The 51,374-nt window shown below is 42.4% G+C and overlaps 1 protein-coding gene across 1 annotated transcript; it reads left to right on the forward strand.

The window, feature by feature from the left end:
* The first annotated feature begins 262 nt into the window (after positions 1–262).
* Positions 263–28,263, forward strand: DPT (dermatopontin). Its single transcript, XM_082499543.1, has 4 exons — positions 263–580; positions 10,218–10,343; positions 21,096–21,203; positions 26,884–28,263. Exons 1-4 carry the CDS (start codon positions 282–284, stop codon positions 26,948–26,950), a joined length of 600 nt encoding a protein of 199 aa, XP_082355669.1. The 5' UTR covers positions 263–281; the 3' UTR covers positions 26,951–28,263.
* The last annotated feature ends 23,111 nt before the right edge of the window (positions 28,264–51,374 follow it).

Raw genomic sequence — 51,374 nt, forward strand, 5'->3', positions numbered from 1 at the left:
CTGTGTATCTTGCTCAATACAGTAGCTCTGCAGCAAGGGATCACAGATGGGTTGTGGTGGTGGGAAGACCCTGCTCTTATGGCCTGCAAACTTGCTGTACTTGCAGAATTCCACCTTAAAAGTAATTGGACGTGTCTGTAACTCAGAGAAGGTTTGCTAAGCAATGACACATTGCACTTGGATCTGGAAGCATAACATCTGGAAGCCAAATGTTAGAGGCGGTATAAAAGGGCCAGCCCAACAAACCAGTGGGGCATTTCTAAGCCAGGAACATCCTCAGGATGGACCTCATCCTTCTCTGTGTATTCCTGCCTCTGGTGACCGTGGCATGGGGCCAGTATGGTGACTATTACTATGGCCCCTATAACTATGGAGATAATGATGAATGGGTTAACGTGTACCGCCAGGGTTTCAACTTCCAGTGCCCGCATGGGCAGGTGATTGTGGCCGTCAGGAGTGTTTTCAGCAAGAAGGAAGGTTCCGACAGACTGTGGAACTACGCCTGCATGCCGGCAGCCCAGAGCCTCGGTGAGCCGACAGAGTGCTGGTGGGAAGAGATCAACAGGGCAGGAACTGAATGGTAGGATACCCCCAACCATCCCTGGAGGGCGCAGCCCTGATACCCCCTGTGGGATGCGGGTGCTAATACTGCTGTCAGAGCAACACGAATGCATATTAATGTCATCATAACCAGCAGCTTCACTGCCCTGAACAGCTGCCTGAGACTCATTAATCATGATGCATGCATGTGAGGTGATCAACATCGCATTTGCCTTCCCTGTAGCAATTTCTTGCTGGAGGGTCTCTGTGTGCTTTAGAAATGCTGTGTCGTTTGGTCACTCACAACCACAGCTGCAAAGTGATTTGGTCTTGCTATTGTTGTTTCACGGATGAGGAAAATGAGGCATGAGCCTTCAGTCAGGAGAGAATAAAGTCCCTCTTGAAAGGCCACACAACGAATCAGTAACTAAACTGGGGAACAAATTGTAAAACTCCTCACTCTGATCTCCTGCTCTTATCTTCGCTGTATTGAACTGGCTTTTCTCTTTGTGTTTTTGTTGCTAAGCTTTTTGGCTTAGGCCCAGTCAAAGGCTGTTTTCTAGTCATGCTGATATTACAGGAGCCAAAAATCCACACTAACGAGCAATGATGGTGGCATATATATCCATGATAATGATAGCAAAAGATCATGTTAATTCCCTAATACAGTCAGTTTTGGTTAACTAAGTGGTACATTTTCCATCAACCTTAGAGGCAAAGGTGATTACATTTTATGGCCACAATAATTGCTGGAAATACGTATGGTGTTTCCTGTTTAGGCAGCACATACTCAATATTTAATTATCTTCTGATTTTTTTCATGAAACATGAAACACAGTTTTGGAAAACTCTGAGTTTGAAATATTCTTTGGATAGAATTAATAGAATGCAAGAATATTTTCAATGACTTGCAATGTTTTTTCTCCAGAAATTGCAACGTGATTTTTGTAGATTTCACATTATATGGGAATAGGTTAACAATGAAATGTGAAGCTTCTGCTTTTTAAATGATTCAAAATTTTCTTCTGAATTATTCATACTCTTTCACTTACCACGTGATACATTCTTATGGCTGATGCAATTGCTAAGGAGAAAAAGATTGACCCTATACTTAATTTTGGAATAAGAACTGAAAAGAAAGGGGGAGGACTGCAAAACAGGCAGAAAGAAGATACTGTGATAATACTGGATTGCTTCATTTTTCATAAATTGATGCCATTTCTACTTATTGCATAGTAATTTTGAATTAGACCTTTCTATTGTTCAAAATAAAATTATTATCCTCTTTCTAAAAATCCCTGGCAGCAATTGCTCAAGTTCACGTCTCAGAAACAGGATGCTGTGTAAGTCTATACAGAACGTTGTCTTCTGTTATCTAACCATGGGGCCACATTCATCATCATCATCTCCAAATATTTTTCTCTTTAATGTGTTTAACTCTGTTTCATTCTCCTAGCTTTTGGAGTTATTTTAGTTATTTCTTCCCCAGCTCACCTTTCCAGTCCAACATCCTTACATCTATCTGTCTTCTCTGCATAGATCTTCCTCTTTCTTTCTTCTATCTATTTTTTGGGGGATAGAGGAATACACCAAAGTGATTAGGGAACGCATACCCCTTTGCAAAGGCAAATTTGTGCTCCTAATTACTTGAGCTATTTCCATACATCTTAGCTAGCTGTGCCTGTTTGTCTTCTGCAGTTTTCTGCACCCAGGGCTGAGCTGGTTGCACTAACAGTGCCTCATGGAGAGAGGCTTGCTGTAAACCAGCACATCCCTCACTGTGCCCAGACGCTGCTGCCCAGGAACCCAGCAGACTCATCCCAGACTGGAGTGAAAGTGTGGCCCAGCAGGCAGACACCTCGGAGTCTCTGAGTGCAGACTCAAACCTCAAATTAATGTGGCAGCACAGCTGTAGCCTGTGGGGTCTTTGACAATCCCACACCTTCTCTCTTGACAGCCTCATTAGCTGCCTCTCTTTTCTCTCTCTCTCCCACGCCCAGCTCAGTGCTATTTGGAGCCATCCCCAATTCTAAAGAGATTCACTCAGTAATCAAGTGGGACCACAAATATGAGTCACAATCTGTACCGCTAGTTCCTGTTTGGCCACCTCTGTTTCCCTGCTGATCTCCTAATGAACCAATCTGTTGGTGAGCAATACATCATCCTCATGTCAGCTGACACAGCACTCTGCTGGACTCGGTAGTCCATTCCCCATCCTTGTAGGATGGACTTTAATATTCCTTCTTTGGCTCTGCCTCACGGAGTACTTTGTATCACCGTGCACATCACATCCAGGGAGCTTCAATGCCTTGTACCACCAGTAACTACAAAGCTGCCAAGTTTTTCCTAAAATGTAAGCTACATTTTCTCTGCTGTAATTGAGGCTTTTTATTCCTTGCTCTACCTTCACTGGGTAATGAAAACAAGCACACCGCATCCTTTGTAAAATCTCTTTAACGTATTAATAGGTAGCAGCTATGGCTTTCCCTACCTGCACACCTTCACCCATGCTTTTGATTTCAGGCTGAACACGTCTCCGTTCCTCTAGTTTTCCTTTGGAAGTTTTACATTCCAACACTCCTAAGCAAGCAGGTCTCCTCTGAATTCCCTCCAGTTTCTCGGCCATGTCCCAGAAACTGTAGTCTGGTAGAAACACCACAAAGTGACCTCTTGTTGACAAATGATGTCTACGGCATTACACAAATCACCATTCCTGACTGTTGTGCAGCTGCACAACAGAGACAAACCCTAGAGAGCTTTCTTTAGAAAAGACAACAAACCAGGAAAAGTTTGAGAGAGCAAATGAAGTGGGAATATAAAGTAGAGAGAAGAAAGAGTCTCTAACTCATTATTTTCTTTGGCCATTAGCACTAGGGGGGAAATGGCAGAAATGGATGAGGGGACCATGGGAATGGGAGAGTTGGGGGGGACTGGAGGGCAGCAAGTAACCACTGGCAGAACTGGTTTAGGTAAGTGTGCTTCCTACACTAACACTAGGTATTATATGGAGTTCTAAGATTAAACTTGAAAGACTTTGCATCTTATAGATATGACAAAATTATTCAACAGGAAGAGGCCAATAACAGATCCACATTAGGCATCTAATCACGATGCATAATTTACAACCTCTGCCCCCTTCCAGAGTCAATGGAGAGAAATAGGTACTCTAAAAACTGCCCTCTGGGGTATCCCATGTCTCTCCAGAAGCAGACTCATGAAGACCAATTACCTCTGACAGTTGCCTAGAATTACCTACTGGCATTTCAGAATACATCTAACTATAAGCGCTTCATTTAATAAATGCATCCCTGAAGTTAAGCATATGCGTATGTGCATTTCTGAAGACAGCATGTTCTTTTATGTTTTGCTGAATGGACATAAGAAACCTGCGAACATGTTATAAGACTCATAAGAGAAAATTTTGCAAGAGATTGGATGAGATGATCAGTGATGCCTTCTCAACTTCATTAATCTGTGTATATATTTAACATTATGTACATGTACAAAGGCTTTGCTGAATCTGTTCAAACACCTTACTGCTGGCCCTACTGCCTCTGCAAAGGCTATCTGCTAACCAAGATGCTGTTCAATACTGGGAGCAATATTTGTTCCTGGATGATTTGGAAATACTCATGTCTGGAACAGGGATAAGTCTTCAGGACATCCCCTGATTCTACACACTCCTCCTAATTATTTATATGTTGTGATATCTCAAGGAATCCTACCTTTTCAGACAGAATAAAGCTTATGTTTTTAGCTCCATTTGTACTGAAGGAAGTTTGACTTTGGGTAAATATTTCACCACCTAAGAAAAGGTAAGGTCTGTGTGATTGCAGGTGAGTGCACTTCACACTTCGCTGAATACTAGAGGTGTCTCTACAGACCAGTCTTTGAACAAGGTACTCAAGAAAAAACTATTTTTCTTGCCTGAAAGTACCAAAGGACGGGGATCAAACAAACAAATGAACAAAAGCTTGCAAGTGAAAGACAAGCAACTCTTCTTTCCAGGAGAAAATGTTTGTTTTACACCACCTAATACAGACGGAACCATGCTGCATCCCCAATATATTCCCAGTTACCCATAAGGCACAAAGCAGAAACATTTCCAGCCGAGTGCCGTTTAATGCCCGTTTATTGACTCTTTTCCTTGTTTAGACTTCTGAGAAAGTGGATGGGACTTGGAAAAAACAAATATCTAGATTCTCCCTCCCCACTCCCATTCTCACTCTCCTCTGCCTTCTCTTTAAGTGCACAAATACACACAGACAGATCCTTTAAGCAGGCACACAATCCTGTTTCCCACAAACTGGGCACAAAGACAGACTCATGAGCAAAGGAAGCGTCTGCAGGAGCCTCCTGTTCAGGCGCTGGCAGCACACCCCGGTACATCTGCAAGGAACTGTTGTTGTTCTCAGTCTCTCACCAATCCCAAGTCTCAAATCTGAGACTGTATTACCCAAACCCAGTAATCAAGCTGCCCTTTCAAAATATTCCCATTTGTGCTATCTACGCAAACAAGTTAATTTTCTTCAAAGCCCTAGGTTTATGTTAAAGGGATAGTGCTACAAGCTCTTAGCACAGCTGCAACCAACTAAGTCTAGTGGGAGCATCTGAGGAGAAGGGGGGTGTTTCTGTAGATAGGGAGGCCTCATCAGCATCTGGCGGGAAGAAATCAACGGGGTGATTAGGGCCTTGCCTTCCCTTTGGGCAGCGAGGAGAAAGTAAGTCATCACTGGCCCATAAATGAAAGAAAAAGATAGCTGAAGATGATAGTGAGCTTGCCTTTGGCATGTGAAAGTCACAACAACACGTCTCACCACCCCATAACAGATAGTAGAGACTCCTTGTAGAAGTGGCCATTGGAGACTGGGACGGCCTAACCAAATATGGAAATGTCATTCCCTTCATCTGAGTACCAGTGCTTCAAATGTCCTGAGCCTGCTCTCAGCCACTTATCTCTCCCTACTCATCTGTAACAGACTGGCCATTTTATTAGCTTTCATCATGAGACTATCCAAACTACACAGAGGAGGAAACTCCACAAAAATAACTCAGGAGAGCAGGACAGGGCCTCCCCTCCACAGCTGTACCAAAAGGAAATTAAGTTTTGGATACTGAAGGTAGCAGGTTTTGGTTAAACAACACTCCAGGAAAACGGCGTATCTAATGACCCATTAAAAAATGCCTCCCACACTTGAACCGTGGTCTTACTGGCTGCATGAGGTTAGGCCACCTCTGTCCATAAGCACTCCAGGGGGGACTGCAGACGACAGCACACAGCGTTATTTCTCTTGGGTCAGTTTGCCATGTCTAACGTGTCCATAATACATAGATCCATTGTGCTGTGACAGGCTCTAGAGAGGTGGCTTTAGAGTAATTAATAACGCAAGTTTTACAGGAGCCATCTGGTCTACAACAAAACAGTAGGATTTTTGAAGTACATAGAATGACACTCTCAGGTTACCCTGTTATAGGGAACAAATCACCCTTAATGCATCATGACCCAGTGACTACTGCGCTGTGTGTCAGACTCTGCACGTTTCCAGAGAGCTTCAGGGAGCGTGACCAGTCAGCGTGGCAGGAGCTCAATGCAGGCTCTAACAGCACTGCTTACTGCATCTTGACTTGGGCTTCCCTGGGCGGATTTGTAGTGAACAGGCTTCCTCTTTGGGTTGTCATCCTCAGGACAACACGCTGCTTAGGCTAATTCCTGATGTATCTGAGGGACAGAGTGCCTTGGAGACAGGTTTACAACACAGCACCAGCATTAAATGGGGCACAACACTCTGGGGCTTTGTCTAGCAAAGAGCAAAAATAAGATGTAGGCATAATTAAGAAGTGTCACCACAACTTGTGCCATTGCTGAAAACAATTATACTGTTGCAAGCAATATTTGTCTGCAGTGTGGCAGGCAACTTTGAGTCAATGAGGTAACACACTTGGTCGCTGAGGCTGTATCAATGTTTGAAAATAACGTGGCACAATTTAAATGGATCTGTAAGGTGAAACAGTTCATGCATGGACCCCAAATCCACATATGAATTTTGAGTGAGTTTGTTTCAGACCAGCTCTAGTTTGGTCTCACAGATAAATGCTCATTGGCGAACACGGAGAGCAGTAGTCCTGACCTGAACTAAATCGATAACATGGATGCACACTTTGGTTGCTTACCGTGACAGAACGCAGCTGTACAACACTCATTAAACAGATCAGAAGAAGGCTCGGCAAAGGAGAGGCTTTCCACAGCAATTGCAGCAGGACGTGCAAAGTCCCAGCTAGCATATTCCTCTCACTACACAAAACTCCACCCAAATTAAGGCTGTCTATTTTATTTACTTTCTGTGAAATACCGCAGTCATTTCCAACAGATGTAAATGAGGGAAGGGAAAGGCAACTTCCCATTCAACAGCACCTGACCCTCACCACCACCAATCTTCCCACTCCTCCATCTACCAGCCAGCTCACCTCCTCTTCTCCCAGTACCAGATCCAAAAGGCAACTCTTCATGGATCACAACTTGAGCCAAGTAGAAAAACAAAAACAACCTATCCGTCGCCAAGTTTAATCCCACACACTCCCAGCTGGTTTCTCACGGTCTTCTGCATTCACCGAAGAGGTATCTTTCTCTTTTCTTAACAATGTCAGGATTTCATGAGTGAGGAGAACCCAGTGACATTAATTCTGAATACTGAATTATCCTCTATAACAAGAGTCCTATAGAGTGGGTCTACTGAAAAAGGCATTTTTTTTACTTGGCCATAAATCAAAGTTTTTATTCACCAAACTGGTTTGCAGGATTTGCTGTGACAGGAGTAGTGAATTCAACAGAGAAGGAAGAAATCCTCGCATATTAAGTGTTATTTTCAGATTAGTGCATAGAGCATGTAACTGAAAAGGTGTGTGGGGAGGGGTTTTTTTGTTTCCCTTGAAGTGTTGCTTTCTGCTTGTAGGAAAGAGACCTACTGGGAAAAGGAAAGAGAAGAAAAGATTTTATACGAGCTCACAAATAAGCACTCCAACTTCTGAGAGCATCTCTTCAATTTTGGAGGAATATCTGTGTTTGACTTGAAAATTAGAAAGATCAAGGGATAATGAAAAATTCTTCAGCGTCACTGTTATCTTTTTTTCGCTGAAGGCAATATTGAGCTTGAAGAATAGATTGCAGGATTTTGTGCGTATGAGACAGAAGTAGAGAGGGATAAGTAAACATGAGCTTAAAAGTATATTTCAAATTTTACTTTGAATGTTTTTAAAATAAAATGGCAATTTAATTATAAGCCATGACTTATGTTCAGTTATACTCTCCATCTAAGTTTTTAAGACAAACCCAAATATTATTTTTTAAACAAACTTTTCATGAGAAGACAGAATCAAGATCAAAAATAAACAAACCTTGCTAAAGTTTGGTGCTCAGATATGTATACATGTAAACATGAGAGTGTTATGTTAGCTAGATTTTTTTAATCCACTATAGAGAGAAGGGTCCATCAGTGATGTAGTGATGTGTCTCTCAAGATCAATCTTTCCATCAAAACTGGAGTGTATTAGTAGAGGTGTCAAGAAAATAAAAACTGTTGTAGAGGAAAGAGAGTGGGAAAGATGCAGGACTTCCCAAACTGAATGTGAGCAGATGGGGAGAGAAAAGAGAAGGAAGAACCTCCCACAAAGACAAGTATGGGCAGGAATATCTGATGCTGATCGGTGGGTATGGGAAATTGCAGGGAAATGCCGAGCCTCTGAGAGGAAGCGCAAAGGAAAAGGAGGAACTAAACGCTCCCATCATTGCACCTATGCAAAAGAGCTAGAAAATCTCCCAGGGGCACAAGGACTTGAGCAGTGGAAATGCACGTAACTGGGAAGGGGAAGAGGCAGAAGAAGATGAAGAGACACCAGTTTGGTTCTACTTTACACAGATTAATGCACAAAAGTGCTCATCTTGCAACAGGTACAACCATTCCCTATGTTTCTGTGTATCAACCTTTCTTCCATCAGGGTAACACCAATCTTCTGCAGCTATCCAATATGTTTACACAGAGTCTTAGCCATATGTTCCCATGGCCTATGTGCCAAAAAACAGAGCAACTTCCTATCAAAGTCCTGCTGAAATCCTCTGAGTGTGAGCCAAACTGCCTTACTTGGTGTGATACCATAGCAACTCGGAGTCCCCATCATTGCTTAACTCTGAAGGTCCTCAGAAGAGTGCCACAAAGCACAGCAAGTATGTGGGGCCCCAGCAATGTGGGAGATGCGGGGATGCAAACAAACGTAAATAATCATGTCTGAACAACAGAACGCGGTGGAAGGAACATACGGGAGAGACCCCTGCTTCAAAGGAGGAAGCTGAAAGTATAGGAAGAGGAATTCACCACTGGTCAAAATTGGTTAGTTTTTCAGCTTTTGCGTACATACACTTGAGCCTCATGTTTTGCGATCACTAACACCTGTATGCACAAATGAATGACTTTCCAAACACCGAACTCTGCTAGACAATGTGTTTTCCTTTCTGGGAATTCCGGGCTTATTAAAATAAACTATTGAATGAAACTAGAGGAAATTTTTGTTATTTGCTAATCATAAAGACACTTCTGAAAGTGTCTGTCAAATATATCAATATATTTGATTTTATGGTATCTCAAGGAAGGTTTTCCTACAGCTCTAGGCCGCCTGTTTTCCTTGAAGGCAAAAGAAAGAAAAGGAAATGGAAGAAACTCAATTCCCATAATTTTCTGCGATAGGGAAACAATAAGGCTAGGAGGGTGCTTGAGAGAATAAGCACTCAACAGCTGAGTTAATGAGCTGTCTGTTTTCACACTCTCCTCGTCTTTAGTCTCCAAGAAGCAAGCTATTCAAACTGATTAGCACTTGAATTACTTTGGATATCAGTGTCCAGATGCTTGTAGGGTGTGCAGAAAGAGAAGCATATATCTGCACCCTTAGAGACCATGTCTATTCTACTTGAAGGCAGTGATTTACAGGTATGACAGAATTCCCGAGTACACAGAGAGCATGAAGCAGCAGAATTTTCTTTTGAAAATCCACTCATAAAACTTATGTGAGTCTTATAATTTCATAACATCTGAGTCTCAGTTTTCCTCATGTGTTTGTTATCAAATCATGATTTCATCAGAAGTGTGTAATGTTTTGAATTAAGAGTGCCTTCTCCTGGAGACAGGTAATTGAGAAAGAAATAAAATAAAATAAATTGTTGCACGTCTCTTATAAAAGAGTTTCTAAGGCTTCTTTTCTTTTGTAGAAAAGCAGTTGATAAAATTACTCCAGTGAACCCCAAATGCTCAAATACTAACAGTCAAAGATAAAAGTATCAATGGTCTATTTTGAAGTCAGTCTCATGATGTGTACAGTTGAGAACGTCAACACCAGAACAATCTTCTTTCCTGATTAGCATACTGGAATGATTAAATATTTAAACACAGTTTAGATAGTTTTAAGTGCAACATAAATGTTAAGACATTATCAATTAACTACTGCTGCTTTCTTATACAAAATGGTAACTCAAGACACAGCAAGGGCATACACTGCTTCTCAATACAAAGCCACGACCTTACCTTCCACCCTAAATAAAAAATTTTAATACTGTTTTCAGAAATGCTTGAAACTATCAGGGAATCTAATATCTTGTTTCCATTATGTGTTCACTTCTTTCTCCTCTTTCTTAGGTATCAAACCTGCTCAAACAATGGGCTGGTGGCTGGTTTCCAGAGTCAGTATTTTCCATCTGTGCTTGACCGTGAATGGCAATTTTACTGCTGCCGCTACAGCCGGAGATGTCCGTATTCATGCTGGTGAGTTCAAACAGAAACCAAACCTGTTAGCGTCTTTTCCCCAGCAGTTCCTATAAAAGCCTTTGGCCGCTTGGCCCATCAAAAACCTTGTCTGAGAAAAAGTTAACTGTGTTTTATAGGGCTAAGCAAGTTATTTCCAGTCTGCTAACAGGATTCTTGAGGATCCATGGCTAAGGGAAGAGAACGAGGGCAGAGTTATGCTGAACAGCTCAATGCGGTAGCTAGCCCTAAATGAACAAGCCTGGGTGCCAGCAGCAGCCTAGCTGTTCTGGAAATCATGACAGAAGTCTCCAAAGTGGAACAACATTTCAAAGGTGGTAATATAGCTCCCACTATAAATCCCGCAGATTTACAGGAGTAGGAGTGTCTGTGTGCTACGCAGTTGTGCCACAATGACTTACAGGAGTGAACTTACTGCCAGGTACCTCAGAAAGAATATCCTCCGGCTGACAACTTGGGATTTTTTGTATTTGCAGTGCACACAACTTGCTCCCTCTCTCAAGGCTGTTTGAAGACCAAAGTCAAAATGAGCTACTGATCACAGTCCAAGCCTAAAAAAACAGTATCACAACTGGTGCTGGCAACCTCACAGAGGCTATGGAAAAACGAGCTCCACATCCCAAGCTTCCCAGTGTCCCCAGGTGTGACTTCTCTAAATTGAGACAAGCACAGTAGCAGACTGTGAAAAAGCTCATACTGCTCCTGTCCATTCTGTGTAACAGAAATCATGATTTTACACTCCAGGGCTATTTATCCACCTATTCTCACTGATACAAAGAACAACCTGCCTGCACTTTAAAAAAAAAAAAAAAAAAAAAAAGAACAAGAAGAAAATAGGGGAAAAAAAATCTGTGCTTGAATCTTCATTTCCAGAACTCAGCTTTGAAGTAAACTTCCCATGGAGATGCATACAAAATGTTTACATGTCCCTTGATCTTATTTGGCTGGCTGGCTACTGGCCAAACACAACAGCAGTGCCTTGCTTTGCATCCTTCAGTCTCCTTGCAGCCAGGAGGAAAAGAAATGGTTTCTTATTATTTTAAAATGTTTTAAATTACAGGAACTCTAACAAAGTCTTTGAACATTTGTCTGCCCCCTTTACAGCCTACACTGTCTGTGGATGTCCTCTGCCTGGGTGTTTATTTACATACCTGCCCAGGCTCTTCCCTCTGAGGGAAACTCACTCCAACTTTCAAGCAGTTCCTCTAATTTCTCTTACTCCTCTAAGACTGTTATGTATTTTTAGAGAGACAACAGAAATCTTCTCCAACCTCGTTTGTTGTTGACAATTCTGCTTCCCTCGGAAGTCATCTTTACAACTGGGAACAGCTTTGTCCCTGCCTTGCAAATTGGCATTCAGAGCAATGCAAATCCTAATGTAAATGTTTGGGGTTACTGATGTCTTGCATTTCCATCCCAGCTGCACATGGACTCCTATACTGCTCTTCTATTTCCAGTAGTGACAATACTCCATTTTTTATGCTTGGAAAAGAATGTCTTGTGCAGTTCAGATGCTACTGTCTTTCCATGCAGAAAAGACAGCATTTCAAAGGCAGGTGAAGCATTTCTCCTTCTAAGCAGGGTAGAAATCCTCTGTGCTCATGATTTTCTGGAAGGGGAGAGCTGTAAAACCTCTGGGAAGACCTGTCACCTGGCTCGTGAAAAGTTTCTGGTGCATAGTTTGTGATTATGGGTTCATTATAAATCCATTTTGTACCCCTTATTACCAGGCTCAGTCACTCCACCTGGAGCCCAGTTTGTTCTGTTCAAGCTACTGGCCTATGCTGACATTTCCATATCCACTCTCACCCTGGACAGTCTTTCATGCAGTTTCTTCTACTTGAGAGCCCTGTTTGACTTTATTCTTTGAACTGCTCCCTTACAATGTATTCCTTCCAATTTTTTCAAGTCCTCATTCTGTCTTTGGTGTTATCAAGGTAGATACAAGCTCCTTCTACAAATGGTTAACCAAATTAGGATGTTATGGTCTGGATGAACAGACAACTAGACGGGTAAAAATCTGGTGGTTTAACAGGCTCAGAGGGTAGTGGTTAAAGGGTGATACTCTGCCCAGGTGCCCATTACGAGCAGAGCACTGTGACTTATGGTCTACCCTGGACCCGTCCTGCTTAACACCTTTAAATGACTTGGAGGAGGCAAAAGAGCACACTCTCACCAAGTTTGCATATGACACCAAAATGGGGGCGGGGGACACAACTGATACACTTGACAGGAAGACTGCTGTTCAGAGAGTTATAAGGAAAACCTTTTCCACTATGAGTACAGTGAGGCAGTAGAGCAGGTTGCCTGGTGAAGCTATGCAGGCTCCATCCTTGGAGGTTGTCAAGACTCGACTGAATAAAGCCCTGAGCAGCCTGGTTTGACTTCATGGCTGATCCTGCTTTGTGCAGGGGGCTGTGCCAGAGACCTCTTCAAGTCCCTTTCCACCAAAGTCATCCTGCAGTCCCAAATATGAGGACCCCTCTGCTGCAGGGCCCGCACCATCCAGCAAAACTCTCTCTCCTCTCCAGAACAGTGATCTGTCTATTGTCTGCTGGGAATGGTTTCTTTTCTGTTTTATTCCCTTTACCCTGCCTAGACAGTGTCTGGGAAAGTGCTAGTTGTTATGCTGAGATATAAACAACATCAACTGCAATGTGGTAGCGTGAAACCCCATCCCTTGAACCCACTTTTACTACTACAGATGTGACTTGTCTGAACTGTTAAACTTCAGTGTACAGCCACTAAACTTCCCATTTCCTAAGCCCAGGAGATCTCACTCACAACTTCACTTCCATTAGCATTTCCAAGTTATTGTCAAAAAACTTTTGTCACACATCACACTTCTGGTCTGTATCTTGGATTCTATTTAAGATGCATTTGACAGAGAGACTCTGTTTTCCAAACGATCTGCAAAGCAATTCTGGGCTACCAAGGGTAGGACCTCAAAATGTATATGCATATAAGACACAATAAAAATGTGCGTGCTTATACATATCATTATTCATTACAGTTTCTGCCCCAACCTGTAATGGTATTTATTCTGTTCCAGTAACTAGTTGTCAATAAACTATCTGTGGAGAAATAGCTATTAACATGCTGCTGACTCCTATGTCTTGGCTGAAGCAGCTTAATTTCATGTAAAGGCTTCTATTACTACATGGCTACGTAGGAAAGTAATACCAGGAAAATATGTAACGACTGTGGTGCCTCATGGATCATGCATGACACATAGGAAAATCCATATTCAAAGACAATCCACATTGCAGAATTTCTCAGCAGCCCTGAATTTTAATGTGCCATGAATCCTTCATTATGAAACCCAATATGGGCAGAAAGGCATTTTTAAGAAAACTGATAATAGTGAGGCATAACAAAACTCTTTGTTTTAAATTAGCTCTCACCTTGGGTATTTGATCCCTTCCTCCTCCAATTGTCTCTCTACAGGGCTCTCTGGCAAACATAAAAGCAGTAAGACAGCTGATCTTTATGCACGGCTTCTCTTGGCTCTTCTTCAGTACTACCTTCCTCCTGAAGTGAGCTGGTCTTCCCTACAATGAATAAGGACAGGTTTTCCCCATGTATAGGAGCCATGCAAATGGTTTGTTAGAGTTTGACCTGGTTTTTACAGCTGAAACATTCCTGTGTTTTTTGAGTCCTGCTAATACTTACTGGAATACTAATTTATGACACCATCATGCTGACTGAAACCCACACTTAAACACTTTGCTTAACTTAAGAACATGGTTAAAGCCAAATATCTGCTTAAGGACTTTGCCTGGTAGCATCTATATCCCTTCCCTTAGAGTCCAACAGTTCTGTTTCACAGCTCGTCTTCTCACCATTAATTTGCAGTTTACCTGTACAGTAAGCCCATACTGCAAATAAATATACTAATCTTTTCCAGTCTCATAGTTTTGCACTTGCTATTTTTAATTTTTTTTACAAGTACTTTGTTTCCTTCTTCACCATGCCAAGTCTTGTCATGAATTCTGCACATTTTTACCATACTGAAAATAATTAACGTTCCTCACAGGAGGCAGAAAAGCGCCCATTATTTTACCTGGCTAGGGAATGCTACCACAGTAAAATAAACTGTGCGCCGATTCAAACCATAAAGGAAGCAAATCCATCACAGATGCAGAGACAGTGTTATTAACTCGTCCCATTACAGCTCAGATTTCCCTCTTTGCCAGGAAATTGAAAGCTTGACTCCATACTCTCAAAAGCAAACACATGTCACAGAGCAGCCCCAAGTCTGCACAGACTGTTTATGCCTGTTTCCCTTATCCAAACAACCAGCAGTCCAAGTGCCAGAAGGTCTGTCTGGCGCTGTTGCCGCTCTCTGTCACAGTAACATTGTCCAGGCAACAATTACATTTTCCAAGAGTTATGGGGCTTAAAGAACTTATTTGTTTTCTGCCACCAAAGACATATTAAACCTGATGAGATACTATGCAGGTTTCTCAGAGATTACCAACAGCAGAGATATATATCCAGGAGGTGAACTCAGAATAGCTGTGGTGGAAACACGCACTTCTGGGCAACCCAATTGACATCCCCCCAACCCCTTCCTTTTTTTAAAAAAAGCTATTTAACTGATTTATTTTTTTTATACCCCAGCAAATACAAAGCTTACAATTCAATCTCCAGGACCATCTTCCAGAGACATCTCAGGAGAAACACATTTGCTTAACATTGGAAAACTGGTGAATATTATTTCAGACACGTCTGTCTTGAGGAACAGGCATAAGGTGCCCTAAGCTCTCTACTGCTGCTCGTAACTGTATTGCACTAGCTCCTGTAGGTCTCCACGAAGAACCGTGATCCCACTGTCTTGTCCTCATGGTTCCTCAGCCCTGTGAGAGTTTGTGGTTTTCAATATGACAGAGTGGAAACAGAAGGGCAGCGATGTGTCTAGGTGAATCTATGATCTCAGAGCCTGGAGCCTGAACTCAATCCCGAAACGCACGTGCGATGGCCACATGAGAGAACTCCTCATCTCTAGAGCAGGACACCTCTAGTTCCCTGGCAGCCCAGCAGCCTATACTGGGAGCATTGGCAGGAATTTCTGTAGACCGTTTACTAAGACCTTTTTTGGCTTTTCAACATAGTTTGCTTCTCAAAAGGAGATGCCCGCTGTCTTCCAGCTGGAGGAAGAATTGAAATTGATTAAAGAGCATATAATCCCCATGTTGACTGAATGTAACATGCAGGCTCATGGTTCTTGAAAGAAAATTCTCTTTCAGGAGAGACATATTCTTGAAGCACCTTGTAAATAACACCTAAAACAGTAAGGCCATTCAGGGGACATTCCTTGTCCTCAAAGGTCAGAAAATCAATGTCAAATCTTATGTTTTCCTCTTGAAATGGAACAGCTCCTTCTTTTGGCTGTGGCATTGTTAGAGGAAGAGTTCAGCAGCGAAGAGGAAAATGAAGGTTAAAGAGGAGACATTCATTTGTTAGCTCTGTAGTTGCACAAGAAGTGCAAAGTGTAAGGCACTCCAAAACAACATACTTATTAGCAGGGAATAAGTATGTTCAACAGTTGAAGCAGAAAGCACCAGCTCCACCACTGACTGTCTTTGGTATTTTAAAAGACTCATTTCTTTTGTCTGCTTGACATCTGAAGGCGAGGCATACCCACAGTTCCCATCTGCTTCTCTAAGGGGAGGGCTGTACAATACTAATAAGGCCATTGGTGTGACTCCATCTTATCAGTAAAAAACAGACTTATGATAACTATTTCTGAAGTCAATTGTTAAAAGTGTGCTAGGGATCACTGTAGATTAGTATAAAACATTCTTCTCAGTTGCTAAAGGAGTAACTGTGTTTTCTATTAATCTCTAACAGTAATTCTTCACCATGGAAAATAAACAACATTACTACTTTCAGACTAAAAAGTCAACAAGAGTAATCCTGTTAAAGATTTAATGCCCTTTTTCAATACATTTCCTGCTCTGAGCAGTATTTATAGGATTATAGTAAAGTACATTAGAAAAATGTAGGGATAGGTGGGGCGATGCAAAACAGTCAGAAGATAAACCATCAACTCTACCAGCTAAAAAACTCATTATAAAAATACTTTTTTGTCAGGTTTTCCTGCTCTCCCCCATACATGCCAAAACACTTACATCCCTTCTCATAAGCTTTTCTTTCCCATTCTTTAACGTAGAACTACCTGCTTTCTCTTCTCTCGACAATGCAACTAATGCTCCAAGTCTCTTGTGTCCAGACATCACACACTTGATACTAACCTGGAGAGGATTTGCAAAGCCGAAGCAGAATTCCTGTTTTCTGTATTAATTCTTTCCAATAGATCATATGGACTGAAAAGACTACCACTTGCTAAAGATCTCACATTAGTGTTTTCTCACCTATGAGTCCTTCCCCAAGCTGAACACCTATGTGCATGTCTGGGTTTAGTAAACAACCCCACTAAATGCACCCTGCTAGCCCCTAAACAGATCCTCTGCCTCCTCAGGGTTCATCTGGCACCAAATTACTCAGTGCCTCGGTCCAACAATCAGTATAAAATTGGTCTTCTCACAGCTGCTTTGCAAGCCTTTCTTCTAGGGCTTTCCCTCACGTACCCTCTCAGGCACCAGAAGCACCACAGCTTGATCCTAGAGGCCTTAGATCACCCCAAACAGCAGCAGCAACTTTGTCTCAGCACTTGGCAATTCCCAAGCTTCTCACTGCTCCCCCAGCCCTGTTGTCTTTGCTAAGAGGTCAAGGCCAGAAGTGCTTACAGGGCCTCAGGCGGGTCACTGTGGATAGCTCTTCCCCAATGGGTCTTGCCCTTGGGCTTGGACTCCTTGGGAGTCCGGACTCCCACGGGCAGGCAAACCCTCACCAACTAGAACAAAAAGTCTCTCTCACTTCTTTCATGACTCTTCTTGGGTATAAACCATACACTGCCACATGTGGCTTACTTACGCTACCGCATTTGTAAACAAACTACCTGTCTGTAGGGGCCTGGTAGGTGGTTCACAGTGGATACACAGTTGATAAGCATTAGAGAGTAAAACACTTAATAATTTCAGTTAAGCACTTGACAATAAGGTTACGCACCAAGCTACAACAAACGATGAGGGAACCACCATCCCATGCTGGGCAGACCACTTTGAGAAGAGCCTTAATGGCTGAGATAAATGAACTTTCTCCCCTTCATGATGAGAAAAGCAAGTATTGAATATCCCTATGCATTAGCCACTAGAGCATCTCTCAGTGCAGATACATTTTGTGTGACTTATCCCCAGGATTCCTGAAACAGGGATAATAGAGAAGGGCTGGGTAAAACCACAGAGCCTGGCTATACGGACAACCAAATGCATTTCCTTTTAAAGCATACAGGGCAACCCAGATGACCTTGAGATGCATGGGCTTAAGGGAACAGTTTCATAAATGAGTACAGCCAACATCAAACAGAACTGAACCAGACAGACAGACCACACAGACCCAAGTGAACTTGAACACTGTTGTCATAGCACTATTTATAATTTTTCTCTCCAGAACAAAAGGAGTCAGCAGGCATCTGTCTATGTAACAAGACAAACTTCAGAGCAGCTCAAGTCCCCATATCACTTACTTTCGGTAATTACATATATTGGCTTTTCGAACATTTCTTAGCAGAGGAGCCTTAAGAGGCTGAATGGTAATGTGAAGAACTTAGTAGAGAGGGAGGGAGAGATGACAGCAAGCAGAAAGAAAAGAGAGGGAAGTTAAATGAAGGCTCCCTACTGCATCCATTCACTTCAGAATAACACTGCCTGCTTCTGCAAAAGGTCTGTGAGACCCTTCACAGTAATTCAGGAGCTTGTCGTCAGATTTACTTTTCAACTGTAAGGCTCATGAAAAAAGTTCAAAGAACTGACTCTCAGTTCTATCTCTGAGTAGAGCTGAAAGCAGCTTTTTAACCTTGTATTTTGCAGTCTCGTCTGTCCAGCACATACTGCTGGTCAAGATTACAGAACATTTTCCTTGCTGAATGCCAAACAGATGTTATGAAACACATTTGGTGGAACATATATAAACACACGCCTTGGTGTTTTCTCATAATAATAGCCAAAAAAAACCCCAAACCCTGGAGGTGATGGGGGCGATGCAAAATGAAATCCTGGTCCACAGCTAGTTTTCATGCCACATGTTTTAAAAACCTACTGTGGCCCAGGAATCTTCAAAGATGCGCTATCGGATACTCAGGCTACAAATCAGTAAATTAAACATGGGGACTCTCCTCTAGCGGAAGAAGCAACTGCACTATTAAAATTTCTTACCCTCCAAAACAGGGTGTCCACATTCTGCCTGTTAGGAATGGTACCTACCTACCTGCTAACTCACAAACTGTGTCTTTGAGGTATCTGCTGAGACTGTGCTAGTTGGTCTGGGCTAAAACTGTCCCAGGGATTGTTCTAATAATTTACACGTCTAGGCAATCAAGTTACAGTGCCCAGAAACATTCTCTGGTCTTGATTAATTTACTAGCATAGATGTAGCCCCAGTTTCTCTTGGCCTCTGGCTATGGATCCAGAAATACTCTCAAGTTCCCAGATTCAGATCCATGGCCTCACTGATGGGAGACTCAAGCATGCAGAAAAGTCCTCCTCAAGGCCTTGATTTCTGTGTAAAGAAAATGGATAAAACACAGACCAGGAAGCAGAGATCAGCTCTCATTACAGCTCTGAGCATGGAGTTCAGGGCCCTGAAAGCATCTCTTTGCAAACTGGAGGGCTTTCAGCAAGTTGGCTATGCTGAAGAACCAGCCTATGCTCAGGTTAAGGCTCTTTTATGGGGCCATAAAGATCTATTAGAGATTCAAGTCATAAATTGTCTAGGCAAAAAAGTATTACAATCTGGGCTGTAAACTGTCTGACAATGACAAATAAATATATATTTGGGAGCACAAGGAGAGATGTCCTGAAAGAAAAATTGATAACATCAGCCTTCAATCAAAGTAACAGATAAATTAGGTTTGCCATGGTTTGACAGACACACATTCAGCTCGTGATCTTTGGTCTAGGAAAAACCATCAGCTAACTGGTGAGAAGCCATGAGAAACAGCTTTTTGTAGTATTTGTATGTATTCTCTTTGTCTGGGTCAGAGATAGTTCCCTTAAAATCCATAGTGGTATCTTTTTGGACTTTCATAGGGGCTGGACTGAAAACTGTGGCTCTAATTTTCCCACTTGCAGAGCATACTGATGACTCTACCTATTTATCCATCCTAACAACTGCCAGTGTACATGTTTTTTTCTGTTTCTCCTAGCCTGAACCAGCTGTCTGCATGACCTGTGAAATACTGCTGTTCTTTTCTTACCATCAGCACAGCACTGTGAAGGATCTGCAAATCCATGGGCGCTTGGTCAGAGCTCTGACAACAGATGCTGTGACAAGGCCTGATCTTCTGCCTCTCAAAACCACTTGGGCATGGGTGTTCCTACACTAGTAATTTGCTTGATGATTACCATGGCCAAAGGACAGGAGGCACAAGAACAAGATGTGTTCAAAGAAGTTGACTGTTGAGACTTAGGGATCTTATAAGGCCATGCTTGAGTTTCACACTCAGTCCCATTTTTGATCTGTCAAGGAATAATGATTTATTAGGAATTTTGAGTATTCCAACAGTTACTGGTTTGGGCTCCAAATAACCTCAAAGCATCTCATTTTAAAATCTTAAATCTATCCCAATAATTATATTCCTAGTGAGTCAAATATTTAAGCTTGTGCTCAACCCCCACGGATTTAACAAAATGTAAATGTGCACTTGAGTGTTTGGCTGGGATGTGCTAGGATCACCTTCAGGCATCGTTCAAGTACTGCTGCTGGGCTGAATTAAGTCAGAAAAACTGTTGTCAGGATTTCTGTAAAGGTACCTTAACCCTGTTAGTCTCAATAGGAGTTGAGACGTTCATTCTATGGGGCCAGCATCTCCCTTACAGGGAACCAATTCTTCCCTGTGCCGCTTCGTAGTGAAGCTCACTGGCAACTCCCACATAAAATGGTGTAATACAGGGAAAGACTGAGTGCCAGGTTTCCATTCCTGACCTCTAACATAATGGTGACATAAAGTACTGGTCAAGGTCCCAGCCCCTTCCGGCATCTGTTCATTATCTGCCAAATGTCTGTAAAACTAAGTACAGTATTACTTGCCTATTTCCCAGGAAAGCAGTAACCACAATTTGATTAATAAGTGCAGAAGCACTTTGAGCTTCTTAGAGAAAACAGACTGCACAAATATTGTCCAGGCCAATATTTTTACATTTAAACTAGGCAGCAAGTGGAAAAAACAAAGAGGAATGAATTAATTGGTACATTCATTCAATATAATTCATAAATGGATAAATGCTTGTGGCTATTTGACTTGGCAACATTTACAGAACTCTACAGCAGCAAACCAAACAGACTGACAAGGGGCCGGAGCAAATCTCTGCAATAAACGCAGAAGTAGTAGACAAGCTTTACACTCTTGTTCAGGCTGCTTTCATCCCAGAGTTGCAGATGTATATACATATAATACTCCAACTTGCTCTTAACAGTTCTAAACTTACTGAAATTTACTCAAATAGCTACATCAATTAGTTGTGTAGAAGAGAAATGCAGTCTTATAGGTCAGCCTGCATCTTGTGGTGCTATTAAGAAACAAGAACATTCACAGAAACAGGAAAAATCTACTACTTGAGTTGCATTCAGTCAACTGGACTTTTCTGTAAGATGGTAAATTATTTTATCTTCTTTTTCCTTAATGTAAAGGTTAACAACAGAATATCCGGGACACTATGGAGAAGACATGGACATGATGATGTACACTTATGACCATTACATCCGTGGGGCAACCACAACTTTCTCTGCTGTGGACAGGTTTGCTTTTCATCTGTTTCACTAGGAATTAAAAAAACAAAACAAAACAAACAAAACAGGTTTTCCTTTTCTATTTCTCCCAAATACTGTATGGCTACACATCATCTGCTGTGGTACTCAGCATCAGGCTGGTACTTCTGAGGACCACAGTTCACTGTGCGTGTGGCTAATTGTCCAGGGTGGTGTATCAGGAAAAGGGCATCTTCATGCACAAGAGGATCATTTGCCACGTCTGTCTGAGTAGTGAAAAATATAGCAATGGTAGGCTTGGCTAAACCTGAACTCCATAAAGCTTAACAAATCTTCAATTTTGTTTCTCACCTATCTCTAGCTGGAGCATCTTTTATCTGTCTAACCCAGAAAAACTCAGCCTGGAACACCCTGTTCTTTCAGGGGCTGAGGGACTTATTTTGGCCCACTTTTCCTTGCAGAGAAGTGGGGAATCTGCCAGCATGCAAAGATAAGACCATACAAACTGCAATCTCAATGCTGTAAACTGCCCAAACCATTGCAACACAATTCTGACAGATTTGAGGCCACACCAGGAGTTAAGGCAATGCAGTGCACATTGATGCCTTTCCAGAAAATTAGTTCACTACATTTCCTTGATCGGTCCTGGTCATTACTTGACCAGGCCCTATGAGGCCCTACAGCTAGCAAAGTTGTAGTTGGATCTGAATTCTTTCCTCTTGAGCTGACCTCTAATACATCAACTGTGAGTTATTTCTTTGCTGATGTTTTTTATCAGACACCTCAGCACAGTATATTAAAGCATTTGTTATCAAACACAGCACAGCCAGCAAGGCAAGGTGTACTGCACTGGCCTATCATTGCCAAAACTGGCTACAGGGGACGGGAAGAGAGAAGAGAGAAGGAGGAGTTTAAACATTGCAGCATTTCAAGCTGCCTCTAATAACGCTCAAAGGAGCTGAGGTGCTTTTGCCACTGTGACGATCCCAGCTTGCCGGACTTCACTAGGGATCCCCTCAGCCAAAAGATTACCTGAAGTAAGAAGACCTTCCCAGAAATGGTAACACACTGTCAGACTGCTGCAGGTCCATAATTATCATTTTCTGGCTAAAATTCATTAGCCTGTTTATTAACAAATGGAAGGCATGTCTGCAAATTATTCCCACAAGCAGAAACGTAACTGTCACAGTTAATTGTCTCAAAAGTATCTATTTATCCCTTTGGATAAAGAATTTACAAGGTTGCAAGGGACACCCCTCTTCTGGGTTTTTTCTCTTAAATATTCCCCAGTGCTACTCTTAAACCTTGTTCCTCATGGCCATGGCAGAGAGTAGGGGAGATAATGCAGACAGTGCGCTTCCTTGCAGCTAGATTCCAGCCTCCATCGGACGTGGACCAGGGTAAAGCCAGGAATCACAAGGATGAGCCTGGAAAACAGAGCAGTTGAGGTAAACGATGCCTCTGAGCAGATTTCTGTCTGTGACTGCTGAAGGCTTAACACAGCCTTCAGAACGGGGTAGCAGTGGGGGGGGCTGGCCAGGAGTGGAGGCAGCATCATGGGGTTGTACATCAGGAGTACAGGTCTTCACAGGTTATGGCACCACAGTACCTGGAAAGGGAAGAAGCCACCAACACCTTTGTCTTACCACTGCTGTGAAACCACAGATGAACCTGCAATAGTAGCAGGTGAAAATGACACAGAAAGCATTTTATGAATTGCAATCTAGGAAACTTTTCTGTGCCAATGAACTTTTGGGCCCCCAGCTTCCAGAACAAATAAAACCAACTTGTGTAGCCTCACGTAAGAAGGAAAAAAAAATCCTGCTATGCCAGTTCATAATTCAGATTCATGGAGCAACTCTCCTGAGTGTTATACTTGCAACAGTCAGCAGTTTGTCATCCTAAATGGTTCTTTGCAGCTGGTTGAGGCAGCTTAGGAGCCTGCCAGCAACATGCACACGTGCAGCTTGCCTGTGTAAACATGCTGTAGATTTTGAGACTGCTTTTCATTTTCAAGCATGTTAAACTTGTGTCCATGCTATTTAGCCCATGACGAGTAATGTTCTTGAGCTAACAAGAGGTACAATAAAAGCCTTTGAAGGTATTTTAGTTTAAGCTTTCCTAATCACTTCAAACAGTTAGGTATTTTTAGACTCTGAATAAACTTGCAGAAATCATATCCTCCCTTCCTACTCCCTAAGACATTGCATCACTGGGGCCACTGTTGATGCATAGATATTTGAGAGAGCACGTGATGCCTCTGGCAAAAGCTGTAGAAAGTTTAGAAAGATGGTATCCCCACCTATTCTTCTGTAATCACTCTCGGTGAGTTTGCATACCTGTGTATCAGGAATGAGAGAAGGAGCTGCTGTTCAGCATCAGAGGCTTTAAGCGCTCATCTGCGGAGAACGGATTTTAGAAGTGGTTAATATTTACATTTTTCAGCCCCATTTTAAATAGGTTAAAAGGAAAAAACAATTGTCTATAAAGCAAAGCAAAGGCAGCTGGAAAGAATTAGCAGAGGCTTGAAGTATTTCTGGGAGCACATTTGAGAGTGAGGTGATAATGCTGATGCAGACAGGATGACCTACAGACGTAACTAAGGGAACATTTGCAGGGAAAGGCAGTATCTTTTGTTAGACAGACTGGTACAGTCAAGTTTCAGAGATAGACATGAGGTATGCGAAGCAGGTTGTAAACAATTGAAACTGCCCACATAGACATGCACATTGTAAACCCTTGGCAAAATAGCTTCCAAAGTTAAAAAGAAATAAATAAATCTGAAGAGCTTCAAAACAGCTTCAGCCTGAGCTCTGAAACACGCTAAGTGATGATGACATGGCTCCCTCGCACAGCCTTGTTACAGGGCTGTGATGTGGTTGGATCAGTCTCTCAAGTCCAGAGAGCACCACCGGAGCATTCACAGCCCAACCCGCAGGAAGTAGCTAGGACAGGGAGGAGGGGATCACCAGATGTGCTTGGTAGGTGCCGCAGCCTGCCCTTCACTGCGTAGTATAAAAATAGCACATGCAGACTGTCATAAGCTCATTTCTTTCATAAAACTGTTCTCTGCTCCATTTATTTGGGTGATCTGAATAGCCGATAATTTCTTAACTGCTCAGACATCATCACTGAAAGAACAGATCAACACCTAGATACCCCAGCAGTAAGTACGTTTGAAGTGCCTGGACAAACTGGATATCTATCAAGTTTAGCTGAGCTAAATTATAGCGTATTTTAGGTCCCTAATAAGTTTCATATGACCAAAGAAAGAGGATTTTGTCAAACTCAATATGAATAGGAATTCATCGAATTTTTTAAACTGAATTGGAAACAGATTCTTCGGCAACATTTGGAGATAAAAGATATTTTCCCTATAGCATCAAAAATTCAATTCTGACAGCACATAACAGCTGGACAGTAAAAATGACAATTCAATATTGACTTCCCAAGCCGAGGAAAATGCGTGAAATTAGCAATTTGGGAGGGACATATGAACTGGTGTTAAGAATCTGCAAAGGCAAGTTCATATATATTCTAGACTATTCCACATAGGGCAATTCCTGACGGGATCTGCACCCCCACTGGAAAACTTGTGAGGGATCTACAAATTGAAACAGACTGATAACTATTGAATTAAACACACAGCACCAATGGTACAAAGTAGTTGCCTGAATCCTGAAAAGTTGGACATATATGCTTAACTTCAAACCCAAGTAATGCAAAAAAAGATAAATTAACACACTAAATGCATAAACCTATTGGCCATCAACCATGTGCATATGTGCAAAAGTGTCTGCAAGTTCGACCTTAAATTACAACTTCAGAAATAATCCTGTTCTAATATTTTAAAGTATGTTATTAATTCAGGTAACTAAATATGTTTATTTTAAAGAACTTGACTTTTAACTTGACAATATCCTTTTTTAGAAAAATGACTTGACCTCAGCAAGTCTTTCTGACAACGGGTACTAGTTTAGCAGACCTTAATTATGACCCATATAATCCTGTTAATCCACATTTGAGTCATCTTTTTTCTTTTTTTGGTCTCTCTGGGTAACTTAGTGACCAAAAAAGTAGTAACTGTCTTTGAACAGCATGCACATAGTCCAAATGAGGACTTCCTAAAATAAACCTAAAAATGAATCTTGCATTTCATTAACCTTTGATAACAGTTTCATGAGGCAACTACAATTACAAACCATCTAGGAAAGGCCTAAAGAAAACTAAAAATAAACACTATGTAACTAAATGCAGACTTGCTGATGAGTATGAGACAGACCCCATTCCAAACACTCAGCATAAACTGGTGAAGCAGCATAGTAAATTTCCAATTAAAAAACCTCATTTAATGAAAGCTGAAATGAGACGCTTTATACCTAAACAGAGTTTAAAAGTCAAATTAATCTTATTCCAGGATAGAGTCACCTAGTCAATAAAACCATGTCAGAGCATTTAATACCAAAATCGGGGCTCAGGTGTCTCAGCACATCCCTAAGAGGCAGCAAGTCCTGCACCAGTTTCCTCACAGTTTGGAGCTGGCCACCAGAAAATCAGGACTGTGCAGGGGTCTTGTAAAGCAAGCTCCTATTGAACCACTCCAGCAGCATTCCTTGTACCATGCCCCAGGATTAGCAGATAACCATTAGCAGAATCCAAACTTTCAGAAACCTCTCTGAGTACTACCCATTACCAATTGAAATGACGGCTGCCATCTGCAAGGTCTGTACTTTAGATCTAAACTCCTGTTAGCCAGTACCAAGCAGCCTAAATTGAACATTCGCTCCACAGCAGGACAGTATTTGATCCTCTGAGCTCATGCCTTTTTGTTGAGGGAAAATTTAACGCACGATAAGCTGAGGTGGAAATTTGCAGCCTATTGCAGCTATTGGACACTAAATCACTGGCCTCCACTGTTGAATCCTGCCGCTCCAGCCATGCTTCCTACTATAAATTAGTAGTAGCTATTGTGTCACTCTCCTGAGAGAGAATACAGACATCCAATTACTCACAAACCAGGAAGAGCATAAACTCTTCTTACAGTCATAAACACTTCTCTGCCTCACATGTGACTTGTGGAGATCAAGGATGAGAAGTGAATTTAATTTCTCTCACTATTGATTCCTTCACATCTTTAATAAAGGACACTAGCTAGAAGACCTAGAAGTGGAATGTAAAAAAATAAAAAAAAAAAAAGATTGAACTCCCCTGTGTGGATAACTCCCCACTTAGAAATAGCTTGACAATCACCCACACGTTTTGCTTTGTACACATTCCTGAGCAATATATCACATGACAATAACTTTTGACAGAACCATCCTCTTCCTCTTGGTCACTGATTTAAAGTCAATTTAGGATGGATGACCATCCAAGAGTCATTGTCTTCTGAAGGATACTCAGAAAACTAATTATTCAGAGCTGATTTTCTTACCTTGTAAGGCAGTGTGAAAGAATTACAACTATCATAGAATGGTTAGAGTTGGAAAGGACCTTAAAGATCATCTAGTTCCAACCTCCCCGCCATGTGCTATCAGACATATTTAATCTCCTTCCAGCCCACAAAACCACAAAGCACTCGGAGAAGTCAGCTAATGGTAGACAGATGTTTTTGTTGCCACAATACCTGGTGTAAAGTTATTCTTACTTGTATAGTCTTATCCTCTGCAGTTCTGGATCACTAATATCTCTATCTTGTCTCTCTTCCATGCAGGGATCGTCAGTGGAAATTCATTGTCTGCAGGATGACAGAGTATGACTGCCCATTTCAAAATGTTTAAAAGTGTACCCAACTTGGAAAGCTTGTCGATGGACAGGGTGGGATGAGTGTCAGTGATTACGGGAGAAGGGCAGCTAGGCTCACAAAAAAAGCACCAAGACTCATCAGCTCTCTGCTGAAGATACAATTCTTTCCCTCTGAAGCTATTAAATAAATTGCCAGCCCACACGCTTGCAAGAGTGATTTTGGAGGATTCCTTCAAGCTTCACTGGCAGTTGTATCCCCCAACTAAAATTGCTTGACATACACATTTATGATACACAAGTCTATGGCATATGCAGTTACCTTTTTTATATACACATATAGCCATTCTGAACACATACAACTTTCTTTCACATAGCAACTTTGTATAAATTGCTTCCCAGCACAGTCACTCTGAATGAGGTGGAAACATACTGTAAGCTTTTGAACATCCACTAGACTTCCCTGCCTCTACTTTGTACTTGGAACCAACCCACTGATCCCTACCAGCTTCTCAGCATTTAGTAGCTGAAAGTGCGCTGAAAGCGGCATCGGGAGGTCTCTGCATCTGGCGTTACCTGTTACAGCCCTCAGCATAACTCCATTGCAACAAAGGTCTGCCTGCACGGGGGAATTCCAGGTATTTACAACACTGGAAGACGTCAATGTGTGACTAAAATGAGAGTAGATCCATCAATAAAAACAGAAGCCTAACCCAGCTTTACTGACAGTCTCTTCTGTATTGTCTTCAAAGTGTCTAACAACAGACCTAGCCAGGAGCTCTACTCTGGGCAAACCCAGGAGCAGGTCAGGCCGCTCGCACTCTCAGTAAATATGTACACTGCACTCGTCAGGAGTCTACTTTTCAGGTGGATTCGGTTTCCGCTATAGGTGCCTGTACAACATCCATCTGCCCTTGGTAATATATTCTTGGCTTAGAATAGACAAATAAAGCTAATGACTTAGGTGAGTTCAACTCCAACTTGCAGGTCTCATTCCCTGTAAAGGATAAGCTGACCATCTTTCAAGCCTGCACAGCACTTGTGCAGCTGTAATTCAACAAGAAAGATTATTGATCTCTTCCAGGAAGATCAGACGTAGGACTTCTGCTCTTGAACAAACCAGAATTTAGGGCTCAGTTTTTTAGCTGATGAAGTCAATGGTAAACTTAGCAGAGGCTTCAGCAGTGCCGGCTCAAGGGCCATGATGACCTCGTGTACCAATTTAAGGTTGTAAAGCTTCATAGGAAACACTGGTGTCAGCCAGTCAGTTTCCATGTTCCAAGCATTTTTAACATATTTACTAGCATACCCTCAAGCGTGAGCATTAAAATTACACTTGTCCAATAAAAGAATAATAGGTTTTGCATTGCTGTAGCCTTGTTCTTTCTTGATTTTACTTACACGAGCTTATTAATTTGCACACAAAGAAACCCTCTGTGATTCTCAGAGACCATGATGGTGCTTAAGGAGTTTCTGTGAGAGCCAGTTGCTGAGACATGTAAGTAAGGTGGAGAAGCTTTTTAGCTGACACTGGTAGACAGGCAAATGATGCCAAGAGAGCTCCAAACAGGTGAGGACCAGAGGAGAAGGCACTCATGCCAGGGAGCTGATGGAAAAGGCCAGGCACTATAATTAGGCATAGAAGGATCATCTCTGGGAAAACCTGCTCTAGATGGACACCCATCTCCCACACAACTTTATCTTGACTACTTAGGCTGCTCTCAATTCTGCGTGGACACCATGGACTCATGGAGGTCTTGGAGGGGACAGTGCAAGATCAGCTTAGGCTGATTTAGATCCACAGCACCACGGAAAGGAGCAGTTCTGCTCTCTTGCCCACTGGAGCTGCAGTGTCATATTGTCCCACATGCCACCTTTCTCCCTCATCCCTGTCCCAGTCACTTCCTTCCACCCATGCTCTATTCCCAGCTCCACCCTAGCAGTGCATCTGTGTAGGATACATTTCACAGGACTCCTCTTCAGAAAGTTAAGTAATTCTCAGATGAGGAAAGGCGTGGGTGGGAAACAGAATGTATCTTGGGGGAAGGCAGAAATGGGATGTGGACCAAAAAAACCCCAAAAAGCAGAACTGAGGCAGAGAAAGAGTGGTTCCTGTGAAGTCCTAGGACAGCTAGTTAGCAAAGCTAGGAACTGAACTCAGTTTTTATCTACGTTTTTATCTAAGTTGCAGCATCCACTTCTAATGTTTAGCTAATCTTCACGTGTGGGAAGACATTGCTCCAAAGCAGAAAAGGTTCCAGCCCAAATTCCTCAGCACAGAGCAAAGTGATGACAAGCGTGCCTTGCAGAAGTTCACGGGCTTCAAACACTGATTTGACATTCCTTAAGCCATTCCGGAAAAGAGAGCCTTTCAACCTGCTTAGCACACCTGACCCAATCTGAACCCCCTTTCACTCATGCTAACACAAACCAGATGCCATTGCAGGGAAATGAACAGAGTTGTGCCTATTCAGACGAAGTGCAACTGAGCGCAGATGCCCGGTATGGGGAGTCCACAGCACTTCTTCATTCTCGTGTGCTCTGCCACACACAAGCACCCCACCTACACTTGTACTATACAGAGTAAGTCACCCCTGATCTGAGAGCCAACATAAAGCCCAGGCATTACTGAAGTCCCATATATGTCTAACATTTTAAAGAAGCCCTTATTTTTTAATAAATAAAACATCAGGAAAAAAAGTCTTATTTATTTAATAAACAACAACAGGATGGTTTGAATTCAAACATCTGAGATAAAAGCACACTTTCATAAATGCTAAGCATTGTCCCAGTCATACTACAAGGGCTGCAGATGGCATACTGTCAGCGTTGTCACTGATTTGTTTAGATAAATTTTAGATAAATTAGGGCAGGGTAATCTTTGCATTCACAAAGGGAAATGCAGCAAACTTCAAAAAACAAGGAGAAGCTTTTGAGCTTTTCTAAATCCAAATAAAAAAGGTGAAGAAGAAAAGGTGGGGTGGGCTGGCTGGGGAAGAGAAACACCAACGCTGACTCCCTTTGTGGGTCTCCTGTAACCGAAACTGAGTGAAGGCTGACACTAAGCCAAACCAACATCCTCCATTTGATCCTCATGAAAAGAAGCTTGAGTAAGAGAACAGCATAAGTAATTGGGGTAAACACAGACAATTCTATCAATCAACCTCAAACAAGTCAAAGAGGAGGACTTGACTGCTCTTCCTCCCAAATATCAAGATTAACTTAAAAACCATTTTTGTAGAAAAAAGCTCTCTACCTTTTTCATATATTCTGATTTCTCAGTTTGCAAAGTAGATAAGCACTTCCAATATTTTTCAACATTTGTAACTTTCAGTACTTTTCAATCACTTCTCGACAACACTGAGCCTAGAAATATGTTTTTTAAGTGAAGGCTGAGATTCGTGTTTAATCACTTGACAATGAGAGCTGGGAATAGTTTTAACAGGACATCAAATACTATGAGCATAAAGATAAATATATCAGACTTAGCAACACAGGACTGATTAAAAAAAAAAGAAATAGCAAATCCATAGCCATGTTCAAATAAGGCATACTTCCTGTAAAATCAAGAGCGACCTTTCAACCTCTTCCAGTCCAGCATTCAGGATTTTGTAATATGAGATAAACCTGGCAGAGAGTCATGGCATCACCTAAGCAGAGAGATGCCAACACAGCTGAAGGGAAACCAGTCTACAGATGAAATAGAAGACCTGGCAGAAGATCAATTTGCTCTTGGGAAAACTTACTTAGACTTGACCCTTGACTCACAGCTATTGAATCATTTTCTGGTTTTAAACTTTATTTGAAGCCTATGCGTATCGCACCAGCACCATGTTACTGTACCGGCCTGTAGCTTTAAGGCTATAGTACTGTTTGCAAACAGAGAGTATGAATATCACTGGTAGTGGTACTTTGTGCCAGAGTTGTTGGCGTGAACCGTAGGCAGGAGGAGTTCTGCTAATAACACATTATCAAACGTAAAACATTGCTTGTGCCTAGATTTACTTTTCAAGACACAGTAGTTACACAGGGGACTGCTACCTTATTCCTCACTATTTCAGGGGACTGGTATATGTGTAGCTGATGCTCTGCATAGCAATCCAGACCTACGCATCCAGAAGTTTAGAACAGGCAGCAGGGCTGCCCACATGCTGAAGATGAAAGACGTGCACAAGTGCCTGTGGGTCAGAGCCAGCAGGCTTGGCTCTGTCTTTCTGAGCTCCATACCTGAACAGCACTGATTTCAGTCTTATCCAGCTTATGAACTTTGGCCAAAATCAGTGGGGTTGAGCCTTAAGCAAGGGTCAGGCTTCTGAATACTTTTCAGGATCTTAGCTTAGCCGGTGCATTTCTACAAGGAAGACTGGAAAACCTGGACCTCGAGATAGAGGGAATCAATCTAAGAGTGTGCCAAGATACACAGGAATGGACAAGGCACTGCATATTCTGTTCATAGTTCTCAGACATAAAAGCCCTGAATTGGTCAGGCGGTTGGACTGGATGAACACTGTAGGTTTCTTCCAACTGAAATAGTCTATTCTATTCTATTCTGCTTGAAAAACATAACTGACTTAACCCCATGAAGACCAGGGCACACTCTGCCTTAGGTTACCTTTAAATCATTTAAGAAGAATCATGAGAAGTTTTGCTGACCTTAGCATTACAGCCATGTCAATAGGATAAATCCCAGTATGCAAAAAAAAAAAAAAAAAGACTGCTACATTTCTGCAGGATGTGAACTCTAGTTTACATGCAGGATCAAATTCTTCAGGCCTTGCCTGAACCAGACAAGTCATCACACTGCAGAACCTGGTCCTCAAAAGATCAGCCCAAAATGTGGAGAACAACAAAGTAGACACAGGTGCACAAGAGATGGTTCTATCTGAGAGAAAACTCAGGGGAATGACAAGAACTGAAGCAAAAACAATGAAAAAGAGACATGAAGCCACCTGAAGAAAATGCCATTATATAATTTCTTAAAATAAATGCATGCTTCTCTATCTTAGGAGATGAGATAACAAGGACAATTTAATACCAGCAATATTTGAAGAATTTGGAGAAAGCTTCCCAAGTAACTTTGCAAAGAAAAAAGCCAGCACAGTATATCAAATGCCATCCTTGAAAAGCAGAGGATTTGCCAAGTGAAGCAGAACCAACTAATAATGTTGATATAATTCTTTTTATCTGTGTTAGGAGCTCTTAATCCTTGACCAAAGAAAACAGAGATGAGAACAGAAGGAATAAGCTAACAATGAAGTGTGAGTATAAGGAGTAGTTGTGCGCACAGATGAAGAAAGAGGCAAGAAAAAAACAAAAGCAAATAAATTCTCAACAAACTCAAGAAACTGGCCTTTTGGCACAACATGTGGCCCCAGAATTGAACTTCGAGCTTTCCATGGTTGTGTATGGTTGCATACAAGGTTTTGCTTCAGCTAACATAAACACATTGCTCAAGCTACTTAGAAGTTTGAAGTTACTTAAGATTCTGGCTTGGGTTCAGACCCATCTTAAAGTAAACAAATTTTGACTTGGAAATGGATATATTCATCAGCAAAACCACTGCCATAATTACACAAGTCATCCAAAATTCAGTGCTTTTGTCTTCCACTGAAATCTAACAACTGCCATGACTATGTCCAGGGGTGAATGTGATTCCCATCCACTGGTTTCCATCCAGGCAAGCTCACAGGATTTTTTCCTCCTCAACCCTTACTTCTGTTTTCATTTGGGAGACAGGGAACATGGCCTTTCAAGCACCTAAGATGGTCTTTTGTGGGTCTCACCTTGGTAGCCTCAAGCCAGGGCACTAAAACCTGGGAGGCAAGCAACTAGCTTCTCTGTCATTTTCGTGATCAGCTTCTCTTCCTCTAGTTTCATGTAATTTTGCACTGAAGCTGTCTGTTCCTTTGCTTTCACTATCTCTCTCCTATGCTCATGTTATTCTTGGAGCCACAGAAAGATTTTGGGGCAGCAATCTTCTCTGCCTGCCTGGCCCGTCAAGTCACATACAAACTAACAGCATATAACATCATAAAATGATAAAAGACAACAGCTTTAAACAGCGTATCATAGTGTAATTTCAGATACACATCTTCACTGCCCAAAGTCCTGGTTCAAAGCCCACTGATAATGGTAGAAGCCTCTCCACTGATTTTTAGAAGGTTTGCACTATTCCTTGTGTAAGGAAATAGAGCCATCTCACATGGAGAAAGCTCATATATCTTTCCCAGTCCTAGGCTGGCACCAGGCAGGGGAGCAGGTTTCAGTAAGATGTGAAGCAGTACTGCTATAGCAAATAAATAAACTCTGATTGTGATCTTACAAGGAAAGTTCCTTTCTTCCTTTATCTTGATTTTACGTATTCAGAGTAAATTTGGCACTGGTGGAAAATCTGCGGTGGCCTTGGAGAAACTCTTAACCACATAACAGACAGAGCACTTTTCTGCCACGTATTTTGGACCTCCCCTGGATGGACCTCTTTGGGGTCTAGGATAATAGTTGGGTGTCTGTGACTTACTCACCTACAGCTGTACTGCTGAGGCAAGCAACAAAGGGCATAAGTAATGCTGGTTGCCGTCACTTCTCTGCTAGACACTGACTCGTGACCATAAACTTAATTCAAGATCAGCAATCAAATAGTTATTAAATTCTAACAGGCTTGCACTTGTTACAGCTCACAGACTGGACTGTAGTACGAAGAAGAGATTTTTCCAATTATTTTATTTGCTGAATATGCTGCACTGGGTTGGAAAAAGTCACCTCCAATTGCTTTAGCTACAGTCCAGGGAGACAACTAGATGCGACAAGACTAATGCAAACGTCCTTATTTACCATTTAGAAATGCTAAATCTGAACCTTTTTGGCAGAGCAATCTACAGTTTGCACTTTTGCTGGTTCAACATTACCTGCTTTCCAGATGCCTCTGTCTGACATCTGCCTTCGCTGCAGGTGGGAACTACGGCATACACGTCACAGACTCGGCACTGAACACTGCAGCACAGCAAACATTGAATTCACAGGCCAGTAACCTGAGCTATCATTTGCAGTTACCCTCTGCGCTATTTAACAAAGCAGACAGGAGAAAGAGGGCTTTGAGTAATGAAGTGCTGTTCAGCAGATACAGTAAATACATGGATCACTATGGCATTAATCTGAAATGGTGACTGAGAGAGCATCAGTGCTCTGCACCACTTCATACAGATACAGCACATTCACAGGATTACTAGCAAGAAATGTCTGTCATGACTTGAGGTTGTTATTTTCCTCTGTTATACTGAATTTGTCACCTGGTCCCCTGACTAGTACAAATGGGCTGGATTCCTCAGCAATAGTGGAACTTTTGCTTGGTGTGAGTTGAACACGTGGCCACACTGCTCGCTCAAGGCCAAGGAATCTCAGCACCAGCGCCTGCATCCAGCCTCTGTGCTCTACCCGAACAGCGCTGCATGCCATGAGCCACTCCACGACGTAACTAGTTTGAGCTGGCTCCTGTCAAGCCCCCTGAGATGCCCATTTCACCCTCTTTCCCCTCACACTATAGTGACAATTGTAATGACTAAACAAGAAAAAATTATTAACAGTGAAATCATTGACACCGTATGGAATTTCAGATATTTAAACACAATCCACTGGGATCTCCACTTGTTGTTGAAAAACAACCTTAACACACTGGGAGCCACTACTCTGGTGCCTTTGAACAAACCTTTCTCTAATACCAAGAATTCTTCTCTAAACTGATATTCGGGTTGGCTCTACTTTTATCATATCTTCCTTATACTAGCAGCCATCTACACCCAGTGCAGAAGGAGAGGGGAGGGGAGACTATTTCACTTGGGAAGGACCTATTCCAACAGCCTGTCCACTTCAGGGCTCACCAAAAGTTAAAGCATGTTATTAAGGGCATTGCCCAAATACCTCTTAAACACTGACAGGCTTGGGGCATTGACAACCTCTCTAGGAAGCCTGTTCCAGTGTTTGACCACCCTCTCAATAAAGAAATGCTTCCTAATGTCCAGTCTAAACCTCCCCAGGGCAGCTTTGAACCGTTCCCATGCATCCTATCACTGGATACCAGGGAGAAGAGACCAGTGCTTCCCTCTCTGCTTCCCCTCCTCATGAAGCTGTAGAGCACAATGAGGTTGCCCCTCAGCTTCCTTTTCTCCAAACTAGACAAACCCAAAGTCTTTAGCCATTTCTCATAGGACATTCCTTCAGCCCTTTCATCACCTTTGTTGCTGTCATCTGGACATCTTCACATCCTTCTTAAATTGTGGGGCCCAGAACTGTGCACAGTATTCAAGGTGAGGCTGCACCAATGCTAAATACAGTGGGATAATCACCTCTTTTGACCAGCTGGTTATGCTTTAATGCACACCAGGATGTGGTTTGCCCTCTTGGCTGCCAGGGAACACCGCTGACTCATACTGAGCCTCCTGTCAACCAGCTCCCCCACTTCATCCACCACCTTCCCTTCATCCACTAGGCAGGTGACCTTATCATAGAAGGACATCAAATTAGTTGAACAGTGTATGTGTGCACTTGTTCTCTGTTTGTTATGCCTGTTGATCTCATTACTTGAGTTAGATTTAAACTCTAGTTCTGCAGTCAGATACATTCACTTGTACCACAACACTCAAATTCTATATACAAATTCAATAAAGCTAATAACATATTTCCATAATGTGCTGTATGAATAGCTGCGAAGATAATGAGCTGTTGTTACATCTTTGTGAGCTGAAAGTTTACAGCAGCGATGAATTAACTCTTTTGATCAAGCAAAATGAAAGAAAGAGTAAATGACTAATATATATTATTCCCCTGCCTGCTCTATTAAAAAACTGACTCAGCCTTCACTCCGTTGCTTGGAGGACCATGCTAAATAAGCAAAGAGGGCAATCATGCAGTGTGCGATGAGCAGAAGTAAAGAAAATGAAGGTACAAATGCTTTCAGAGCCAAACCCCCTGGGCGAAGAGGACGGGCCACAGAAGACATGCCTCATGAGAACCATGCAGGTTCTGAATTTTCCTTTGTCTCCGTTTGTCACCAAGGGTCTTAGACATAACAGGGAACAGAATGCAGTGTGGTGCTGACACACTGGGGCACATTGAAATGAACTTGCTAGAGCAGTCTAATTCCAGTTGGCCAGAGCTTGGCATTAAATACTTTACCATGGTTCTTCTGTTGAGTTAATTAAAAACTACAAAAAATAGCTAGTGATTCAGACATGGCTGTCATGAGAAAACAGACTATTTTCTACTATTGGGTCTTCCTTTCTGCTGAGGCCTAGATCTTCCTGATACAAAGCCTAATGCTGTTTGACACTCTTCTAGCAAAGGAAGGCAAATTAGCCCACTGTGGCCCATTCTGTCATGATTAGATATATTTCTGTATCTCAGCTAGTTTGCTTAGCATTTGCTTGTGTGTTGCTAGGTTGTATTCCCTGCGGTGTACAACACAGACAAAACCCGTGTTCTTCACTTCTCACCTGTAATGAGATACCATACTTTCCTGATTACTGCATGGACAATGAAAAAAAATCTGTTAGAAATTGAGATTCATAGGGGAAGGTAAAGGATAAGAAGGTGACATCTGCCTCATTATAAGCATCAGCTTGGTAGAATGGACACGGTCCGCCATACCCCACGCCAAGCTCAGCCAGAGCCAGGCACATGCCTACAATAGCATAAGCTCTGACAGTCAGAAGGAGAGAAGAAATATATACCTCAAAAACCACGTGCAGTCAACCTGACAGTAGGAAGACAGATAATGTTTTCTTTAAATGTTACACTGATGAAGTGTGAAAACTCCAATTAAAAACAAATTAAGATGCAATATTCATCATGAGGCTTTGGTAGTGAAGCAGTCAATTGTCTGAAATCTTAAAAAACTGAAGAGGGCTTGCATGGGTACAGGATAATAAACCTGAAGATAATTCCAGCAAAAATAATTACAACTGCCTGTTTCTCAGGGAGCTTTCAGGTTGAAAGCGTAGAAACACCTGTGTCATCTTCCAGGTTTCACCTGGGCAAAGGCATTTAACTGATTCCTGCTAAGTCCTTCAATTGAGGGAACAAATCCATTATTCTGTTTAGAGGAACATGCTCCAACAAACGCTTCAAGCTGCAATTTGTGTCTTGAATGCCGTGCAAGGCAAAAAGATGTCTGAGTCATACCAGAGACTGTTTCACAGCAAAAAGAAAGGGGGGAAAGAATGGATGTAAGAAAGAAACCTCCACAAAATAAGGGAATTCTGGGGAATAAGCACCCACAGCAGGGCTGTGAGGTGATTAGTCCCATAAAAAAACCCTCTTGTAAGTAACCGTGAACAGTCCTACTGTGAATAGTCTCCATGGAAAGAGTGCGCAGTGGTTAAAGCACTAGCCAGGGACTTGAGAGGCTCAAGTCCAGTTCCCCTGCTTGGCCATCCACTCTCCATGTGAGCAGAGCAGGTCACTTGGGTTATGCTCCCATGCCACACTGCAGAACGAGGCTAGAGATCACTCTGAGCTTTCAGTGGGATGATATCCTTAAAAGCCTCACACAGAGATGCTAACACATCAAAGCAACACTTTCAATTTCACAGCAATACTTTCATTGTGACCAGGCTGCTAATTAATCCAAGCACATATTTCAGCTAACACAGCTTGCCTGATTCAAGGATAGCTCAGTTAACACTAAGACTTTGCTTTGTTTCATACGTAACTTAGATTTATGAAACATGCCCCGTGTCTCTCTGCATCTCATCTCTCTTTCAGTAAATCAGTCAGGGATAGCAATCCTCACTGGCATCATGCATAAATAAATGCAATGACAACAATGAGGCTTTAAGATACTGTGATGAGAAAGCAGGGAGGCAGCTCTAAATACAACAGATCAGATGAATCACAGTGTGATAGTGTTGGCTCCACACTCTGCCATTTTGTGCTTGCCTAGCATACCGATGCCAAGAGCATCATGCCCAGCTCCTCAGGGCTCTGGTGCCCTGCAGGTCCCTCCAGAGCTAACACAGCAGTGTGGCAGCTCCCGTGAGCACCATCACCATCATTACAATGCACCAAACAATCTAAGTTCCCCATTCCGGCGACCATTTCTAACCCATCAAATATGGCTGATTCTTCTGGGAATGGCAGCGTGGAACAACTCACGTGGCCAGTGACCAACACCCTACCTACTTTGCCCTTTGCTGCCAGGCCAGCTACCCCATGCAGATGGTGTCAACGAGCCAGTCATGAATTGGACTTGGCAGTCCACACCCTTCAGGGATCACTCTGCTGAAGAGATAAGGTGCACCAGTGGTCTAGGCAGGTATCATCTTTTTCAGCCATGCCAGCTACCTATTTTCTGGGCTAGGATCCTTCAGAACAGCGCAGTAGAGCTACTCTGCAGCCCCTAAGTTACCAGGGCTGCACTTCTCATCCATGGGATACTGACTGTTAAAGTGCTGCAGGTAACACACATGGTACAAAGGACACTTTCCCCAGCCATCACCGCACACCTTCACTGTAGCAAGGAGGGAAAAGGTTCTTAAAGGATCAAAGTGAGGTTTGGATTAAAATGCTTTAGAGATAGCGATTCAAGGAGCTGCCAGGCATTACCACCACCACCACCACCACCACCACCACCCCCCCCCCCGACCAGATCTACCAGTTTTATATTAGAATATAAGACATAGACTTTGTATTTAGGAAGACTGCAAGCTGTGATCCACTTGCATTGCTGTGTTAGTACCAACCCAAGTAATGTCATGCACTTCATTTGACACTCTTCATAGGGCGTAAGAATAGATTTCTCTAACTCAAAAACACCATAATAAATAATTTTTATTTTCCTTTTCTCTTCTATTCTGTCTTACTTTGCACCTCTCATTCCAGGGAGTAAGAGTGGCTGAAGTTGGCATATGCATGCTTTTAACAGTCAACAACGTACCGGTTTTACTCAGAAGGGGAAAACCAAGTCCCTCCATCAGGGAAGGATGCTATAGTACGCAGTAGCTTAATTACAGTTTCTTACTAGTGATGATTTGGTGGATGAAAAACTGTTTCTTACAGACTCATACAGTCCCTTAAACAATGTGGCTCTTCCTGTAAAGGAAGAAAGGTCTCCCAGGTGGAGAAGGTGATCAGGAAGCAGTGAACTTCACGTGCATGTGTGTATACGTGCTTTTGACCCATTCAACACAGGGAGACTTCCATGGTTATGATAATAGGGGAAGTTAACCACCCTTTAACCTTCTCCCAGACCTAGGACTGTTTTGCCTACTGCCTCTACTCATGTCAGAGAAATAAAGTTCTTGTGCAAGCCCACAACAGCATATACACTGTTACCATTCACTGAGCCCCCAAAGAAGGGAGTAACTCTCACAACTTCAACTGTAAAGAGCAATTTCCTTTAACAAATATTAAGTTTTTCATGAAGTGAAGAGGGGCTTCAGGAAAACAAGGAACGGAAGTCAGAAGACAAGGCAGCCTAATAGTTTCCAGCCAGTGGAAAGTCTGAAGGCAAATTCTTACTCTCAGTCAGGCAGTGGAGGGCCCTTAGGCTGGTTCAGCCTACACCCTAGGGAAGCTTAACCACTTCTGTCTTGTGCACAGTCTGAATCAGACCGCTAGCCCAGGGAACGCCTACACAACTGGGTCCTGCAGGTGAAAGATGTCTGAGAACCCTGTTGAGTTTTAAGGTTGGGGCCAAGTGAAACTGAGCAGCTGGGTTTGTGCCCAGAAGGATAAATTAATCAGGATTTTCTTGGAAGATTCATAGACATACAGAAATCAGGCATCTCTGACTGAAACAGCTCTAGTTTGGGGCTTGAAAGGAAGTGCTGAGGCACCTAACTAGGCACTTACGCTTCTTTGTGGAACTGGCTCTTTAAAAACATAATGTGACTGTATGTGCATCTCTTGTGGTAGTCCATACAAAAGAAATCAGACTCTGGACTCCAAGAACGTGGTACTGTTCATTTAAAGAATCTCACTCTGGAAAGTCCCAAGCCAGACACTGAAGGTCAAGGCTAGATGTAACTTGAAGATGTTGACATAAAGCTGCTTGATACAGTAGCCAAGAAAATGTGAACCCTTTTTAGCTCTGTGTTCTCAAAACTTGCCTCCATAGATAGCTAGTGACATATGGGCATAGTCACTGTTCTAGTTAGCACAGCTTCTTACAGGCTATGGAGCTTAAAGAAACTGCATGTGGAGTAGTGTGAACTAAGACCCACCTGCTGGAACTGGCATTGGAGAGTAGATTAGGGTAAATGCTCACAACCAAGTCAAAATGCTCCACAGCTAATGATTTGACCTTAAAACAAATTCTTCTATGGAGGAGGTTGCTATGTTTTTGTAATGGAAGATTTTTCCACTTTTAAACCATGGAGTGGTTAAGAGGGGTAACTTAATAATGATAATAATAAAGGCATGAGAACATGGTAAAGGCACTGCATTTTTACAAAGCCAAACTAAAGATATTTATAACACCACCCTTAGAACCTCCAAAACATAACCCACAAACAACCATGAAATGAATATGCTTAGGCGACTGCTGGGCTTAATCCAGTGCAAGCTGAAATCAATGGAGGGATGTCAGAGACACTGGACTGTGTCCAGAAGTGAGCGAATGAAAAGCACAGCACAGAGAGTGGCGATCCAGACAGCCTTCATACAGTAGGGCTAAGCACATCAGACACTGGCAGACCTTGCACGGGAATTCTCAATGGAAAATCCTCAGTAAGGCAGAAATTGCCTCATTTTTAAGCTATTATGGACACATTTTTCAACACCAAAGCTAAGGTCCCAAAGCTTAATCAAGGCTTTCCATGGGGCTTAGTGGGTTACTGTGGGTCAGGTTTAGTACAGCATCATTCCCTTCTTTGCGAATCCTGTTAAATTGTTTCCACTCTCTCACCACTGTGTTTCCAGTAAAGACATGTTAGCACAGACAAAAGGAAGCAAAAAAGATCTCAGTTGCTTAGCAGTAAAACATATGGACAATATCTGCAAACAGCTTGGATGGCTTGAGTGCTGAAGGCCTGTACTTGGGGTGTTTCTCCCTATGCCTTGGTCCCGTGTGGCCTCCAGGAGTACTGACTGCTTGTGACTAGCTGGGAGACGCTCCTCCTACACATGTCCTTGCTTCTAATACCCTCCTTCTCCTGACTCTCTCCTAGGTAATAAAGACCATCTCAGCTGACAAAACAACCCCCCAGGAATTCACCAGGCTTTAGACTGGTGTCCACATGGGGACAGAATACGAAGCTGTGTTAATTTAAGGGAGTTGCTATGACTCTGATGTATACATGCACGGAGCGTAAGATGAGTTAGGGAGGCACACACACAGAGCAAGACCTCCTGCTCACTGTGACAGCATCAGAGCACTGCTGCTTCTTTTGGTTTTTATCTTCCCCTGTTATAAAAATAACACCCAGATAGACAAGACACGAGACACCCATTGCACAGGGAAAACCCAAGCATCATGAAGATCCATCAAAGGATACTGATTTAATGGGCACATGATAATAAATACTACATGCACAGAGGGAAACAGCCCAGCAGAGTGGCGAAGTGCTATGCAGCTGCAAGACAATTTGGTCGGCAACTAGGAAATGTGGCAAATATATTCACTATAAGAGTTATATGCCTTCTGAGATCAGCTTAATCTAAGCTATTAATTCTCTATTCTTTCCCTTTGACCTGACTAAAAATGCTAATAAAATATTTACTGTGTATCATAAAATATGTACAATGCTGCCTTTAACTGTGTGCTTGCCAGAGCCAGCACACTTAATAAAATCAAGCAACTTATGAAACTTGGCTGAAAAATACTCAGCTGGCATCAAGCAATGCCTCTCCATACACATATATCTTTTCCTCAAGAAAGTGCAACTAGTTCTTAAATATTCTTATTGTTAATAACTACAGTAGAGCCCTGGTAAACCTGGAGAAATGCCTTTCTTTTTTGAAGATTGTGGTGAGTTTTCTAGGTATGCTGCGCTTGTATGGAGAGAAAGCTGCAAAAGATGTAAAGCAAATGCCAGAATCTATGATGTGTCCCAGCTGAGTAAATTGATGTTCTTGAACAATTAAGAGGTGCCCATTATAAATGTTCTTTTTCGATGATGGGAAGTAGATGCAGGAGATCTTCTTTTGCACAAATTCTGTGGGGGAGAAAAGCTGTTGATTACCAGCTGCTGTGTACACTCATCAGGGACTAAGTGCAGTCAGGGGCTCCTAGCCACTGTCTGCAGCCAGTGCTTAACTGGCTCCCAGGTAAGGAGAAGTTTGTGGCAGAGGCAATAAAGACACCCACCTCTACCTTCAGGAAGAACCAAATGAACACAGCCTCTTCTATAATGCATCTCTCACAGAAGAGAAGCCAAGTCACCATAACTTGATCAGGGACCAAATAACAATTTGCACACAAACCACAGCTCCTGGCACCAAGCCACCTGCTGCAGAGTTAACCATCCTCTCCCTTCCTCGGAGCACGAGTATCTCCGGCACCCAGCCAAGGTGGCACAGAAGTGAACCAGCAAATGAGGGAGCGGAGGCGGGGGGAATAGTTTAGTCTTCACTTGAAACACATTGGAAAATGCCCTCACTGAAGCACTTCCTCTTGAAGCGCGAGCAGGCTCCAAGCCTTGATTCCCTGGCCTCAGCTTCGCATGTTTTCTTCATCAGAATTAGCCTGACAATGCAGGGAAAAATGGCAAAGGGATTTGTTTACACTGTACACGGGCTCCCTGCTCACCTGTTACACGATTAGGTGGTTACATAAATGGCCCAAGATGTCACATTCCTCACCCCGGGCACTGACCCTTGAAATAATCCATGCAACGTGACTCTGAGTAGCTGGAGGGTCTATTTGTGAGAGGATTTGGTGAGCAGGGCTGCAGCAGAATGTTCTTTCCATTTTTATGGGTACGTTCATCAGTGTGGATCATCATTTGCAGACAGCGCAAATCAGACAGCAAAATTCAGGCAGCACTGATGCAAAGAGTTTCCGTGACCTGTTCCAAAACTGGCTGCACATCAATGGGATCTCAACAACGTTTCCCTCACCTTCCTTTTTTCTGAGGACCAGCATAAACGACAATCAATCACAAGTTCAACAGCTTGCTTCCATGTTTAAAAACAAGTAGATGATGACCTTGCATAAGTTATTTCTCTCCCACCCCTCCCTCCACACTGATTATCTGATCCAGCGCCCACAGAAATCTGTGAAAACTTTAATGCAGACTTCAAAGGGCTCTATAATCAGCCCTTTTTCATCTACTCCTTTCAAACATGCCAGCATTTTATGCAGCACATTGTATTCAATAAATCTGGTGCCATTCGCCTACAGTCCTCAAAGCATTTCCCAGTCATTAACAGCTCATGATAACAGAAGCAAATATTATTCTATGGCTGATTCTATGGCTCCTGAAAATTAGTCTAAGTGAGGGGAAAGGATTTATCCAGGATCATACTGAGTTAGTGCCACAACTGCAATGGGAATCCTGCTTGCCCTCCTCTCAGGTACATTTCCTCTATTTGCATACTGGATTTATTACAAAAAGACGGTGAAGGCAACATGCAGTGAATACCATCCCTGGAACTCCTGGCGTATCCCTGAAGATGGTTCTCACGTGTTGCCCTGTAACGCAGTATCAGAGCACGTTGTCCAGTTTTCAGAAAAAGCAAAGCACTCAGGCAAGCCTGATGGTAATGCCAGCAGGCCATCGGCTGATCCCCCAAGAGGCACTTGCCTCTCAGCTAGAGGTCTTTCAACCAAAATTGTCCAACAATTCCCACCAAAAAAAAAAGAGATGTATAACAGTAGCTATGAACAGCATATAGAGCTGCACTGGTGCTGTATTCACACAACCAGGAACAGTGCTTGTTCAGAGATTATGTATTCCCCAAAATGATGCCCTGTTACCTTGGGCACCATGGGCTGGCAGTTCTTCCAGAGGAGAACTCAACTATTTGCACCAGCACATACTGCAGCAAGTCAAGAGGGCTGCTGCTAGTCCTTCATGTCACAGGCCAATAGGCTGAGGCCTGATAAAGCCTTCCCTCTTCTTTCACAGCAGTGCTACAGAACAAGCTCACCCACGGTATGAGATTCATACCTTCCTCTCCAGCGTTCAAACACCCTCCCTGGCTAGCCAGCATGGAAGAGCCGTCTCATGTCCTCAAACACAGCAGTGCCTTTGTTCTTACAAAAAAAGGATCCAGTCTTTCACGAAAAAAACCCAACTTTCTGGCCACCAAAGAAGGAAGCTAATGTCACCCATTACAAATCTTTGTTGGGATAAAAAAAAATCTTTCCAAAAAAGCCTGCTACCTCCCAATCGATTATAAAGCTCTGGCCTGCAACTACAATTTATTCCTCACCTCTCTTAAAGGTGAGCTTATACAAAAAGAAATCTCATTACTCATCAACTTGCAATGTGCTCCAGTTTCGCATGAGATATTGGATCTAACTGATCTAGTATATTATTTCCCAGAAAAGGAGTGGCAAAAAGGGGAGGGTAGGTATTGGATTGTCTGTGGGGCATCTCTTAGAGAAGCTATGTGACATGATATCTTGCAGCTGTTTCAATGGATGGTCTCTCCTGCATTTTCAAAGACAAATGATACACCAAACAGTCAAACTGCTGCCAACTCTATTCTACTTTACAGGAAGTCTGGGATTTAGAGAAACACAGCACACGGGTGATTTGAAAGTTGGCTACAACTCCTGAATTTAAATTTAAGTTACAAGTCCATCTAGCACCCAATGCAAAGCTCTGGGAAAGAACAGCTCTCATTCTGCAGAACCTAATACAACCATGTGTCTAAACTGTACCAGAGCCTCTACCTTTTCACATTTGTTCACATGCGAATGTGACAAGCTGTCCAACACAGAAACTACCTTTTCATAAGGACTAACTTCTTTTGGGTCTGCAAGGCATGACCACAGTCCATTTAGGAACAACCAGCATATAGTTTTGCTTAGCACATTTGGTGGCATCATACTCAGTTGAAAGGATGATTTATTTCCAAAATGTAACATTTAACATTGATGACACTTGTTTCTTGGACGGTTTCAAGAATAACACTTTAAAGCATGTAGAAGTAATATGTAAACTCAGTGTAACCTCATATAAACTCAACAGGTTCACCTCATTACACATTTTCAGCCTATGAGGCTTTTGGAAGGAGTAAATCAGCACTACTTAATTTTCACAGACCTGAATAAAATAAGCAAGATGACATTAATTTAAAAGAAACCCACCATACAGGCAAAAACTGTTAACATTTCCCTGGTTTCATGAGCATTGAATGACAAAATCGTGCTCACAACTGAACCTGATCTTGCAGATCAGCAGATTGGTTGATAATGACACTACAGCTATCTGCTTTAGTTATCAACAGCCAGAGCAAACCACGCAGCTAGTAACAGAAAGGATTATTTTCTTCTTATCGTGTATCCTTTTCTTAATCTAATCACCTACAGAGCAGTTTACCTACTTATTTCAGATCAAAGTAGCTTCACTGAACAAAGCTGACACCTGACAAGGTAGCAGTTTCAGATAGCTTTCTTATATGAAGCAACACTTGGAACAAATGAACTGCATATTTAGGTTTTAAAGACAGGGGAGTGTTACCAGTGCCAATGTCAGGTTAGTCTTTTCAATATGAATTGGCATGCAAACACGCACACTCCACATGCTGCCACCAGAAACGTTTTCCTTCAAAATAAAGAGAAAAGAAAACAGGAAAATCAAGATCCTTACAATACAGAAATGATGAGCTACTTTTGATCTGTTACCCGCTTTTCTGCACCTTGCAGGATTTTCACCTCAGTTGCAAAAAGTAGCCAACAGAGAAGGTATTTGTACAGATTTTTCATCAGCGGGGATCTCCCGAATAGTAGTAAGACAGTCACCTGGCAGTGAAGACCACTGCAATCCTCCCTTCTTCCTTCTTGGGTGACCAAGCAAGTTATCTAGCTACAGGTGTTCATAATGAAGATAGAGAATGTGTAGCTTTCTGATATTCTCTTATTTTTACATGTTGAACCCCCATATTTTGACACTCCCGCATTTTGGGCACCAAACCTGTAATCTAGCTTGCGAAAACATCTTCCCATAACGCTTGCTGTGGAGCATGGGCCTCAGCCTAATCACACTGGGAAAATTCACTGTCTGGAAAAGTTGTGTTGCAGTCACGTGGCCTCTCAAAATCATACGGACTTTTAAAATACCTTGTTCTACGGGGTCTTGGCAGGGGACGCCGCCCCTAGCCTTCTGCTGTGGGGAAAAGCAATTACTCTTACCTCAGGTACCATTACAGGCCAAGCAGGTCATTAAAAATAGCTAATGGCTTAGTCAGGCACTAAACCTTGTCACTTGCCCATGCATCCTATTACATTCTCTCAGCACACTGGAAATAAATTTAACTAACTTACGACAATCAGTCACATCCTTTCATCAAGGAGGAAAATTAGGGAAGTAATTGGGTAAAAGATGATGATTTATATGGCCCTTTCTGATGCAGGAGCAAAGAAGTGTTCATACATCGTAACAACATTAAATCCTTTCAACATAAACTAATCTAAATTTCTGCCAAGCCATAATTTTCACTTGGGCTTTTCTCTCATTATTATAGATTTTTTTAAAAAGGAAGAGGAAATAAATTATAAAAGTGCATAGGTGTGTGTGGATACACAAGGGAATAGTCACCCAGTTTGTTCCCCATTCATAATAATCCCTTTGTATAAAATGATAGGTCAAAATGATTTTCAGGTTAAGAACTGATCTCACAAAACTGGAAACTGCTAACTGTTAGCAAAATTACCCTTGGGTCAAAATTTTGGTGGTACCTATACACTCATTTTTTTCCCTTGTATCTTCTAGTTTACTGTGAGAGTGTCAACCTGCTTGACCATTTTATAATGACAATGAGACAGCTATAGTAAAGATGAAGAAACAAAACAAAGAGGGCATGAAAAATAAATAAACCAGAAATTAGCAACAGCTACTATTAGCATACAAAATAAATTAAACTGAGGGAAATCATTTGCAAAGATGAGAAGAGAACTGGGTAAACCTATCTGTGGCAATAAGTGATTCACAGGGGTTGTAACATGACTGATAACATTTCAGGTCTGCACGACCAATCTAAATGTGGTCCAGTTTCACAGTGGTCAAAATCTGGTACGATCTGATGTGATACTGGGTGGCTATAGAAATCAGCTGATGATTTAAATCTAATTCCTCTCAGAGGGCAGAAGTCAGTATTGTAAGGATCCTGCCCAGGAAGCTCAGAAGACCAAGGGTTATTTGCCCAAGCAAAACCTTTCCTGCTCATTTGTGCTCATCATCAATCTTAAGGGGAAGCCTGACCAAACTACTGAACACTGCACAGTCACACCTGCCTATTTATTTATATACTGAAACTGTAGTAAACTCCTCCATTAGGCAATAAGAATACAACCACTGAGAATACACATACAACATTTCTAATCAACTCAGAAGCCATTATTTCTGTCCCTGAGCAGAGATTCACTAAATATGGTACTCTCTCATTCAACATTTATTGCCTTTCATTAACTCCAGATGAAGCATGAAGTCTCTAAAAACAAAAATAGTGCTCCCTTCATTCCCCAAATGCTGGCTTTGCAAACGCATGCTCACATTTACCAGCAAATTAAGCCTGTCTATCAGCACCGATCAGCGCAGTCTGCAGTCCTGCATTATGCGACACAGTCATACCTCCACAGCTCTTTCTTTGGATGAAGGTCATGTCACGGCTGCCCATAACCTCCGAATCTGATGGGCTCAATCATCACAGGGTAAAAACCCAGTTCATATCCTGCTAATTGCGTGGGAAGCACATAATATTCAGTTTTCTCTCTCATGAAGAAGTCCATTTGGAGAGTTAAAAGGAAGCACAATCTGTAAATATTTATAGTGTTTGTCAAAACCACAATGCACACAGGACTCAGAACGCATCCTACAAGCCAGTCTGCAAACTACAATAGCACCACATTCACTTGCCAAAGAATAGCTCCTTCACAGCCCTTCCCCACCCAGCCAAAACCCACCGAAGAAGCCTCAGAGAACTAGCCTGACTACCTAGCAAATGTAGGTCAGTAAATGCTGTGTCAGGCCTGAGGAAGGCGAGTATCTTCACCTGAAAATTACGGGCCCTGACAATCATATCTAGGACCTTTTAAGAATGTCCTGATTTATCCTATCTTGGCTAATACACAAAGTGTAGGCAGCCAGTTCAGTTTCATAATTGTACCTCCCTGCATATTGAAATTGAAATGAAAAGAGACTATGTCTCTGACTTCATACTTTAGTATTCGTCCTGCCTCAAATACGAGAGTCAAGAGAAAAAAGACAGAAGTGAAACATTTATTTTGTGTACAACGCTCGACCAGCTATGAAAACCTCAGCCCATGGAAAGCTAGGAGAATGGCAAAAAATGTCTTTTGTGGATATCAATTTGTGAGAATTATATATTGGAATTTTAGAGGGGAACACACACGGAAGCAGCTGATATCAAAGCACTGACAATGTGCTGCAAGACGCAGGTCAACCACAGCCACTACTGTGGACTGCTGTTTCTAGGGTATTCCTCTTGCAGTACTGTGGTGCTGCGCAAACAGCAGTCAGGAAAAGTATAAAAGCATATGCACCGCAGCATAAAAGTAAAGACCTCTCCAAGTGCAAATCTGTAGCAAGGATGGAAGAAAGCCCCAAATATTCCTGTAGCCTGCTGACTTAACACCAGCATCCCCCAGACTGATCTTCTACTGAAAAACTAATCTTAAAACTTGCTGCTGTAAGTGATTTGCATCAGAAATGTGAAGTAAAAAAATGAAGTCTGCTGATAATGACAAGTCCCACCCCGTGTCATTCAGCAACCTTCTTTGTTTCTCGGGTCTTTCATATCTCTCTTTATGATCCATTTCATACGATTCTCATCAAAAGATACCTTCTGGAAGTTTTTATGGAATAAGCAGAGGAGCACTATTTGTGTATCATGGCTTTCCAAGCTTCTCAACAAAATCACGTTCTTAGATTGGCTGTTGCCCGTCATCTATTTGTAGGTGCCCCCACCCGGAAAAGCAGTGGTCTGTGCCAGCTCTGTGTTCCACCAGAGCAGAAGCCGGTCAGAGCAGCAAGCTCCATTCCTGTAGCAGGAAGGGGAAGCCTACAGCCTCCATGCAGAGAGCTTACCACCTCATGTCTACCGTTCCCTGCCTTCACTCAGATTTCTGTATCCCCCTGGTTTTTCCATGTTTCTCCTCCAAGAGCTGAAGCAGCAGTAACACACACAGGTACTGCTGTGCCCTGTCTGGAATGAAGCTGGCTTGACTTGCATCTTTTTGCCAGCTAGCCAGACAGCATTTGCATTTTCAAGCCATCACCCACAGTGACTTCACAGAAAGAACAAGTATTACCCAGCACTATTCAATAGCATTAATTATAATACAAATCTTGTTCTCAGGCTCATTTGCCTCCTCCCAGGCTCGTACTGGCGCCTGACTCACACTCCACCACAAATTCCCACTCTTCTTCACCACTGAGGGCCGAGTAGTAATTTCACCGACACTGGGGATACCACCAGCAGTGCAGTCTTTCAAGCCTGTTGGCACGTCACGAGCTATTGATTTTATTAGTGCCGCTGGCAACTTAGAAAGGACAATCTCTAGGGGTTTGTAGCAGGAATGCAGCTCCCAGAGTGGCTGCTAACCTGGCTGCCTTGCTGCGCTCTTGGAACCAACTCTGTGGATGGAGGACGACACAGTGACGGCAGGCACAGCTCCAGCACAAGAAGTGGCTGCAGAGCTTTGTCTCCCCTCAGCAGACAGGCTGATGAACCAGTTAGCTGCAGAGCCTACCGCCCTGTGTCCCACAAGGAAAGTAAGTGGCCTGCTGGGTTTCCTGGAAATTTTCCTTTGTTTCCCTTTGAAATTGTTAAGGCTGAACACTTATGAGTGATGAGAGAGATAAGTCTATAGGGTAATACATAGTTCAAACTAACATCCAAATGCATCCAATAAGAAAAACAAAATTCTACTTGCGAGCTTGGCATTTTCTTGTGGCAGCAGCTTGTTTGCTGCTTTTTTGAGGTCCAGCTACACACAGCTGTTAGTGATCAAGTGCTGCAGACCACTTAGCAGCCACCAAAACTCTTCGTATGCCTATTCTGTGCTTTTCACTTATTTTGTTCCCTGTTAGGCTCTCATGGCCTAGCTGTTACTATACTACGAGTAATCCACTCTGGAGACTTGCTGGAGGTTGCACAGCTCCATATGAGATCGTTTTGCACTGGGGAACCATATAAATAACAGGAAAAAATTCAAATCTAACCTGCAAACTTAAGGCACATCTTCCAATTATATTCCTTCTAGCCAACAGCATTTATATTTTTGCATTCATAATTATACACCTCACCATTGCCAGAGAGAGACAGCAATGAGCATTTGAACTTACCTTACAGCAGAACTAGAACCTAAATACATGTCTAAGTATGATCCAGACTGGCAATATGATAAACCTTGGCTGGAGGCAGGAGAATGAAAAACCCTCAACTCATCAGCTCAGAACAAAACAAGTTGAATGCAAGAACAGCCTTTAAACAAGCATGGTGACACTGTATTTTGTTTTAAATTTGCTGAAAAAATGGGACCACAGCTAGAAAACTCAGACAGATGTATTTTCTTCTCTGACAAACCAAACTAGCCTGCAGATTAATAATTAAAAGAGTGTTTTTCCAGTACCCTAAGCCATTTGTTTTTCTCTTCATTAAACTCACACTAATATATGCAATTGTTGCACCAATGGTAGTTCTTACTTCTTTGATCCCATACTATAGATTGTCAGCAGAGATTTTTACCAGATTTTCTTCCTTGTCTTTGGTAACAGAATGCATTTCATTTTGTGCTTGCGCACAGAAAACATGCTGAAATTCTGATGGTTGGGAAGGGAAGGGAAGGGAAGGGAAGGGAAGGGAAGGGAAGGGAAGGGAAGGGAAGGGAAGGGAAGGGAAGGGAAGGGAAGGGAAGGAGGGAAGGGAAGGGAAGGGAAGGGAAGGGAAGGGAAGGGAAGGGAAGGGAAGGAAGGGAAGGGAAGGGAAGGGAAGGGAAAGGGAAGGGAAGGGAAGGGAAGGAAGGGAAGGGAAGGGAAGGGAAGGGAAGGGAAGGGAAAAGGGAAGGGAAGGGAAGGGAAGGGAAGGGAAGGGAAGGGAAGGGAAGGGAAGGGAAGGGAAGGGAAGGAAAGGAAAGGAAAGGAAAGGAAAGGAAAGGAAAGGAAAGGAAAGGAATGGAAAGGAAAGGAAAGGAAAGGAAAGGAAAGGAAAGGAAAAGGAAAGGAAAGGAAAGGAAAGGAAAGAAAGGAAAGGAAGGAAAGGAAAGGAAAGGAAAGGAAAGGAAAGGAAAACAACTGTTTGGTTTGTAATCTTGTTGTATTTGACATGTATTTTCAATCT

Source organism: Vanellus vanellus (assembly GCF_965231255.1).
Source record: "Vanellus vanellus genome assembly, chromosome: 1".
Taxonomy (NCBI): domain Eukaryota; kingdom Metazoa; phylum Chordata; class Aves; order Charadriiformes; family Charadriidae; genus Vanellus; species Vanellus vanellus.

Bases quoted from the DNA above. Each gene is read 5' to 3' on its own strand.
- DPT (XM_082499543.1), top strand. From the start codon at position 282: ATGGACCTCATCCTTCTCTGTGTATTCCTGCCTCTGGTGACCGTGGCA. The intron at 10,344-21,095 runs GTGAGTTCAAAC...CTTAATGTAAAG, and splicing joins AGATGTCCGTATTCATGCTG to GTTAACAACAGAATATCCGG. The intron at 21,204-26,883 runs GTTTGCTTTTCA...TCTTCCATGCAG, and splicing joins ACTTTCTCTGCTGTGGACAG to GGATCGTCAGTGGAAATTCA.